At 45.8% G+C, this 72,089-nt stretch overlaps 1 pseudogene; it reads left to right on the forward strand.

The window, feature by feature from the left end:
* Window positions 1-32,384: 32,384 nt before the first annotated feature.
* Window positions 32,385-58,120, forward strand: LOC146174444 (lipase member M-like; annotated as a pseudogene).
* The last annotated feature ends 13,969 nt before the right edge of the window (window positions 58,121-72,089 follow it).

A 72,089-nucleotide genomic window follows, 5' to 3' on the forward strand; every position in this document is an offset into this window, starting at 1 on the left:
CCAGACACAAATTTTGGAATATAAGCTGCTTTTTTTGCTTCTTATTCCTGATATGCGAGGCAACTAAACCTCAAAGTTTCAGCTGCATCGTAGCCAGAAATGTTTTTAAAACTAGTATTTATGTTTTGTTTTTCTGAACAGCTTGCCACTCTGGTAGCCGGTGCTGCCAGGGACGACATAAGCTGACGCCATGTCGTCTGCTGCATGTTCTGTGGATCAGTGTAAAATGCGGTTATGCGAAGCCGCGGTATTGTCGGCCAATAAGTACACCTTGCACATGCATCAAAATGTTTATCGGGTCCCAGCCAGGCGAAACAATTTCCTGTGTGTTTCCACCTAAGTCATACAAAGCATGGTCGGTCGACCCTGGATATTTATTTTAGATATTTATATATGTTACCTGGTGACGGGTAAGAATAGATTTGCAATTGATGTTTCTGCCAACAAAAGTTTTCGAGGCACAGGGAATTCATAATTAAGAATAGGTGGAATACCGCGCTTATCTCCTTTGCTTTTTGAGCACCTTTAGTTAATAATTTACGGAGAATATAATACCCTTAAGTAGCTTAAAATTGTCTGAGAAAATACACGTATATTGTTATTTGTATTCAGTAAATTTTCCCTCTTCTGGGTAGTGTAGACATCATCATAAATGTGCTCAAAATCAACCCAGGAAAGGAAATTTTACCTCATTTGCTATTCTTTATCTCAAAATGGTCTCTGGCACGGTACAAATAATTCCGCACTATGTTCTCAGCTTACTTGTCAATCAAACTACTACACCTTATATTTATAGAACTTTTCAAAACAGAGATACGGTCGCTCTAATTGCAACAAAGCAGCGAACAATAAACATTTCGAAGTAAAGTTAGAGAATCATATTTATATTTTTTAAACTTTTCCTAAGTATTCCCTTCTACTTCAGAATTCACCGTTATTGACAATATTGCATAATATTGAGGCACTAGTAGTCAGGACAAGTCTAATAAGACCATTACGCAAGAATCGGCACTTGTGTACATCTGACTTCCTCTCCGCAAAGTGTACACTATGCAAGCAGGATTGGATGTGTGGTTGTTACAAAAAGGCGAGCAGTACAGAAAAGATGTCAACGGAACTGAGGACGTTATGTTTGAGTCTATTTGGTCACCGCAGCAGCCATGTGTGTGGGGATATGCAAAATCCAGACGTTCATTTCAACAAGCAGCGAAGTGAGAGCTAGTTTTTGCGTCCTCGGATTGATCGAGTTCAAAACAGCAGAACCTCTCGGGTAGCTGTTAAACGCATGCGCACTGGAGCTTCGCTATTCTATCCGCCGTTTGTTAGCACCGCAAACAGACGCCGATAACATGGGTGTGAATGAAGTGAGGTCAAAGCACTATCGGGGAGCTTTCAGCGCCCACTCCACCCGCGCGGGCGACAGCCGCTGGCTGCTCCAGATGCGATCGACAGAAACTGTAATGCTCCAGATGCGATCGGTGGAAAGCATGAACGTGGCGCTCCATTGGCAAAGCGAGGTATCGTAAGCCCCCCGTCAAAAGAACTACTAAACTATTTGCCCTAAACTATGCGCGAGCCTATCTCAGATGACGTAGCCAGATGCTTTAACTGGGTCGTTTGGCTCACGTTGGATCCTCTGTTCTAGCTTCATTATTTGGTATATGGCTTGCTCGTTGAACTTTATGTGCCTTTTGTGTAATCCACGTTTTGGTGAAGAAATGTGAAAAACGTCTGTGTGCTGCTCGATGCCACAGCGCATCAAGAGTTCCTTGCGTACAAAACTGATTCCGAATAATTCATTACAGTGTCTCTCACACCTATTTTGCACCGTCAAGACAAATATTTTAGATGCAGTAGTGTTACGCAGTGGAGAATGAAAGGTGGCGCGCTTGTGCCTGCAAGGTGAAGAGAAAGAAGTGCGTCAAATGCAGGGCCCTCATTTCCTGGCTGCTTCGCAGTCCCTCGATGTATATATCTGCAATCCTCTTTTATGAATATATTTCTGCCTGTTACAATATTATGCCAAACTTTAAAATAAGCGATTCACAAATATAGAATCTTCAGACCTACGTGGTGCGCTGTGCTTTGTGCAAAGGCCTTATTGAAGTTGTCGTAAATACTGGTGAATTATTATTATGCAGTATGTCTATAATAATTTCGAAAGCTGAAGTAGAGGAGAACGCGTGGACTACGCTTAAGAAATAGCAAAAATGGGTTTTATTTTAACTGTTTTCAGAAATTTTCACTGTTCGCTTTTTCCTGAAATTACTGCCGTCGTATCCCAGTATTGACATGTTATATAAATATCAGCTTTAGCAGTTTCATACAAAAGTATACTGATAACATAGTGTGGAATTATTTCTCTCCATAAACTGCTCTGTCACAAACTATTTCTCAGATAAAGGTTGCAAATTGGGTAAAATTTTGTTTTCTGGGTTGTATTGGAGTTTTTCACAACATCTTTACACTGCCCAAAAAAGCAAAAACTACCTGAGTGGAAAGGACCACAGGCATGTAATTACTCAGACAATTTTCAGCTACCTAACGTTATTTGAGTTTGTGTAGTTTATAATCAAAGTTGGCCAAAACAGCAAAGAAGATAAGCGCTGCCCTCGACCTCTTCGTCATTAATAATTCCTTGTGCCTCGCAAAAATGTTTGGGGGCGAAACCAAATGCAGAAGTTTTCGTTACCTCATCAGGCAACAATATATAAAATTTCGAAATACATATAAATGGTCGACAGACCATGCTGTCTTTTATACGTGGAAACATCCTTCTTCAGTTAACAGAGGCTTGACCAGGAATTAACACTCTGACCTTGTGAATGTCTGTTACGCTCAATTAGAGGCGTGTGCTTCTGCCACACTCCATTTCTTCGCTTCCATGGCTAGCGCTTGTTCAACGGCTTTCTGGAAGCTTTGCTTATTATCCTTCGTGAATAAGACACGCTATATGTCTTCTCTGTGCAAATTGTAAACGAAACTGTTCCGCAGATACTGATCTAGGGCGGATTCAAATTTTTCCGACATGTGACTCCTTCCTCCGAAATGAGCGCCTGAGATGAGACTCCTTCGTGCAGCCCTAGTTCTATCCAATTAGAGCACTAGCGGTTACAATTAAACTTGCTAAAACCCTTCTCGTGTTCCTTTTCTGAACAAAACTTTGAAGTCGCTGAAGCTTCGCTTTAAAACTGAAATACGTTTCCACCTTGTCCTTCTATTCCTCTTTTTTCTGCTTTATTCTACTTACCGTTGTGCTCACTCACACGCATGATTCTAGATTACACACTAACGCACGCACACGCACACACACACACACACACACACGCACGCACACACACGCACGCACGCACGCACGCACACACGCACGCACACACACACACACACACACACACACACACACACACACACACACACACACACACACACACACACACACACACACACACACACACACACACACACACACACACACACACACACACACACACACACACACACACACACACACACACACACACACACACACACACACACACACACACACACACACACACACACACACACACACACACACACACACACACACACACACACACACACACACACACACACACACACACACACACCTCCGCAACCTCAGTGCTCTTCTTTAAAATGCTGTGACCGACAATCCTTTGTGGTCTCTGTGCAGCATGCATGTGAAGGACAAAGATAGCTTGGGTTCGATTCACAACTAAAATTGCACCACTTTTTTATTTCAATATTTTATTTCACGAATCACCAGTATGACAGGAACCTTCTCTTTAAGCTGTGTACCTTTTGAAACCTCCCCACATTTGCTGAATTCATTTTCAAACACTCAGATTATAATTTCATTGGCGCCACCAGAATTTCTAACACATTCGCTTCGGAATGTAATCCTTGGCTCTAGCGTCTTCCCCGCCCCTTGATAACTAAGGCAGACCACTCTGCATAGCTTATGCATGTTTATTACTTGCTATTCGCCTTTTCCCGCGTAGCTACCCGCGATGTAGATGATACGCATACAGAGCCGATTGCAATGCACCGCCAACCACACCACGAGTGTGATTCCCCTCACAAAGGCCGTTGATAGAGCGGATGGCGTCCAAATCTGTATCTGACGCCCACTTGCTACATCTTCTTTTGGCTGAAAACTTGTTCATGTGGTAGAAACTGTACGGAGGAAAAACATCCTTGGGCTTACCAACTGGCTCTACACCTTAGCCACCACTTAGTGCAAAGGAAGAAAAAAAGAGAGAAATAAAGAAACAAGCAAAAAAGAAAGAAGAAAAGAAAGAAAGAAAGAGAGAGAGAGCGAAAGAAAGAAAAGACGTGCGTGACGGCATTTGTTCGTAGGCTAGAAAGTGTAGTGCCTGATCTGGCGCCAGACTTCTGACTTCCCTCTCAAACCTATGACGCAACCGTGTGTAGCGTTTAATGCTGTGTTAACAAATTCTCGCTGCACCTAGCCTAAGTCACTTCGTCGAAATGCAAGCCTGCTTGCGACATGTACTCCAGTCGATGACGTACGATTCTTTATTAGTGTATCTTTCCTCGGGTTTATTTTGCAACGGCGAAGCAACTGTTGCGCACCATTTCGAGTGGCACCAAACACTTTCTCTGCACATAGCAAGCATAAAGCTGCTACCTAGAGAGAGCAGTTCCAAATGACCTCATGTGAGCTCACAATGAGACATTCATGATTTCGCCTTCAAAGCACGTATGCAATCGTAGGCGTCCTTTCTAACTTTGCATTGGTCCAGTATTGCCACATGTAGCAGGCGCAGTAAGTTCAGCAAAATGCGCGCATTAAAAACAGCTTTTGCAGTGTGAGTTCCAACTGTAACACGAAAAACATCCATGGCAGCATAAACCTTTGAGCCCATTAGTACGGTGTTGACAATGTCCGGCGGGCCGGACTATGCCATTTCAGTACCAATTTTGGGCCCAAGATTTATGCCTGCTGGGACATACCATGCAATGCTACACTCCTGCACTGAGTCATCCACAATACCCGTTCAAGGTCAAACATCTGATCAGTTTACATCTATCGAACAGCAACAAATGGAGCTGATTTATCTCAACGCATATTGTCATGGTCGCTTAATCATGTGCCTAACATTTCGGGCTAATTGAAGCATGATATCAGGTAAATATTGTCACGGTGTCGACGACTGGGGCTAGATTAACAGAGCCGGTACAGGTAGAACCACTTGGTCCAAGGTTTAGATACGTCCTGCGAGTCCGGAGCCGATTCACTTCAACGTCGTCTTTCACTCTGAGCGCCCCCTGGCATTCCTCCCTCCTTAAGCGTAACGCACACAGTTACACGTGCACACAAGCGTACAAAAGCAACCTCCCCCCCTCAAAAAAAAGTTTGTAGATGTAGTTTGTCAGTCACCGTGCAAAGTACGGCTTCAGTCGCAAGACATGAACTGTCTCTGGACGAGGTAGCCGACGGCCTGTGTGCTCTGATCCATCCGGGAGCACCTCGTAATTGACGTTACTGATGCGTCGAACGATTTTATACGGTCCGAAGTAGCGGCAAATTAGCTTGTCTGAAAGGCCGCGGCGTCGAACAGGAGTCCACACCCACACCTGGTCCCCGGTGTTGTAGGAAGCTTGTCTGTGGCGGAGGTTGTACCGGCGTGAATCCCTGTCCTGTTGCTGGGTGATGTGGACGCGTGCTAGTTGGCGTGCTTGCTCAGCATCTTGGGCAAACTGCTCGGCGTCAGAAGAAAGTTCGGTATCTGTTTGGTAAGGGAGCATTGCGTCCAGCATCGTCCGAACCTCCCTGCCGTAAACGAGGCGAAACGGCGTGAAACGTGTAGTCTCTTGGACTGCCGTATTGTATGCGAACGTCACACATGGTACGATCGCATCCCAAGTCTTGTGCTGGGCGTCGACGTACATCGCCAGCATATCCGCGATGGTCTTATTAAGCCTTTCCGTCAGCCCATTGGTCTGCGGATGGTAAGCAGTAGCTTTTCGATGCGCCGTACCACTGAGATGAAAGACTTCGGCAATCATTTTTGAAGTAAAGGCAGTCCCTCTATCAGTAATAATACAGGTAGGAGCGCCGTGCCGTAGTATGATCTGGTGTACAAAGAAATGGGCAACTTCAGACGCTGTACCACTAGGTAACGCTTTGGTCTCGGCATAGCGAGTCAGATAGTCAGTGGCGATGATTATCCAACGGTTGCCACCAGAGGACCGAGGGAAAGGACCGAGAAGGTCCATGCCGACTTGATCAAATGGTGCTCGTGGTGGTATTATGGGTATGAGGAGGCCCGCAGGCTTTGATTGCGGAACCTTCCGACGCTGACATTGCCGACAGCTCTTGACATAGCGCTTAACAACAGTGGCAAGGTTGGGCCAGTAGAATGTCTGTCGTATCCTAGCAAGTGTGCGAGAATAGCCCAAGTGGCCAGATGTTGGTTCATCATGGCACGCGGAAAGGATTTCCTCTCTCAGAGCTGTGGGTACCACGAGGAGGTAGGTTCTTGACTCGGATCTAGAGTTCTGCTTATAAAGCACACCACCTCTCAGGCAGAAAGTTGAGAGGCTCCGAGAAAAGCACTTAGGTATGGTGGCTGGCTGACCTTCTAAATAATCAATCAGTGCTCGTAAATCTGGATCTGCACGCTGCTGATGTGACATATCTGAAGCATCAACAGCTCCGAGGAAACTGTCAGCGTCATCCGTGTCTGGTGGAGCGAGCTCGACAGGCGCGCGGGAGAGCGTGTCAGCATCTTCATGCTTATGTCCGGACTTATAAACAATAGTGAGATCGAACTCCTGTAGGCGAAGGCTCCATCGCGCCAGGCGGCCGCATGATTCACGCAGGTTGGCCAGCCAACACAAAGAATGGTGGTCAGTGACAACTTTAAATGGGCGACCATAAAGATAGGGGCGAAATTTCGCAGCAGCCCAAATAATGGCGAGGCATTCCTTTTCAGTAGTTGAATAGTTCGTCTCGGCGCGGGATAAAGTACGGCTGGCATAGGCGATGACTCGTTCAACACCCTGTTGACGTTGCACGAGAACCGCCCCAAGGCCAATGTTACTGGCGTCGGTGTGTATTTCTGTCTCCCCCTGCTCACCGAAATGGGCTAGAACAGGCGGCGATTGGAGACGGAGACGCAGCTCGGCAAAAGCAGCTTCTTGTTCGTGCGTCCAAACAAAAGGGGTGTCTCCCCGGGTGAGCTGAGTCAGCGGTTCAGCGAGATCAGCGAAGTTATCGATAAAACGCCGGTAGTAACTGCACAAGCCGAGAAATCGACGAACAGCTTTCTTGTCACGTGGAATCGGAAATTCCGCGACAGCAGCAATCTTGTCAGGGCCGGGCTTCACGCCGGCGGCGCTGACGACATGGCCGAGAAATTTAAGCTCTCGGTAGCCAAAGTGGCATTTCTGTGGCTTAAGTGTCAAGTTAGCGGATCGAAGGGCTTCGAGTACTGACCGCAGGCGCTGAAGATGTTGTGCAAATGATTCTGCGAAGACCACCACGTCATCTAGGTAGACTAGACAACACTGCCATTTAAGGCCGGCGAGGATAGTGTCCATCATCCGCTGAAATGTGGCCGGCGCGGAACACAGGCCGAAAGGTAGAACTTTAAATTCGTAAAGGCCGTCGGGTGTGACGAAGGCCGTCTTCTCACGATCTCGCTCATCGACCTCAATCTGCCAGTAGCCACTTTTTAGATCGATGGACGAAAAATACTTTGCACGCCGAAGGCGGTCGAGAGAGTCGTCAATCCGCGCCAATGGGTAGACATCCTTCTTGGTTACGGCGTTCAGTTTGCGGTAATCGACGCAAAAACGTAACGTGCCGTCTTTCTTTTTAACTAGAACGACCGGGGAGGACCACGGGCTATTCGAAGGCTGGATAACCTCATCTTCGAGCATTTCCTTAACTTGTGATCTAATAACTTCGCGCTCGGTCGAAGAGACGCGGTAGGGGTGCTGGCGGATTGGGCGCACATTATCGAACGTCACGATCTGGTCCTGGGCGATGGGAGTTTGATTCACTTTTGACGACGATGCAAAACACTCTTTGAATTCGAGTAACAATGAAAACAGCTGGTCGCGCTGGCTGACCGATAGCTCTGAGCTGACATCGAGATGGTCGAGGGATGTGGGCTGTGGCACGGTTTCTGCGGACAAGCACTCGGAGACACCAGATATGCGTTCGGCGAAAGCTACGGAAGTGTCACGAAAAAGGTGCCGATACACGTGCGAAAAATTTGTAACAAGTACCTTGGACTGACCACGGTGAAGATGTATCAAACTGCGGGCGACGCAGACTCCTTGTGTCAACAGTAACGATACGTTAGTTTCGGCTATTGCGTCACCATCGTTAAGGGCATTGCATTTGACATTAACGAAGGTGCTGGTTCGGGGTGGCAGAGTGACACTGTCCTCATAAACTCGAAGCACATTGAGTGGTCGCTTTGCACCGCTGAGGGCCACTGCTTTCTCAGTAGAAAACGAGACCTTAGAATTCCGGAGGTCAATAATTGCGCCATATTCACGAAGGAAATCTACGCCCAGAATCAGGTCACGCGAACAGCTTTTCAGAACAAGGCAGCTTACCACAAATGTTGATTCTTGAATTTGAACTCTGGCCGTGCACATGCCCAGAGGAGTAATCAGATGACCACCCGCGGTGCGAACGTTTGTGCCAGCCCACGGAGTCAAAACCTTCTTGAGAACTGCGGCAAACTGGCTGCTCAAAATAGAATAATCAGCGCCAGTATCCAACAGAGCCCGAACATGGCGACCATCCAGTACTACGGGTATGTCCAACGAAATCTGCTCGCGAATGTTAGGCTTCTGAGTCTTTGAGTGCTTTGCGTTGGTGCGCGCGGTCTGCTTCACCTGCAATTCGTCGTCGTTGCAGGTGCGTTGTTGCAGCGTCCGTTCCACCGGCAGTTCGTCGTCGTTGCGGGTGCCTTGTTGCGTCATGTGTCCCACCGCAATTCGTCGTCGTTGCGGGTGCGTGGTTGCGTCGTTTGTTCCACCGGCAATTCGTCGTCGTTGCGGGTGCGTGGTTGCGTCGTTTGTTCCACCGGCAATTCGTCGTCGTTGCGGGTGCGTCGTTTCGTCGTCGGTTCTACCGGCAATTCGTCGTGGTTGCAGGTGCGTCGTGGTGGCGTCGAGGTGGCGGTATGATCGGTAACCGCGGACTTTTCCAATGTCGATGCGTAGTCTTTCCGCGTCCGCATCAATGGGGGGTCTCCCGCGCCGCGATGTCCAGCGAGCCTACCCCCGAAGGTCGCTGGTTTCAGTTTTCCCTCTGGGGACTGGGCAAGCGGCCCTGCGCTGCCCATGAGGAACTCGTAGCAGATGGCGACGGGCGAGACCTGGGCGACGGTGATCTAGATGGTCGCAGACGAGACGGAACAATCCGGCGCTGATCATTGACGAAATCTTCAACGGCTCGAGGCCGTTCGCCGTAGCGAGGCCGCGGAGAATCAGCGGAAAACCCTTCGAGACCTAGTCGACGGTAGGGACAGCGCCGATAGACATGACCCGGTTCGCCGCAGTGAAAGCATAGCGGCCGTCGGTCGGGGGTACGCCACTCCTCTGCTTTCCGTGTGGGCGGTCGAGAATCTGTGACGTACTGGATCACGGGGGCTGCTGTTTTCGGCCCAGCTACGTTCGGAGGAATCAGGGACGGCGACTAGGGCGGTGAGTATTGCAGCACCTGGGAGTATGTAGGGCGGTGACACTCTGGTGGTGTAAGAGGAGCAGTAGGGCCAGGTTCACCGATTGGAAATGGAGGCCGGAGCGCTTGCTGCACCTCGTCGCGGACAACGCTGGCGATGGAGGAAGGAGCTGGTTGAGGCGTGCCATACATCAGTCGGAGTTCGTCGCGCACAACGAAACGTATGAGCTCCCGTAGCGCCGATGTGTCCATGCTATGCGATGGGAACTCAGCAGAGACGGAGGCGGCGTGGATGGTGGGATCCCGTGCCGAAGCTCGCTGCTGAAGCACTTTCTCTATAGTGGGTGTTTCAGCAAAAAATTCTGCAACAGTTTTCGGCGGGCTGCGCACCAGGCCAGCGAAAAGCTGCTCTTTGACGCCACGCATGAGGTAGCGCAGCTTTTTGTCCTCGGACATCGTAGGATCCGCACGCTTAAACAGGCGCGTCATGTCTTCGATATACGCCGCTACAGTTTCGTTAGGCATTTGGATCCGAGTGTGTAGAGCGCGTTCGGCCCGTTCGCGGTGATCTGAGCTTCCGTAAGTTGCCGCAAGATGACGTTTGAACTCACTCCAAGACGACAGCTGCTCTTCATGGTTCTCGAACCAGGTCCGAGCGCCATCCTCGAGGCTGAAATATACATTTCGAAGCCGTGCGGCGTCATCCCAGAGGTTGAATGTAGCTACCCTTTCGTAGTGCTGCAACCAGTCGTCGACGTCTTCATAGGTGTCCCCGTGAAAGGTCTTTGGGACGCGGGGGTTTTGCAACGTCACGTAGGTGGGGGTCGCGCCAGGCATTGCGACGACGTCGTGGCTACTGGTAGTCATGCCCGAGGGGGAAAACTCAGGTGGTAGGCCTCGTTGCCTGCGGCTAGTGCGGTGAACGGGCGTTTCCTCGAATATATGACCAGCACTCCTGCTTAGCGTAGGGGTACGGGACATCAGACCTGACCTCCACCAGATTTGTCACGGTGTTGACGACTGGGGCTAGAATAATAGAGCCGGTACAGGTAGAATCACTTGGTCCAAGGTTTAGATACGTCCTGCGAGTCCGGAGCTATAGTGCCTAGAATATATTGGCTAGTGTGCCGACCGAGGCCTCCCGGGTGGCACTATGAGCGATGAATGCCGGCGGCCGCCGCCAGGAGCGCTGCAAACTGGGTGGGTACCAGCCGCGCTGTCTGCTGCCTACCGCGCTCTCGCGACTGGAAGCGGCGCACGTATTTAACGCTTCTTGCTTGCGAAGTTTGAGCATCTTAGTCCCGGACATCCCGTGCTCACAAAGGGAAACCCAGAATTTCTATTCTAACAACAATTAAAGCATAGGCATTTATTGATATAAAATATATTTGTAATCTCTGGAACAAAGTGAAATGCTTCATTTTTATTGACATATGGTTCTTTCTGCGCACTGTACACTTGCTGACAAGTAAACACGTACGCGCAGTTTTATTTATATATTGTATATGCGAACAACACAGGAAACAAAGTCACGCAACACTCCTTTTATGTATATGTAATAACAAACACAGGCACATGTGGCAGAATTGCATGAACAGCAGAGCACAAACGAGGAACCTTTACTTACAGCGGCTAAGGTACATCGCGGCCTGTGATTGCACACAAGGTTTTGCCGAAGTCACCATCTTTTGAATGAAGAAGCTGACGAAGTTGTTCTTTTTTTTTCTCAGATTCACAATATGCGCGAGACGCAGCCGGTTCATCGCGAGGAAGCTCGTTGGTTGCCGCGCTTACGGTGAAACATGCGCCTAATATATAACCGCATCCATATGACATGTGTAGCGCAAAAGGACAATAGAGGGACACAGAAAAGGTACACAACACAGGTGCTGTCTGTAGCGCCTGATTGTGTACTCTCTTTGTGCTGCACACTGTCATGGAGCACCGTTACCGACTCGCCCAAGTTTCCATTCTTGTGAATATAACTGCATGCTCTAAAAATGTTTCTCGCCAACAAAAGCAGTTGCCGTTTACCTTCCGTCATTTCTATCGATGCTTCGTTCCCGTTGTACAGAATGCGTACTTACGTAGCATCAGATAGCGCAGCTCCTTGTTCAAGCGGTAGCCCCGTGTGCCAAAAAAGCAAGTCTTCTTTGTGCACCACCGCTTTCTCTTTGGCATTTTTCTCTGCAGTTTAGTGAGAGGCACTGGGGAAACAACAATCGAGAACCGCGCTTCACCACTGGCGACACAGTAAAAAAAAAAAAAAAGAAGGGATACAGGCGAGCACAAAACGCGCGCACAAACCGCGAAAAAAAAAAACCGATGCAATCGTCGCCGAACAGGTAGAAGTGCGGAACGACTCGCATGAGCAAACAACTACACCGTAAATAAACTGCTGCACCTTCGTGAAAGCAAAAGACGCGCAGAAGCAGGTTTAACACGCACGCACAACACCATCAGATTGCCGTATTCTGAAGCGAGAAAACTGCGTCGTCTGCTCAGGTGGTACCCTCCCGACAAGCAGCGCCCTCTGCCGCTAACGATTGGCTTTCATTGCAAACAGCGCCATCCTCGCCCATAGGGAAGCGCGGGCGCTCGTCACACTAGCCAATATATTCTAGGCACTGTACCGGAGCCGATTCACTTCAACGTCGTCTTTCACTCTGAGCGCCCCCTGGCAATATTACAATGACTATGCATTTTCCACTCAACAATTCTTTCCAATCGAGCGCTCAGTGTGAACGTTCTGCGCTTTATCCTCCTTACAATTATTGGTGCATGAAAATTTGGCGCCACTTTGATTCTGTGGCAGCCACGGGCATTCACGCTGACGCTAGGGCGTCAGCCTTGGGCGATGCTAGTACATGGCTGAAAAAAGCGCGAACAGGAAACAAGTGCGGAGAACGAACGACAAGGACAGGCGCTAACTTGCAACTGATTTTTGCTAACGTTTGCTCTACGCTAGAGCTAGCGCATGGCTCTTTCTCCGTACTTGTTTCGGTTCTTTCTCCGTACTTGTTTCCTGTTCGCGCTTTTCCAGCCAAGTCTGGCAACCAACTTGTCAAACTTCCTTCTCTTCTATTTGGTTGCACAAATTCATGGCGGTGCCGATCATGTGTCTGCGTATGCCAGCCGCACCATAACGAAGTCAGAGACGGATTACATCGCAACTGAACTGCAATGCCTAGCTTTTGTATCAGTCAAGCTCCGCCCATACCCACATAGAAGTTCGTTTGCGATCACCACCGATAATGCCTTATGCATGGATCAAAGGCCCATGCGCTCCATCTGGTCGTCTAGCGCGTCGAGCCTTAAGCCTGCAGGATTATGATTATTCTGTCACTTATAAAAGTTGTCGTCGCCACCGCGATGCTGACTGCTTTTCGCGCCATCCGCTGCCAATAACTATTGGAGGGGCAGATTTCGAGGGATGTATGGTGTCGCTTTCCACGCCATTTGCAAACACAGAAACCTTCGATTGAGAGCGGTAAAATGATCTCAAGCTGCAACCTTTTGTTGCTGCGGCCAACACAGGAGCACGTTCTACACCGCTCATCATACAAGATGGACCCCTGTGCAAGGATTACTCAATGGATGGTGCACCCACACTTTCGGTTGTCCCAAAAAATCTCCGCAATTATCTGCGGCACTCCATGCACGACGACATTGCGTCTGATCGCCCTAGGTTCTCCCTTAAATTGCACAGACGTCGCAAGCGCTTTTACTGGCCGATAATGTATACTACCACAAAGCAATACATATCCAGCTCTAATCAATTGCATCGCCCTAAGTCTCGCACCACTCCTTCTGCATGTCTACAACCGGTAAAGCCACCACTGGCGCCTTTTGAAAAAGTTATTCTCGACTTGCTCTGCCCATTTCCCAAGTCTTCAGAAGGACGCAGCTGAGTAATAGTCTGTGTAGAATATTTCGCAAGATATGTGGAGACTGCAGTGCTCGTATCCGCCACGGCAAGTGGTGTCTAACCATTTATACTCCACTCGATTGTTTTCTGTCATGATGCTCCCCGTGTTACCATCAGTGACCGTGGACGGCAGTTCACTGCTGGCACCGTAGAGGAATTACTTCGGCTGCGCGGCTCCAATTACCGCCACTCCGCGCATTACCCCCCACAGACTATCGGTCTTGTACAGCGCACAAACCGCATCCTCCGCAGCATGCTGTCCATGTGGGTCTCTCACCTGTCTTTGTACTCTATCTTACTCAATGTCCATGTAGGTCGCATAGGACCAGCGGAACTGGGACACCGCCACGCTATTCGTGACATACGCGTACACCACCGCGAAGCATGAGGTCACCGGGTGTTCCCCGTTCTTTTTGCTATACGTCAGGATGCCCCGCTCGAGGCAATATGTCCCCCTTCTCGCCTTACGAAGACCCTTTTATCTATCAGGAGGTATGTCGTGCAGAAGAAGCTTGTCGCCCACCTGGCCCGCTTGCGCTTTCGGTCCACACAGCTTCCCTCCAAAGAACGCTACTGCAAGCTCCACCTTGAGGCCTCATATGCTCATGGAGATTTCGAGTGGTTTTTTATACCTTTATGGAAGCGACGCTTGAACCAGTAGTTTTTTTTTTCAGGTACACTGGCCCCTTCATCGTGATTAGTTGGTTAAGTGAAGTGGACTATGTGAGCGTCGAAGTAACCGCCCACAATCGCTGCCCCCACACACCCAAGTCAAAAATGTTGCTCCTTGTAAGTGCTGCGTGTGTCGTTCAACCTGACTTGCTCGAGGACGAGCTTCGACTGCAATGGGAGGATTGTCATGCGTTACGCACCGGCTTGTTTTAAAGAAGTAGAAGTGACCGTGTGTTCGGAAGAAAAGGCTGACGAAGCGCGAGGGACGTTTGCCTGGATGCCTGTTTTACCTAGAGTTCATCCCCCATCATACGCCAATATATTCATCTCATCAATGACAATACGTTGAATATTTCAGTCTGAAAAATAGTAAAGGCAACAAATTTACGAGTGAACCAAACATTTACAATAAAACAAAATGGAACGCCCTCTTTGTGTCTCCTTAAATGATCTTAGTAGAAGCCATTTACTGACAGATCGGATAGCAGAAGCGTGTTCCAGGCATTTGGCGTAAGTGCGAGCTTAACATCACATCATAGGATACTGGCGCCCACTATAAACACAGTAGCTCCCGATGATGGACAGCCTGCGTGGGAAAATTATTTATTTACCACATACTGCGGACCAAACATGGTCCAAGCAGGAGAGGCACGGTACAAAACAAAGTACAAAACTGAACCTGGACAGCATTGGTGTTGACAGAACATGCACAAAAAAAAAACAAAAAAAAAAACGAACAATGAATACGTGTACAAATATAAATGGGGTGAAATCACGCGTCAAAAGACTACTCTAGTTGAAAGAAACACTGCACAAAGTCAGCAACGCACCGCATTACAGACAGTGTGAATTAATGATGCAGTCAGTCGTCAGAAACAAGCAGTGGGGAGTCATGCGGCACTCGGAATTACTCCACTTGTGACAACTGCACACCTTTTATTAGCTGTAGCGAATGTGGCAAGAGGCGACAAGGCAGGAATCGAGCTGAACCGGGAACATTTAATTCTGGTTGGATATCAGGTACGCGCAAAATTAAAACAGGCAAGCGAGAAGACCAATACGGGCGATTAAGTCTGTGTACCAAGTTACGCGCGTCGACTTCACAGCGTTCACTATATCTATGAGCGTTAAAAACACTTTATTATAATTGAAAATACAAATAATAGGATATATAGTAGGAAGGGTTTTAAAATATTCCAAGTTACTCTCTCGCCGTCAACGATTCCCAAATAGTTAACCTACATTTGCCGCCGAATTCAAATGTGGGAAGCCAATGGGACAAAATTTAATGGTTACATAGACCTCTGCGAGCTATGATAAATACTTTTCTGTGCAAGGGTGTGCCAAGTTTTAACAACTTGCTCAGCGACAAAGTAAACCTCTATTTCACCAGTTTTTAGAGTCGCCTAAATGTCTAATCCACGTCAGGATGTCGATGTCAACTGGATGCATAAAAACTAACACTGCAACGCTTCAGAGCCCTTTCACAAGTGGAAAGCGCTTGATCAGGGCGAGTAAGGGTCTTTATTATAATGAAAAGAGGGAGTATGTGAGAGACGGGAAATGGGCAATGTGCCGCCTTTACGTTCCATATTGTGAACCAAATGCCATCTGCATTAGCATATTGTGCTCGTCCGTACCTTCAACAGAAGTGACCCTGTAACCAGGCTTTGTGGAGCTGCCTTTAAAGAGAGCTGAAGAGAGATAGAGCTCCAGCATAGCAACATTACTGCAGCTGTTCGAACGTCCTCTCTTCTTACATTCTAGGGAAACCAGCTGTTCACGCCGGCTTGCAGTTAGGTTAAGGGAAACGAACACTGCCTCGCTTCAAGCCAGTGCCTTCAATGTGCCTCAGGTAAAACCTGTCATCAACTCGTATTTTTCAACAATCTATGTTCACTTTTATGCAAAGATATAGAAGTAGTGCTGACACATCTCCCCCCCCCCCCTATCCTTCATAAAAAAGGCATCTGCGAGCTCGCAAGCTACTTCGTCTTTACTTCTTCTTAGAATTTTAATCTCTCCAAATCGTGGTTCAGAGATTTTTTATTTTCATCAAAGTAGGAGTGGCAATGGCCGGGTATGTTTTCGAACGAATCTAATGAATTCCCTAAAGACTTTTAATGTTCACCAGCACGCTGGTTGTCGCAGCGCCCGGTCTGACCGACCTACACCTGAACACATGGTAAGGGGGATCTCGTAGACCACTCCCGTGGCACACCATTAAGTAGGGCTTCGAGTGATTCTTTCCACACCCCGATGTTGCTTTAGCACTGCTGGTAACCTTGGGGCACATCTTGGCCGATTTGCAGGGGGCGGAGAAGACCATGGTGACTCCGCACTTGTTTACCAAGATACTTTGTTGGGCGAGCTGGTACTTATTCATTATTCATATAAACAGCGCGAACACGAAGACAAGGGACAAGAAACAAGAAAGCCACAGTACATGGGCTGACTCACAACTAAGCCTAAGCCGTTTACTCCAAGGCCCAGAAAAAACAAACATGAAGAAAACGAAACAGTCACGTGAAACAACCCCTGGGTTCACCTGCTGCATAAAAAATTACTTTAAAAAATCACTTAAAAAAAGACACCTCTTTGCTTGAAAGAGCAAGAGACGTCTTGCTGACAAAATTATTGTCGGTTGAAATAAAATATGATTCCACTATCTCTCTCGTTATCTTCTCTTTGTGGCGATATAAAATCTTAACACTGCCAAACTTAGGAGTGCACTTCTTCTTCTCCTTCTTCATTATTTCACATGACTTGTGATGGGATACCAGAAACGTTTTGTCCTTTCCAATTTCCAAGTTGTTACAGTGTTCCTGTAGTCTCTTATTATTACACCGTCTGGTTTGTCCTATAAAACTGGCTCCACAAGAGAGTGGAAGCCTATGCACAACACCTGTCTTGCATCCAACATATGGGTTTCTATGTTTCACCCCACATTCTTGCTTCTTCGCTTCTATTTCCCTTTGAACAGCCGGGCAGATCCTCTTCATCTTGAGCGGGGCGGTCAGTGCGACGTCCACATTATACCTCTTGCCTACATTTTTGAGGCCATGCGAAATCCTGTGCACATATGGTACCACTGCTACCTTCCTCTTCCTTTCACCCATGCTGGGCAGGGATCTCAGTCTGTGCGTTCTTTGAAGGTTCTTCAGTACCCGGCAACTGGCCTCAATAATAACTGACTCCCGATAACCGGCCTTTGCAATTCTCTTCACGGCATGGGCAAGAGTTTTGAAAGACAAGTGACAAAGACAAAAAAAAGCAAGGTAAAAATTGCACCGTCATTTTGAAATTGTCGTGTGGTACGTCACAACAAAACAGGCGGCGGAGCGTCGTCTGCAATGCAGGCTACAATATCAAAGAATACGTCTCTTTTTCTTTTCTGGGCGATTGACAATGTAGTCGTCCCATATGCAGAAGTGCTTGATGAAGATGTTATTGCCCAAAAACGATATAGAGTCAGGTATGTGTTCTTAAGTATAAGGCACGGTGAATTGCACCGGCGCCTATCGCCGTAGTGTGAGCTTTCTGGCCTCGCAAAGCCAATGGAACTGATCAGCGAACGGTCACCCGATCTGATTGGTCAAATCGGAGGTCGAAGCAAGAACTTTAAACCCGATTAGTTAACAGCCTGAACAGTTGCGCCTGTCTGTAGCTTAACCGTGTTACAGAAAGCAAAAGAAGCAGCTACATTTTATATGTTCTCCCTGCTTCTTAGCTATGACTTTGGCTAGAAATGTCAGTCGGCGCCGCACTGCCGGCCCGTTGCGCCACTGCTTGGCCCTCCGCGAGTAGCGGGATTGGGGTCTATAGTTTGAAAGATTACTCATTCGCAAGCTTTAGCAGTTGCTTGCGGCCATCGAGCGTAGTTCTGACAGCAGTGAAAACAAATAGACGACTGCTTACATCACAAATAGGGTGAGAATTGTGCGGGAAGCGTCGATGTCAAACTGACTGGAGAGCGAGCGCAGCCGGGAGCTTCCGACTCTGCTCGTGGGTACACGGCGTAAGCAGGGCCCGTAGTATCCACGGTGCTTCTTACAGCACTGTTGTAGTTTTGCAAGCTGTGCTCTCGCGTCAACATATGCTTGTTTGAGTTTTCCTCTTAGTTTCGGACCCGGCCGGTGTGGCGTAGTGGTTACGGCGCTCGACTACTGTTCCTATGGTCGCGGGATCGAATCCCGGCCTCGGCGGCCGCTTTTCGATGGAGGCGAAAAGCAAGGTGACCGTGTGCTGCGCGATGTCAGTGCACGTCAAAGAACCCCAGGTGGTCGAAATTTTCGGAGTCCTCCACTACGGCGTCTCTCCTAGCGTGAGTCACTTTGGGAGGTTAAACCACCAAACCAAACCAAACCAAACCAAATCATAGTTTTGGACCGAAAGAGCGACTGGGAATAGCTGAGCAATCAGCAACACACGCTAACCCCTCCCCATTTTCGAGGCGCACTTACACGGCGGAAGAAAACGAACATGTGCCTTTATATATGCGCGAGCGCTGGTTGCTAAAACAAGCTAAGTCTTATAACGCACAAATAATATGCTTTTGATTGTATGCTTAAATTATGCAATATGAGCCCATCGATTTTGCCTCCTTGACAATCTCTAGATAGAAGCCCAAAAGAAGTCCGAGGGTAACTAAAACCGCATGTTATAGTGAAGGCAGAAAGAAAAGGGAAAGGAAAAAGAAAACATGCAAATCTTTTTTCTGAAGAAAAGAAAGGTTCTCATCGTCTACGGCGTGCATGCAAGAGTGCAGCCAACACAGCGAATAGCATACGACATATCGACAATATATCCTTGTGACTTCAGCGGCCAATCGTTTCGAAACCAGAAAGCAGCTGCTTTAGAAATATTCAAACAAATTTATTAAAGAAATATCTACTGCAAAGAATCAGCTCAAACATCGAGAAATTGTAATATAACGTGTGCGGAGTGACATGCATTAATAAGTTTATGCTCAAGTATTAGCTGGCACGACCCATTTAAGCAAACTGGCTTACATGGTGAAGGACGCTTTAAGAAAAATAATGATTTGTTAGCAGATGTAATGTTTGTTACGTGCGCATTTAAGGACATATACGCGTGCGTAGAGGCACAACCTTTCTGGACAATATCCTATTCTCTGGTTTGTTAGTTAACTAAAGATATTCTAAACCGTGTAGGGCGTCTTGTCCATTCCTGTGTGAATAGCTGGCGCCTATATACAGCGCCCGAAGTAAACTTTCAAATATGATTTCTGGGCGTTGTTTATGCATAAACTTCACCCCTGTCTATGCTGTGGGAATATTTATATTCCCACAGCATAGACAGGGGTGTATAGACAGCATAGACAGGGGTATATATATATATATATATATATATATATATATTGCGCACTACAGGCAATTTTTTGTTTAGCAATTACTTCATCGGCTAATTATGTTAATTTTTATAATTTGATAAATATTCAGCTTAGACCAAAAATTTGAATTTGAAAGTTGTAGAACACCTTCAGAAATCCCCCTTCCATTAATTGCGATAAAGAAAGTCTCACGTGTAGGTTTTTTCCGGGCTCAAAAGAAAGCCCGCGAAATACAAATAATACCACGTGACTAGCGCATTTGAGCGCCGCGATTGTGGTGCTCTCAGTCGTGGTTTGAGCGAAAGAAATCAGCGGCTGCCGTGACCCGATTGTCCCGTTGCAGCGGCAGGCAGAAATGTTGGCGATGGTTGGAGCGAGCTCGAGCTCGCCCGTCGCCACCGCGATCTTGGCCAGGCCTACGCACCGCAGCAGCCTACATCACGACAGGCGGATGACGATAAAGAACCGGCAAATGAAAGTGCAGCGCTAATTTTAGTCGAGTCACATGATGTCATCTCGCCTATTTACCCAAGCCTGTATGCGCAGATTCAGTGGCTGATACTTTATCGCTCATCCGTTTGGCGTGACGTTCGCTGATGGGAGAGAAGCAGGCCTTGTTAGAATCTTTGTGGTGTCAGCTCGCCGCTCTCGCCGCTACTTGCACCGTCACGTGGGCCGGCTGTCTGACGCGGGCGAAGAAGCTATTGCAGGCATATCGGCCTGCCGCTTTAACGGGGCCGAGACACGGCCGCCGCTAATTTCGTTCGCTCAAAACACAACTGAGAGCACCACAATCACGGCGCAGAAATGAACTAGTCACGTGGTATTATTTGTATTTCGCGGGCTTTCTTTTGAGCCCAGAAAAAAAGATACATGTGAGACTTTCTGTATCGAAATTAATGGAATGGGGGTTTCTGAAGGTGCTCTACAAGTTTCTAATTCACATGTTTGATTTAAAGACGATATTTAATAAATTAAAATATTTATCATAATTAGCTAATTAATAATTGCAAAACAAAAAATTGCCTGTAGTGCGCAAGAAGGCTGGCAGTTGAATGCAATTGGTTTCACTGACCTACCTCAAATGTATTATTTTGTATCCCTTGGTTCATGTTAGCTGGGACACCTGGTATATACAAGTGAAAACTTGCTTCATACTGTCTCCAAGTTTATTTGGAGTCGACGTTTCGGCAGGAGCCCTGCCTTTCTCAAGACTGTCAACAGCCCTGCGTTTCTTCAGAAAGGCAGGGCTCTTGAGAGTGACAGGGCTCCTGCCGAAAAGTCGACTCTAAATAAACTTGGAAACAGTATGAGCAATTTTTCACTTGTATGTAACCTCTCGCAACCAAGTACGTCTATTTACTTATGCTATATATATATATATATATATATATATATATATATATATATATATATATATATATATATATATGTTCTCAGACAAAACCGGTCCATTCTGCCTTCATACTAATTGGTCTATGCCTTGGTAGCCAAATGACCTTGTTTGGACAGTTAACAAACTGCAAAAGCGATTTCACGGTGCAAATCCTTCCTCCCTAAAATAAAAGGCGAAAGAAAAGAGATGAACTTTTTTTATTCTTTATATCTTCCTCGCTAATCAAGCTGCACTTCGTGAAACACGGGGTTCGCAATACACGATACCAAATACGTAGAGTGTTGTTTTTCACATGTACGCCTTTTTTTTCCACCAAGGATTCGGCCCAGTGTTCCACGACGCAGGTGTCGCTTGTTATGAGCCTACGGGTCCCTTTCGCACTTGCGTAATCTATTCGGTATTTACGCTGAAATGTGCGTAATATGCAACGCATACTATCAAGAAAAAAAGCAAAAGCTGCTCTGTTATTGCAACAGGTGATGAACCTTTATAAGCGCCTGCTTACTGCAGTGACACTCCATAGCACAGCAGCATGCTACGACATCAGGACAGCCGTTTCTCGATATGGGCTGCGCTTTTTTGGTTTGCATTACATAACGTCACGTTCGAGGCCCTAGGCACTGATGTGGACAGACAAGCCAAGATGACTACAGTAAGTTCTTCGTCCTGCAAGGTGTTCGTGTAACTACGGAAGAAGTTATGCTTTTTTAAAAAAACAGTGAGTCACACACGCCATACTGGGGCCGTGAGTCTGATATAAAGGAATCGCACAACAGGCGGATAGTGAATCCCTAAACGAAGCACGTGCACAGTAAGACAGCAGACGACAGAATTAATTTCGACAATTGATTGCAATGTGAGCTTTTCCAGCATATGTATCTTCATTTATCATTTCTTCAAGAAACAAACTGTATTGATCACTTGCAAAATTCTCAACGACGAAAGATTAAGATATGTTAACATATTGTTACGCCGCGTAGCGGCGCACTGAGAAGCCGTAGAAGCAGAAGCAGAGGAAGCGAGGCGCGCGCAGATTTATCCGGGTTTTTTGAGCCGTGTGCGTCCGTCCTTCATACGACGATCACCTGTATTAAAACCATTTCATCCGTTACATTATTAAACACGAACTGGCTCACCTTTTTACAGTAAGCTGATTTAAGTAATTGTTATTGAATAACCCTGGCCAGCACTAAGTCGAGTATTGCAGAAAACTAATACAGAATAGCAAGAAACATTGCTACTGTATCCGAGCTGATGGCTCTGATTCTCTTTCCACTCCGCTCAAAAGCTGTTGAAGCATCTAACTTTCTACTTCATCCACCTATGCTTGCAGTGCTACGCTTGCCTTTATGATTGGAATCCTGTTTGGTACCCTTGACAACATTAGAACACCAATCCTACCTGCCAATTTCATGATGCCATCGCTGCGGCGGTGCATGCTGGTACACGTAGTCATCAGACGCCGAGTGCTTCCGCGCCGCATTTCGAACAATTCTTACTCTATGTGTATTCCAGTCAAAATAAGAAAGTCACTTGTCACGTTTTTGAATGCTCTAACCACAGCATAAGAGAGTAGTTTTAACTATTAGACAATGGCCTGAACAGCTCGTTAGGTAGAAAAGTCATCGGCGTCGACTTAGAACCCGTAGTCGGAACCGCATGTCGAAAATACGTCGAAGTTATCGCGTGAAAAAAACTAATCAAAGTGTTTATGCTTCTCGAAATCAATCATTGCTGTTTGATAGGCAATGACGACTTAATGAAATCATTTTAGCTAATGGGTAATCGATGAATTGAATAATGACAGCAAAATTGGCATTCAAGTGTATCAAAATGCTCGGATAAAAAACCAATGCTTGATAATTCCAATTAGGAAAACTGAATGTGTGTAATGTGTGTAATTTATCAATTATTTATTGCAGTGGTACATCAAGGAGTTAATATTTTAATCGACGTAACGTGCTTTACTCAACTCTTTGCATTAGCTCTGTATTAGTATTAGCTCTTTGGCCCATGATCAGGTAAACTTTCACGAGTCATTCTGGGGGTTAGCGATAGCTTTCATAAACCTGACTCTTTCCGCAATAATCCACAAACACAAATAAAAGACGAAATGCAGTGTAATAGTATATACTTCACAGTACCGAGGTCTCCTATCTAATAATGGCTGTGTGCGAAATACTCATAAGACAAGAACGACTCTGCGCCGGAATACGCACCTGTCACCAATCACCGCTGGATGCCGATGATGTCTGTCATTAAGCTTACCTGACGTTACACGCATCGCGAACTACGCGTTCTGAAACGGCACCTCAAAACAATTTTTTTTCATCAACGTGTATTCATACATAGATTAAATGATATGATACTCTTGGCGTAATAAGTTTGCAACAAAACAAATAAAGGTTGGAGGGCACTCCCGCTCCAACGTTAAAGGTATGACGCTATAGAGTCGCAATTTATTATTTATTTTATTATTTTAAATATTTTATTTTTCAATTTATTTTTACACAAGCAGCAGTGGCGTAGCGGTAGAAAATCCGCGTCGCGTGCACGAGGACAGTGATTTGATTCCCGCTGTGGCGCAATTATCCACCGGATTAAAAATAAACTTCGCGTAGCGATTGAGGAGGAGGAAACGCAGGGAGGTTAACCGGTTAACGGGGAGGTTAACGCAAGGAGGCCACCCTGCTCTGGGGAAAAGGGGTTGCCGTCGCAATTAACTGAGGTCCCCGCTCCAAGCGGTAAAGAACTCCTTCATCCACACTTACGGCCAATGGTCTGTACACTTTACCTCAGATCGCACTGGAGGTTTCGCTGGATTTTCATCATCACCGATGTCTCGCCTGCTGTTCTCGGTGTAGATTTCCTCAGTTTCTTCAACCTCGAGGTCGATATGCAGGTCCATCGCCTCATTGATCTCAGCACGAAATTCTCCGTCAATGGCGTACTTTCCAAATCTCTGGCGACCGGTCCCAAAGATCTCATCTCTACTTCGCCATATGGGAAAATCCTTGCCAATTTTCCCAACATCACGACGACGCATAGCAGAGAGTCACTAGTGAAGCACTCAATCACCTAATACAAAGTGACTTCCGGACCACCTGTGTTTGCTCGCCCTTGCCTGCTGTCTAGAGAATGCCTCACTGTCGCTTGCCGTGAGTTTCAACACATGCTTGAACTCGGCATTGTGCCCTTTCTCCAACAACTGTGCATGGCCACTCCACATGGGGCCGAAGAAAGATTCGGGCGACTGGAGACCATGTGGACATTACCGCGTCCTCAATGCTCAAACCTTACAAGACCGCTATTCACTTCCTCAAATACAAGACTTCTCATCAAATTTAGACCTCGTATTTTTCTTAAATATGACCAAGGTGGTCCCCACGCCTACGCAAATACATGATTCTGGAAACTCCCCACTAGATCTAATCCTTTTGAGCTAATCAGTAACACAATATAATCGATACTGTGAAGTTCTCAGGAGCCTCTCAGACCACATGACGGTAATCGTCCGCCTGTCCAGCGAATGCTAAAATCGACACTGCGTTAAAACTGCTTTATTTCTTAATTTCTCTAGGGCGGGTGGTGTTGGAATACACGACTGTCTAGAGCAAGGTTTCCATAGTTTCAGTAGTTTTGTAAATCGTAAGTCTACATCTGTAAATGAAGATTGGGAATGGTTTAAACATGTAATTCACCCCTGCTTAATATCCTTTATTCCTATGCGCATAAAGGAGGTCTGCAAGATAAACCCATAAATATAGAGGAGTATTATTCAAATAAAGCTTCAGTTTAGGCGTCCGAAACCAAACTCGTAAATCCAACCTCAAATGTACCAAACAAAATGATTAGAAAGCTTTCCCAGGCATTTAAACGTAAGATTTCAAGAGCGAAGCAGCACTTTATGAATGAATCTTTGGCAACGTTTATTAAAACCTCCCCGGGAACAAATCTGCGCTATTTACAAAGACAGAAATTTCCCATTCCATTCCTAAAACCTGCTACTTGCACAGCTAGTGATAGTACTGAAATGGCATGTCTCTTTAACAGCTATTTCGAGTTTGTTTTTACATGAGATAATGGAACGATACCACTACTGGACGAATAAGCTAATACACCATCCTTGCAGGATAACAAAATTAGTCAGGAGGGTGTCCTAACCTGCTTCTTAATCTCGATACAACAAAAAACCGTCTGACCAGACGACATCCCTAATACTTTATAAAATGTGTGCAGAATGGTGCTCTTACTATCTTGTATATATATATATATATATATATATATATATATATATATATATATATATATATGAAGGAAAGAAGCCAACAGTCGGCGAGGCCAAGGAAACGGTTCTGGCAGTCTTGAAGCCATAGGTAGCGTAAGAGGGTTCTAGCACAGCTTTCGCCCTCGCTCTTGATCACGTTCTACGTGACGCTGGCGGTAACAAAGGACGTCCCACGTCCGCCGCTATGGCTGAGGGTGGCGCTGGTGAACACTCTCAAGGTTACAGACAACATAAATACCCAAGAAAGTAGCAGGGGGGACAGCGGCCGATGTAGCTCAGTTGGAAGAGCACCGGACGCGTTATTCGGAGGTCGTGGGTTCGGATCCCACCATCGGCACGTTGTTTTTGCTTCTACTTTGTGTCTAATTATCTTTCCCCTTAAATAGATTACATTACTAATTTCTGTGATTATCCAAGTAAACATTAAAAAAAAGACATAAATTATCATCCCCAACGCTTTCCTTGGCCTCGCCGACTGTTGGCTTCTTTCCTTCATGTATTATAACGAGCACCCTCATTTCCCCTTGATTGATCTGCTTGTAGCTTACGGGGGTCTCGGTTCTGGCAGTCTTGAAGCCATAGGTAGCGTAAGAGGGTTCTAGCACAGCTTTCGCCCTCGCTCTTGATCACGTTCTACGTGACGCTGGCGGTAACAAAGGACGTCCCACGTCCGCCGCTATGGCTGAGGGTGGCGCTGGTGAACACTCTCAAGGTTACAGACAACAGACAACATAAATACCCAAGAAAGTAGCAGGGGGGACAGCGGCCGATGTAGCTCAGTTGGAAGAGCACCGGACGCGTTATTCGGAGGTCGTGGGTTCGGATCCCACCATCGGCACGTTGTTTTTTCTTCTACTTTGTGTCTAATTATCTTTCCCCTTAAATATATTACATTACTAATTTCTGTGATTATCCAAGTAAACATTAAAAAAAAGACAAAAATTACCATCCCCAACGCTTTCCTTGGCCTCGCCGACTGTTGGCTTCTTTCCTTCATGTATTATAACGAGCACCCTCATTTCCCCTTGATTGATCTGCTTATATATATATATATATATATATATATATATATATATATATATATATATATATATATATATATATATATATATATATATATATATATATATATATATATATATAATAGGTGTCGTCAATCTGGTGACGTCCATCGTGACTGAAAGTAGGCAAAAGTTATCCCAATACGCAAAGAAGGATCAAAACATGACGTATCAAACTATCGGCCAATATCGTTGACGAGTACGTGCTGCAAAACCTTTGAACAGATCTTAACTGCGGATTTAATGGATTTTGCTGATGCAAATGGGTTGCTGGGTGGCCACCAGCATGGTGTCCACGCGGATATTCGGCTGTTATACACTAAGTGAAGCTGCACATGAGATTGCAAAATGTATTGACGAAAGAGGAAAAATAGATGTCATCTTTATTGATTTTAAGATACCGTTTGACAGGATATTCCACCGAAGGTGCTGTTAAAACTTAGCAAACTGTTAAAAAATAACATGGTAATCAAATGGATTGAGGCATACCTAACCCACATAAAGCAATTGGTTCCCGTTGATAATGTAGCCAGCTCTTGTAACAATGTATGAACAGGCATTCGCCAAGGGTCTGTGATAGGTCCTTTGCTTTTGTCTTTGTGTCAGCGATATGAGCGTCGGTTTTTCACCAGGTATAAGGATTAAACACAATGCAGATGATACTATTATTTACATTATTATACAATCTCGTGGTGAGGCTGATAATAGACTGAATGACCCCCTGGGCATAATCAACACCTGGTGCAAAAAAGTGGCAAATGCACACGAATGCAGAAAGACGGTTTGTATGCATGTGACAAGCAAAAAAGAGCTGCTTACTTTTTCTTATAAAATCAACAATGTCACCTTGAAAGTTGTCACTGGGTTTAGATACTTGGGCGTGTGTCTTAGACTTGACCTAAACTGGTCATCTCACGTAGATCAGTTTGTAACAAGGCGATTGGAAAACTTTAGACACTGCGTAAGAAGCTGTTGAAAATTTTCAGGGTCGCAGCGGAGCACCACAACAAGATGACTAGCGTGGGAGGCTTCTCATTCTTAACTGCCCGTGCCGTGCCTGCGCTCCGAGCACAGGCTGTACATCTTTAATTTCCTCTAACACTGATCTCAGCGCCTCCGCTTTATAGCGTCGGCGGGCGCTATAGGGCCCCCCGCCTAGATGGAACGGCGCCGACGGGGCTCAGATCGGGGTGCCACGGCGGCAAGCAGGTCTGCAGATAAACAGGAAAAGCTTTCTGACGCCACGCCTGAAATGAAGCTGATGACGTATAAAATGAGCATCCTACCATTACTTACCTTCGTAAGCCCTGTTTCAGAGCCATACACTTAACAAAATATCTTGAAATGTGAACGTGTGCAGAACGAGGCCCGTAGGTTCCTTTAGAATACTTATTCTAGAATGCAGTCAGTTTCAGTACTTAGAAAAACAAGCTGTGCTAAATAAAAAAAAAACATTTAGCACAAAATAATTATTTTCTTGTACCATTATTGCATGGCTATGACAAAGTGAACCTCAGAAAACACATTGTAGTCGTTAATTCCCCCGAGTCAAGGACAAAACACATCTAACATATAAAACCACTGACTTAGAAGATGGACTCTTCGTTATTCTTTCCTCGTGAGGACAATAGATGACTGGAATAAAGTACCCAAAGAACTTGTTTTAAACTCCGAGGTTAAGGGCTTTGAAACAGCCCTACGAGAGCATTTAATGATTTCATGAAGGTACAATTTGTATACCTGCCTTGTTACTATATGTTTATATTTGAGTTGCTTCTCTGTTTTCTATCCTTTAATGCTTGTCAGTGGGACCTGCTTTCTGCCATGCACTTAGCGTTTTTGTTTTCTTTTATTTCTTGCGTCTGATGATTTGAGCACTCTTTAATTGTCTCTCAGTATAGATTATAAATCATGTACAATTCGTTTTGAGCCAATTTTCTTTCATGTTCAAAGAGTGTCTTGACATTTCTTTTTGTTATATATTACGTGCAAAAATTGTTGATAATATCTTTATTCACAAAATGCAACTCCTGCCTTGGCCTGTGCTGACAGTAAGAATAAATAAAAAGCAAAAATAAAATTTGGGTGGTTGCGCAAACTTCTCTAAGATTGACTTAATGAAGGTTTACATCAAATCCCCGTGGAGCCCGGTGACATTTTGAAGACAGCCATTACCACACCATTCGCTTTCTTTAAGTATGTGAGAATGCCTTTTAGATTGCGAATCGTTGCACAGACTTTTCAGCGAACTATATAGGAGGTTACAAGAGGTCTCGACTTCATTTTCGGCTACTTTGAGGTCTCGTTGTCGCAAGCTCCTCCGAGAATGAGCCCACAGCTCACCTGCGCGTCATTTTCCAACGCTTTGATGAATACGGCCTGGTTATAAATCCGGACAAGTGCCTTTTAGGCGTCGCTACAATTGAGTTTCTAGGCCATCTTGTAACTCCACAAGGTATCCAGCGTCTAAACAGCAATGTAAAGGCCGTTCAAGAGTTTCCACCATCTACATCACTTAAGAAGCTCCGAGAATTTTTGGGCCTTCTGAACTTTCACCGCCGCTTTCTCCCCAAGTGTGCCAATTTCGTGAAGCCTCTAACCGACCTATTGGCTACCAAGAACGATCCAGCTGCGCCACTTGAGTGGACTGACGACACTACAGCTGCATTCGCTGCTGCGAAGAAGGCGCTCGCAGATGCCACTTTGCTAATACATCCCGTTCCTGACGCTCCCCTGTGTCTGGTCACTTGCATCTAGCATTGCAGTCGGCGCAGTACTTAAGCGGCACTTGTCTACCTGGAAGCCTCTCGGCTTTTCTCAGGAACGTTAAAGCCACCAGAGGCTAAACACAGCACCTTGGGTCAACAACTCTTCAGTGTGTACTTCGTTATCAACAATTTCCGCCACTTTCTGGAGGGTCGGGACTTTCACGTCTTCACGGACCATAAGCCCTTGACGTTTGCCTTCCACCGAAATCACAGAACCTACACTGAATGCGAGATTCGCCGACTCTACTTTATCACAGAGTTTGCAGTAGATCACCGTCACGTCCACTGAGCCGCTATTGCTGGTGCTTATGCACTTCCCTGAGTCGGTGCAATGACGTCCGACTCACCAGTAGGCATGGAGCAGTTAGCAGCCACACAGCGCAACGACCCACAGCTGCATCGCATTTGTTCTCCATCCATGTCCCTCTCCTTCGCTGAATGTCCTCTACCATTTTCCTCCATGCTGATTATGTGCAAGACATCCACTGGTGTTCCACTCGCCTACGTACCTTTCGCTTTCCGTCGCGCAATATTTGATTGCACCACATGAGCCACCCTGGTATCTTTCCACACAGAAACTGGTTACATCACGCGTTCTCTGGCCGGGCATGAATGCCGATGTTCGTCGCTGGTCACAAACCTGCCTTCAATGTAGCGCGTGAAATTTCAACGGCATACCGTCACGCCTGCCTCTCCTCTTCAGCCTCTCGATACGAGGTTTTCCCACATCCATATAGGCATTGTTGGACTTCTTGCGTCATTACGTGGGGCCTTGTACCTGCTAGATGTACGGATCGTTTCGCCCGCTGGCTAGAGGTTATACCCATTTCTGACTCTGCGGCAAAGACAGTTGATAAGGCCTTCATGGCCGGCTGCGTGTATTGTTTCGGCTGCCCGTCTGTCGCCACCACCGACTGCAGCCGCCAGTTTCAGTCGCTCTTGTTCACCGCCCTTGCGAACATCCTGGGCGTCCGTCATATTCATACGACCACATACCATTCATCAGCAAAATGCACAGTGGAACGTCTTCATTGACACCTTAAGGCTGCCCTTACCACTTATCAAGTGAGGGAATGCTGCTTCGACCATCTTCCCCTCGTCCGTCTGGGCATCCGCTCAGCACTGAAGTCTGACCTTGGCTGCTTTTCTGCTGAGTTGGTCTATGGCGTTCCCTTGCAACCCCCTGGAAAATTCTTCTCTTCTTCGCTCCTTCATGATGCTTTATCCTACCTCTGGAACACACTTCGACAGATCACTCCGGTCATCCCTGCTAATTGTAACCCTCAATCTGTGTTTGTGAGCCAGAATCTGTACCCTGCAGCTACGTATTCGCTCGTCGTGATCACGTCCGTCATCTCCTAACACCGGCCTACTACGGGCCGTTCCGCGCGTTCCAGCGCGCGGCGAAGGCATTCCCCCTAGCCATCAAGGGTCCTGAAGATGTCTCTGCTGACAGGCTAAAACCTGCCTCTATGCCAGTCCTCCAACCGTGACCCAAACACTCACTCTCGTTTTGACTCTGCCGACTCTGCCACCGGACTCGTCCGCTGCATGGGCAGACCCCATGGCTTTCGCTCTACGGGGGGAGCACTTTAGCGCTCCTTGCGCCGCTCTATTATTGCAAGCCACAGCACGGCGCTGGACTAAGAAGAAGTTGGCACTAAGCGCCTCAGCGCGAGCAGTGCTATAAAAAACGGTTCGATCCCGAACGCTGTCGGAGCTGGTTATTCCTCGTCTTAGCTCCGACAAGGCTTTCTTCACATTAAAGTACAGTACATACAGCACGATATAACATGGTCTGATATGGTAATAAGGCGATAGTCTTTATTAGCTGATGCTCCCGGATAGTGTCCGTCTGTCTGTCTGTCCTTTAAGCTTTCGTGAATTGGCAGGCAGTAGCTGGCAGCTGACATGGCCGAGCACTAACTTGACATAGGGCATCCTCATCATTACATTTGGCAGGAGCTGTAAGCTCTGGCGTCTCCTTTCATATGGGAGGGTGGTACCACAATCAGCCTGCCAAGACCCTTGCATTCGCGTTATGCCTAGGCCATGCAGGCACGTGCATATGGCTGAGTTAAAGCGTGACTTTATATGTTGGCTGGTGGCTAACGCTATCGCGTCATCGCTGAGGTGGGAATGAAAACCGAGAGACAAAGGTGCTCCAGTGGAGGTCTTCAAACCACCGTGCAGTGGAGACTTTCGCTTTATCGCAGTTTAGTGATCCAAACTGCCTTCTAGAATATTTACTGTATTGTAGTGTCACGTGGTGGTGCTAATTCCATAGGTCACATACGAACAGACATTTGAAGCACTGAAATAATTTTATTGGGCTGACATGCGTGCGCAATCCAAGTGTGTCAAGGGAGGCGATAATACCAAATGTGCCCTCTGGTCGTCGAAAAACGACTGCCAGTTTTGTTTGGTTTGGCGTCTAATGTCCCAAAGCAACTCAGACTATTAAAGACGCCATAGCAGAGGGCTCCGAATATTTTGACCACCTCGAGTTCTTTCATGCGCGTTGACATCCTACAGCACACGGGCGCCCGGCGGTTTGCCTCCATCGAAAAGTGACCGCCATGGCCGGGATGCCATCCCGCAACCTTGAGCACAGTAGCGGAGTGCACCAACCGCTTCACCACCACGGCTGGTGAATGCCAGTTCCATTCGTCTGCGATCAATTTAAAGGAAGCGAAGATATACCTATATAAAACCACAAACGGTGGCTAGCATAACTTTCAACATTTTAGAAACACGCGCGTGGCTTGAATCCTTCGAGATACATCTCGGTGCATCTTCCGCGACAAAGGAAATAATAATGCTGCGTCTCGCGAGAATGAACAAAAACAAACAAAGAGCCCTTGCCTGGTATGATATGGTCAGGTAGGGTATGGCTATGCTGTGTTGTGTTTAGTAGCGAATAAGCAACTGAGGCTCTCATGCACCAGTATAGTAGGGTGTGATGGTATGCTATAGTATTGTATGGTATGGTGTGGTGCGGTACGTCCTGCTACGGTATGGTACGGTATGCTTAGGTGTGGTCTGGTACAGTGAGATATGGTATGGTATGAGGGTTTATATGGTAAACCATGGTGCGGAAGTAAGTTTTAGTTCTGACGCCAAAAACAGAGTTATTAACAGGAAAGTGTGCTCGGTACAATATAAATCAATTTAAATATTTGCTCCAACCTATTGTTGTTAGAGGTATCGTAATTAAGCCTAATATGAGGCATAAGGTGGAGTCAAGAGAGTCGGGCGATACTGTATTTAGTTATGATGATCAGGTAATTGAAAGCTTTCATGCGGATAGAAAATCAGCAATATATAAAGTGACACTGTATATGTTATCTATAGGCGACTGCAATTCTAAGCTGGATAAGACAGAAGTGGGAATCCAGGCATTGAGTTAAAATAATATAAGCTCCGGAAACTGCTGGAAGCAGTCATTAGAAAGTCGCTGAAACAAAACATTAACGGCTATGAATACCTTCTCTCCCAAACGCAAAAGCAGTAATCGGATGCGGAAGAGCCGTAATAGTAAGACTGAAAATAAAATAGAATGTATACTCTGAGTCCTCCGTGGCATCACGACAGATATGGAAGTCCTCTGCGTGTGCTGCGGAGGAGCGATATCATAGTGACGCCTCAGGTTAGCCCATATTTCAAGCGAGAGTTCATAAAAGAAGTAAAGCGACGAAAGCCCGTCAATGTGTTAGTGGTAGCAGGGACAGCCAAGGCAGTCAAGACCTCACCGCAGAAAAGATATTCCGCCCCAAGTGAGGACGGTCGACTTTGTGTCGAAGGAGCAAGTAGTAACTATACAAATAATACTACACATTGCGCAGTAACAATATGTGCCGGGTAGATCAATAGGAATACCGGTAATCGGTCTCAGACGACAAAACATCTGATTAAGAAACTCTTCAAGCACAGCTGCGCTTCAATCGCTTCGATGTATAATAGCATCGACAAAGCTACCATACGGAGGAACCCCAACTGCAAACAATCGCCTATACGAACTGTTCAGTATTCCTTTAATCAAAAATACAGCAAGGCAATAACTAGTAATCGAGTCTGAGTTGATTCCTTATAAATCTGGCATTTCCCACTAAGCTGAATAAAGGCCAACTGAGGAAGGCTTGAAGAATCCTTTATAATATGGGCTAGTCCTCATCCGCCAGCTCTAACCATTATCATTTGCAAAAAAGGTTTTTGAGCCTAAATAATTCTCATTTTATCATATTGAGTTGCATACTAGCCAAATGATGAAAGCGTTTTACAATAGTACAAAAAAGACAAATTTTTCGCACTGCTTCTCTTGTAAACGCAGTCCGCGTTGTAAGTGGCCACCTAGCATGTTCGCGTTATCATCGCTGTATTTCTTTTAATTCAGTTACCTGTGAGCGTGTTTGCACTTGTAATGATTTGCTCACGATTGGCGTTCTTTTTGCAACATATTATACTCACAAAGGTGGCCTAGTTATCTCAGCATCCGCCTCTCATTGACCACGTACTTGGTGGAAAGTGTTGCCGAGTACTCACCATTGAAACAAATCTTGAAACAGTTACAAGCTTTCTCCCAGGCCTTGTACTGGGCTTATACGAGGTGTAAGCAATGCTTGGGAACATTTCTCTGAGCCATACTTTAATCAAGGTAAATGCTTTGTACGATGATGCTTTTGGCCAAATATAGTTTAATCCCTAATAAGTATAAGCCATGGTCAGATTCCTTACCATTTCGTATACTTTTCAGATTTATTAGACGTACATTCATTGACGCATACGCATTTGTGCCCTTTTGCGAACATGATGTGACATTTGTGTCATAAAGTTAATATTCTCACTCATATAAAAGTTTATATACTGTAAGCACTGTGAGTGACCTTCATCTTCATCTCAGCGTAATCATCATCGGTCTTCGGGTCGTGCGAAGAAGACGAAGTGTTGCTAAGCTGTGGCTAGTCGGTAGCTGCTGCTTCAGCCTACCTGAAGTAAAAAGGTGAATTTGCTGGTGCGTTCTTCTGCCTCACAAGTGGTGGAAGTGACTCCTGATCCCAGCGTCCTCAACGCGGCACCCCCTGGAGCTCCGTTCCGGTCGTGTTCTTGGCGGCACATCAACCGCCATGGCGCAGTCACATCCCCCTGCTCTCACCGTTCCGGCGCCTGTAGCTACCGATGGGCATCCCACGGCTGCCCATGCCACCTCTGCACCACTGACGTCCCAAGGTGCACTTGCTCAGCACCATTTGACCCACCCAACTTGGTCAGTTACCTCACGTCAGCGCGACCCTCCGGTTTTCGCCGGTCTCCGCGGTGACGACGTCGAAGACTGGCTACAGCAGTACGATCGGGTGAGCGCTTTTAACGGTTGGGACGCTTCTATGAAGCTACTCAACGTCTCATTCTACCTGAGTGACGTGGCTAAGACGTGGTTCCTCAACCATGAGGACGCCATTCCTGACTGGCCTCAATTCACGACACAGATCCGCCAGATATTTGGAACTGTTGGTGCTGGTCCGGCCTCTTTTCAAAAGAAGCTAGAGACCCGTGTGCAGCTTCCAGGAGAGACATACACATCCTACATTGAGGACGTACTCGCCCTTTGCCGGCGAGTTAACAATGGCATGGTCGAGGCTGAACGTGTCGGACATATTTTAAAAGGAATTGGCTCTTTTGCCTACGCAGCTCTAGCTGCCCAAAATCCCGTCACGGTGGCAGACATTCGTGCCACTTGCCAGCGACTTGACTATCTACAGTCGCGCCGCCTCAACAACACCTGGGATCCGAGCCAAATTCCCGAAACTGATCTGCGCACCATCATACGATCTATAATACGGGAAGAGCTCCACAATGATATTTCGTCGGTTCCTGCCTTCTCACGCCCACCTGCTCAATCTACTGGGTTGCGTGGCATTATCAAGGAGGAGCTTACTTCACTCAATCGTCCCATGGCTACAGAACCACCAGCTCCGACGTATGCTCCGAACGTTCCGACGTATGCTGAAGTCACTGCGGCTCCTCCTCCTTGTCCTCCTGTCCATCACGCGCCTGTCCCACCCAGCCTCGCCGCCCTGTCCCCGCGACCACCGGTGTATGGTAATTGGCGGCCTCTCCCACCTCGTCCAGTATGTTTCTACTGCGGAATCCGCGGCCATGTAACACGCGTTTGTCGCCGACGACTGCGAGATGAGCGTGCGAGCTATGGGTACGTTCGACGTGACGACGCCTACCAGCTTCCTCCTCGCCAGTACTACACCGATAATGACCTCCGTCCCTCTTCCTCCCCGTCGACTTCTCCTGACCGGTCTAGGACAGCACGGCCATCGCGTCGTCGCTCCCCGTCACCCTTTCGCCGGACTTCGTCGCCCCTTCGCCCTCCATCTTCAGCTTCTGCCCGCCAAACGGAAAACTAACCTGTGCAGTTTCCGGAGGTAAAACTGCACCGCCTGTCGTCGCTCCAATTCCTCCTCTGCTCCCATCAAACATGTTGACTGTATTCCTTGAGGGACATGAACTGGAAGCTTTAATTGATACCGGCGCCGCTATTTCTATTATGAAACTTGACTTGTGTTTAAAACTGCGAAAAGTGCGCACACCTTATACCGGTCCTCCTTTACGTGCTGCAAATGGACAGAATATTAACCCTTGTGGAGCGTGTACAGCCCGAGTCACCATTGATGGCATCTTGCACTTCATTGAGTTTGCTGTCCTATCCTCCTGTGTCCATCAACTCATCTTCGGCTGGGATTTCCTCCAAAACGCCTCAGCAGTCATTACGTGTTCCCCTCCCACTATTGAAGTCACTGAATGCAACATTCTTGCCGATAGAGAACCACTTTCTTCCCGTGTAGTTATGCTTGCCGATCACGTCCTCTATCCGGGCAACGAAGATATTCTATCTGTGACTTCTGACGCCGTCACCGATGGCGACGTCCTGATTACACCCAGCCCTCGTCTCCTGTCAAGAGGTATTATCATCATCGTGTCCCTTCTTCGCTTCTCCAGCGGTTCTTCTCTTCTCGCCGCATTCAACACCACATCAGAGCCCATTCTTCTGCGACGCGACTCTACTGTTGCATCAATTGCTTCCGCCCAGCCTGTCACACTTCTTCCCATTTCCACCTCCGATCGCTCTGATTCATCCCCTGCCTCGCTCAGTGCAGCACTTCGCCACACGATCAGCACCGACCTGACAACAGACCAGACAGACGCATTGCTCGCTGTATTGAACAAGCACGCAGACTCGTTCGACGTCAATTCCGGCACACTGGGTCAAACCGCTGCAGCAACGCATCGCATACTCACCGACGGATCAAGCATAGTTAGACGCCGGCCTTATCGTGTTTCTCCAACCGAGCGCAAAGTTATTCAGGAAAATGTTGCTGACATGCTTGCACGCAACATCATACGCCCATCGTCTAGTTCCTGGTCATCGCCTGTTGTGCTAGTGCAAAAAAAAGACGGTTCGGTTCGTTTTTGTGTAGATTACCGTGCTCTAAACAGAATAACTCGTAAGGATGTGTATCCCCTCCCTCGAATTGACGACGCCCTCGATTGTTTGCAAGGTGCCCAATTTTTCTCCAGCCTTGACTTAAGATCAGGCTACTGGCAGATCCCCATGAATGAAGATGATAAAGAGAAGACCGCCTTTGCAACACCGGACGGTTTATACGAATTCAATGTAATGCCTTTTGGACTCTGCAACGCTCCTGCTACATTCGAGCGTATGATTGACACAGTTCTCCGCGGCCTCAAATGGAAAACATGTCTCTGTTACTTAGATGACATCGTCATTTTTTCTTCGTCATTTCCTGATCACCTTACTCGTCTCGATGAAGTTTTGACAGCACTTTCCAGCGCTGGCCTACAGCTAAACACGAAGAAATGCCGTTTTGCATCAAAATCCATTAAAGTTCTTGGCCATCTCGTAAGCAGCGAAGGAATTAAGCCTGACCCTGAAAAAATCGCTGCTGCGCTGCACTTTCCCCGTCCAACTCGGGTCAAAGATCTCCGCAGTTTCCTCGGCTTGGCATCATACTTCCGCAGATTCATCCGCAATTTCGCCTCTATTGCCTCACCTTTACATGCGCTTCTTCACAACGACACGCCTTTCATCTGGTCTCCTGCTTGCGAAGAAGCATTTGAAACTCTGAAGCGTGCTCTGACTTCGGGTCCCGTCCTCTGCCATTTTGATGATAAAGCACCGACAATTTTGCACACCGACGCCAGTAGCCATGGCATTGGCGCTGTCCTTCTGCAACGCCAAAACACCTCTACAGAAAATGTTGTTGCCTATGCGAGCCGAACTCTGACTTCTGCGGAACAAAACTACACTATTACCGAACAAGAATGTCTCGCCGTCGTCTGGGCTGTTCAGAAGTTTCGTCCTTACCTGTACGGCCGTCACTTCACAGTCGTCACTGACCACCACGCCCTATGCTGGTTATCCACTTTGAAAAATCTGTCCGGTCGTCTCGGGCGGTGGATCCTCCGCCTTCAAGAGTACGACTTTACTGTCACTTACAAATCGGGCAAGAAGCACAAGGACGCCGATGCTCTCTCTCGTTGCCCTATTGCTTTGCCGTCGCAACCCATGTCCTCGCATTCCTCTCCTGTCCCAACGGAGTCAAGCCATTTAAACCCTACAGTTATGCAGTCTTTGAGCGCCGCCTCTATTGCTCCCATGCCAGATATACACTGCAATCTTGCTCACCACCAGAGTGCTGACCCTTACTGTCAAAAGCTGATTGATAGTCTCAGCGGTGTTATTAGACCTCCAAATGCCCGTCTCCGTCGTCGGCTCAAAAATTTCAAGTTACAGGATGGCACATTATTTTGGCACAACTACAGCCCACTGGGCCACACATGGGTTCCCGTAATTCCTTCTTCCCTGCGTCCTCAAGTTCTACAAGCCTTTCACGACGACCCCACCGCAGGTCACCTTGGGTACCACAAAACCTACGACCGCATCAAACGTCGTTTCTTCTGGCCTGGCCTTTCAACCTCAGTATTAAAATACGTAGCGTCTTGCATCCCTTGTCAACGACGCAAGCGGTCTACGTCGCCTCCTGCCGGTCTCTTGCAACCTCTCCCATGTCCTTCCACACCTTTCGAAGTCGTCGGAATCGACTTGTATGGACCCCTGCCCTTGACTCCAGCTGGCAACCGCTGGGTCGTTACTGCCGTTGACCACCTCACCCGATACGCTGAAACCGCAGCACTTCCTTCCGGCTCCGCTTCCGAAATCGCCAACTTCTTCCTCCACACCATACTTCTTCGCCACGGCGCCCCTCGCCTCCTCCTTAGCGATCGTGGCAAGTCGTTCCTCTCCACCGTCCTCGCCGCAGTGCTTCATGCTTCAGGCACGGTGCATAAAACTACATCTCCTTACCACCCTCAGACCAATGGCCTCACGGAACGCTTTCATCGCACCCTTTCTGATATGCTATCCACCTACATTCACCCTCAGCACAACAACTGGGACTCTTTACTCCCCTTTGTAACCTTCGCCTACAACACTGCCGTTCAACGAACCACCACCTACTCTCCGTTTTTTCTTGTTTATGCCCGCCATCCTACCTTCTCCCTCGAAGCATCTTTCTTCACAGCTTCTACTCCTTCTGCCGCGCCTTCCCACGAACAGTTCGTGTCTCGTATCGCCCACTGCCGTGATCGTGCCCGCCTTCAAACTGAAGCCACTCAAGCTTCCAGGAAAAGCACGTATGATGCGACTCATCGCTCAGTGTCTTTCCGCCCTGGAGACGAAGTGCTACTCTGGACACCTACTCGCATCCCCGGCCTGTGTGAAAAGTTTCTGAGCCGTTTTATTGGCCCGTACACGGTTCTGGAACAAACTTCCCCTGTAAACTATCTCATCACACCTGCATCGCCTGTTCGCGATCGTCGGTGTCGCGGCACCGAGATTGTGCACGTGTCGCGCTTGAAACCCTTTAACCGCCGACCTTAAGATTTAATTTGCGACCAGGATGGTCGCTTTCGTTCGGGAGGGGGAATGTTGTAAGCACTGTGAGTGACCTTCATCTTCATCTCAGCGTAATCATCATCGGTCTTCGGGTCGTGCGAAGAAGACGAAGTGTTGCTAAGCTGTGGCTAGTCGGTAGCTGCTGCTTCAGCCTACCTGAAGTAAAAAGGTGAATTTGCTGGTGCGTTCTTCTGCCTCACAATACATTAGTCCTTAACGTGGACCTTCATTTTTGTTCTAGTAAATTGTACGGGCTTTATGAATACTCTTGTTGGGCCGCTGTAAATATTTAAATGAAAAAAACGTGCATGTAGAAGTTTTAACGTTTGCTCAGAATTTGAATATTTTTTTACTAGTTACATTGATGCACCTCATTCATTGCCTAAGTAAGTCCTGGTATGGCAGTGCCGCGAAAGTCAACTTCGCCCCTAAAAAATCCAATCTTTAAGAATTACTCCTTTTAATTCCCTTGTACTTCCTCCACACTGCTGGTTCACACTCTGAAAACCTTTCTGGTTAACATCCCTACCTTCCCTGCTGCTATGTCTATCTATCTATTGCCTACATATCTGTCTACCGTCTGTATATCGATCTACATATTAACTTTTGGCCGTGCTGTAAACAATGCCGACGAAGCATGCCGTTCCCAACTTAAAACCCACTTTAACATTGGCAGTGCGAGTTGGTGCGAGACTTCGGCTACTCCTGCGAGACAATCAAGGTCACCACAGAAGACCGATACGTCCTCGAAGTGGACAGGGTGGGCAAAGGGGACCAGTGCAACAGAACCACGTCAATAGATGCCACCACATGTGGGAGTCCCATTCTGCTGATCCCGGGAATACTCGCAGAGTCCGGCATGTGGTTCATCAACTTTCCGACGCAGGCCCCAGGTAATAAAATTGTGACAAGCGCCCATGATACAAATCATTTTTGAAACTCAAGCAAACATGAAACGGTTTTACCTAATGCCATTCTCGATATCATCTATATGTGAGAATGCGTCGCAAGATACCCCTTCGGGTATTATAGCATCTCCTTCTAATAGCATACTCTCTCAAGCTTCGCACTGCCAATATCTGCTTCTAGGGGCCGCTATCGATCTTGTCCAGGTCAAACACACTGATTATGCTTTAAACAAGGTAACCACAAACATATTTCATAGCTTCCCACAAACTGTCGCCATGCACCTTGCCAAACGGCTGCGCTTCTATTGTTAAACTGTACGGTTAATTTTGCATCCGTTAAACTAAAAATTCATAACGAAATAAAAACGCAACAGAAAATAAAGCAGTGTATTTGCAACGGATATGAATCAGCTACCGTCTAAATAATTCTAGGGCCTAATACTCAACCTAAAGGAGACATTTTTTACTGCCAAGTATTTAGAGCGATTAGACAAGGGTAATTTCAAAATTATTCTTGACAACCCTATTGCAAAAACCAGTGCCACTGGGTGCCAGCGCCCCAGCGCCATACCTGGTTATGGTCCCAGTATGACGCTGGAAACTGGACGCACTGGGACGCTCCGCACTGGCGGCACTGTTCGCCCGAGAAAAAAAAGGCGTGGGATAAAAATTAAAAAGTAAAAAAGTAACGAAACAAGTTAGGTACATAAAAAAACAAAAAAAGTAAAAAAAGAAAAAATAGTGCACCAAGCGCTCCTCGAACTAACTCTCTAGGCACATTTCAATACCAAGCTCAGCACGCTAACCACTCGGCTACGCCGAGAACTGGACTGTTCGAAACATTTCTGTATTTTATGTCATGACCCGCATTTATAAGGTTGGGACTTCATGTTTCGCAGTCTACAGGCCATTTTTCATATGCCCCCATTTTTCATATACCCCCCGATGGCCGATTGAAAGTACGCTGTTGCCCTGTTGGCCCCTGAGGGATGCTACTCCGGCTGACGCCGCAGGCCGCACCTACTATACTGGGGCTTACCCAGCGCACATACAGCGCTTCTCCCAATGCATCGCGGATGCCAGCGACACACCCAGCGTCAAAAGGCTAATCCCAGCGTTTTTCTCCCATCGCACCAGTGCAGCCAGTGTTTTCCCGTTACTGCTCCAGTGAATATCGCAGACCTCCAGCGTGCCCAGCAGATCCAGTGCAAAACCAGCACGAAAATCTTACTGGTATTGCACTGGAGACGCTGGTTTTTGCAATAGGGAATACTTTTTTTCTACTCATATTCAGCTGAAAAGTAGCGTCATATGATCATAATGAACCTGGGTGCCCACGTGTAATAAACGTCTGAGTGTTGCTTTTTCTGAGAGGCATATTGGACTGCAAACCTCAGAGGCAATGAAGCGTTCTGGCCCCTAAGCGCGCTTTCAGGGTTGGGCAGCTTGTGCCACAAAGTATTGCGAATGGGTACGTTTCAGCGGACCTGTTATTTCCTTCCTCAGTGGTGAAATCCTTGAATATACATGCTTATGTTCACAATGTGTAAAATAAAGACCTAATATCATAAATTCAATTAGCTTTGCTTGTATCAACGTGAGACGAGCTTACTAACCGCAAAGATAAACAGCAACTTTTTATGCCCTTCACTCAAATCTTCAGTGTATATTATTTAGACGTTTCTGTTCTATTGCATATATTGCTCCGATCTAGTTGGTAACTAAATATTATCAATTTGATGTGCATTATGATTAGAACAATTGTTTTGCTGAATACTAGATATGCATTTTTTCTGGTAGCAGTTTGTCTTTTTTGAGGATTCGTCACTCGAACATTCATTGTTTTTCTGGTATTCTAATGCGTTTCACGCATTTATTGTTCTATTTTGGCGTTCATCTCTGTTCTTTATTTGATATCTGCACTTGTATTTCACACTCTCTAGTGACCCACTACCCGTACATGTCATCCTTAGCTGAAGATTCTGAGGAAAACAAGAGAAAGAAGACGGCTATATTATACGAAACAGCATTGAACAAGTGTAGAAGGGGAGACTCAGTTTGCAAGTCGCACCAACGTTTCGACAAGAGGACTTGTCCCTGTCTCGGCACTTCAGATATACGTAACATCACAGTACTACTCTAGTATATTACTCGACTGCAACTAAACACGCACGAACACACAGATAACAGAAAGACAATCCGACCACATTTTTTAAAGAGACGATGTGCCCTGTCCTAGTGAAACTGAGAGCGGTCAAAAGTCGCCCCGCCAACCCTGCAGAATCTTAGCGCGAAAGTTGCACTTCACACGAGGTCTAATCAGCTCACCATTCCCTGCCTCTGCGATATAGTAGGCGCTACCAACTCGGGCGTTGCCTGTGCGATGGATGAATTAGATCACAATCAAGCTTTCCGGATCCTTTCGTTCCCTAATTCAGCACAAATTGCTACGACGTGGTTAAAGCGGTACTCTGTCTGTGTTCTTCCTTGCAACTGGGCCATCACAAAGAGCAGTCCTTGTCACAAACATATATCTCGCATATGAGGACGGAAAGACCGCGACTACCATCTCATGATAAACTGTGCCAAGCTAGTGCTTTTGCCTGCCAAATATATACATCCACATTAAACCTCTGCGAAATGTTTCGCAGGTTAAACTGAAATAGTAGGGCATCAAAAAAAAAGAGAAGTTACCTTTTTGGTACTGATTGTAGAAAAAACTTCCTAATTCTTCTTAGTCTCCTTACGATCGGTAATACAAAAGCACATATTGACGTCTAGAGTTGGCTTTTTTTGGCTTTTTATAGAATTCTGGCATGCATTGTTGGATATGATTTCGATTAGGGCTATGACTAATGTCGCAAGTCGTTATGCATTCTAGTTAAGACATTAAAGCCAAATACTCATGACTGGATTTAGTATCGGCTCGTTATATAGATAATTGATTAATTCTTGGCTATGATTTGAATTTATGAGTTGTATTGGGGATATGATGACCAACATTACAAATAAATATGCATTTTCATTAAGGCATAACCAATTATACATGACTGTATTTGATATTGGCTTGATATGTGATTTCAGGAATAAGTTGTTGGCTGTGGCTTGAATTACAAAAATGGCTTGTGTATAATCATTACGCAATGTCATTAGACATTACTGCCAAGTAAATTCAGTATTTTATCATTTGTGGCTTGCTATGCGAATTGTATTGGATTAGCTTTGGGTCGGTCAATTGGTAACGTATTCCGCGGACAGCCGCTTTCTTCGCATGGCAATGATAAGCAAAGAAAGGCTGTTGCCCTAAATCTTTCAAACAAGCATTTATATATCCGGGTGAGAAAATGTCAGCATCTTTATCGTTGCTAGGTGAAAAGCGAATATACCGATGCTAGCCATGCAGCTTCCACGTTTCAGGTCACACGTACTTGTCATCATACAAACTTGGATCTACTATCGCATTATGTGAAAATAAAATCTGCCTGCCTGGTCTAGAATTACCGTGCATAATTCAAGGTCCAAGAATCAATTCTGGCAACTCGGTCATGTCATGCTGATGTCACACAACCCGGCGACTAATCAGTACCTGGCCATGTCACCTGCCAACTAGCACCTGTTAGAGGCATGCTCGTGAGAGGGTTCAGATAAGCAAGCATTGGCGAATGGCGGGACTTAAGCAGTAGAACGGTCACTGCAATACTTAAAAGGTACCGTCTACGCAACGTTGTTTCATACCGACCATAAAAACGACTCGCACATTGTAAACTTCCACCTAGCGCTGCTTCTACTTGAGCGAGCCAAGAAACCTCTCAGAAAAAAACCATATACGACGCTCTTCAGGTCAAGCTGGAAGAGAGATACGAGCCACCAGCTAGTCATATGATATCCAGACACTTTCTGCGGCTGCATCTCTCTCACAGCACGTGCCTTAGCAAGCTAAATTATCTACCTCCGTAACAAGCATGAAATTAACAGTTTCAAAAGATCTCCAGGTATTTTCCAACTATATCCTTTTTTTCGCAACTGTATCCCATAACCACCATCAGCTTCCACATCTAAACACTTACGGCGTGGTGCCTCCGGAAAAAAAGGTCCTGCAAGCCATCTGCAGTCGCAAGTAAAAAGTACTACCACAAGTGATTGGGTGACAGGACATTTTATATGTCCACCACGTTGCATTGAGGTTTGCAGACATTCCTATCGCGACGTGCCACATTTTGAAACACAGGGGCGCACTGGAAACGTAACATTGATCAAGCGTGCCAACTCCCGAGCGTCGAAATGGCAGCCCTACATGACTGTGCATTTGGAATTTCTTTCTCGTTCGATAAAAACACCACATTAAAAACGTTCATCCTAAAAAACGGCTCCAACTGTCTAGGACAGGTCCCCTCGTTTTTAAATCATGGACTTAAAACGCTTCTCAATTCAATTTACGCAGCTTACGCAGACCCCATTGACACTTTGTAAATAGCATCCTAAAAACTCTGCTTCAATCATACACTCTGTCCCTCATCTAGTGCACAGCCAAACAAGCACAGTACCGAAAAACCAAAAAGCAGTGCTAAAACAAAATGAAGATTGCCACGCTTAGTATGGAGCTTAAATACTTACGAGGTAGCATGTCAATTTGCCATGGTTACATAAACTGTGGCTTCAAAGCTCCGTAAAGGTTACTGCAGGCTGGTGCGACATGCACAGGGAGAAATAGCGTAGCATGAAAAGAGGTGATCTAAAGAAGACATGCACACAAGGCGCCTGTGTGTCGATGCTTTTTTCGTCCACGTCTTTTTATACGGCGTCATTCCTTCCATTCTATGGCTCCGGCTCCCTGAACCACCATATAAACTGTGCCACAGAACATTAACAAGCTCCGGAATCAGATTGGATAAGCAGCTCAATGAGTCTGGCAAATTGACAACTTGTCGCCAATCTTGCATGCAAGTAAATTCGTTATTTAAAATTGTCAACCTCTTGATATCTGCGAGGCTAGCTTTCCTTGACAAATGTCCGAGAAGAACGGGCAAGATATATGGCTCATTTGTTTTAGCCCTCACCAAATTTCGATGGGCAAACTTTTCCAGAAAGAGTAACAACGCAGTGACCAATGACAACTTCGATCTGCGTCTTCCGCCAGTGCTTTTCGCAGACTTTTAATGCTTTAAAGCAACGTTTGCGTCAAAATGCATGCGGCCGTCGCACACACAGTGTGAACCGTAAACAAGCAGACCAGGTTTAAAACAAGCATTGAATATTAAGAATGACAACGAAGATTAACGATTGCCGCTTGAATTTTAAAACTGCGAGGAATGGGGATGTTTTATTTTATTAGGTGTGGAGCCGTATTCCGCCTGCACCCCTTTGCAAGTGTGAAAGCGGAGAACAGGAGTGCATTACGGAGTGCATTACGAGCTTTTGCGCCGCCAGCTACGCAGCTGGATGTTTATTTTTCACTGATCGGTTACATGAATGGAAATTTGCGACGAATCAATATCACCTAACATGTACGTCACCGAAGCACACGGATTGCCAAATCGCGCAGGAACAGGTGAGGAAACGTGGCAGATGCGACCAACATACGCTTAGTCGGCAAACCGTCAATGTTGCTGCCGTGCGAATGGGCACCCCTACACATTCGTTCATTGCTATCAGATTTTCTTTTTGGTTCATATTCCTGGAAAGCTAAAAGCCATGGATGATTTACCTAACGTCTTGCCTGAGCAAGCTGAAGTGAACATAGAATATAAAATGCGTTATGTTTCCTTCATGCCTGCACAGGCTTTCTTTTGGCTGATGCCGGTTACGATGTGTGGACCATGAACACAAGAGAAATCGCTTTCCGCTCTCAGCACCTTGATCTAAAGCAGGATGATTCCAGATACTGACAGTGGAGGTAAGATGCATCACATGAAATGATGATGCTTTCTAGTGAGGCATGTGTACTCGTTTCTAGGTAGAATATATAGAACATGAGTGGAATCTTTGTAAATGTGTAGAGTCTTCCGCCGTGTAGACTGTCATGCATTGCCAGCGTTCCGAATATCTTGATTGTAAGAATATTTCTTGTCCTACCCTTTCCAATGGGAAGCACATCGAGTAATGATACACCAGAGTCACTACACAGCTAAGAAGCGAACACTCTGGGCTCCACAATTTTGACAAAGGTTGTATATTTCCGTGCTTGCTAAACGTATTGATTAGACCTCCCGTTCCTTCATTATTAGAAAAACTTTTACTGGCCCTCAATGATTTGCTAATGAAGAATATCGTTCATTTTACCAGCAGGAAGAGTACATCTCACCCTAGGAAAATGAATACCTTTTGAGACAGAGTAAAAAATATGACGACGCACACGTTCCTAAACAAATACGCGTGATACCCGCATGGCCAGTGTTAGGTCAATCGTGGAATTAGTAGGGAACACCAGTGCGAAGCAGCTTGGACACAGTAAGCAGGAGGTGAGAACAAGCCTTGTTAAAGCTTTGCCGTATACACGGTCATCATGACAACATTGTCAGACGGAGAGGATGTCAGGCGATCAATGACAGAGTGCAACTCTGCACTGCGGCGGGTTTCTTTGCCAGTGACAGCAAAACTACAATATGCAAATCACTGGCAAAAGATTCAATACCAGGATTGGCCGCCAGGTGATATAGATAAAACGGTTTCGACAACCTAAACCTCCTTCCGAGCGCCCAAATTGAGGTGCCCGCAACAACCAATACGGACCGAAGTGTATTTAAGGAAAGATAACCAGAACCGGTTACAAAGGTCGCTTGAGAAAAACAGAATCCTTACAAATAGTGCAGAATTTTTCAGCGTCAAAACTTTAGGGATAATCTTTCACGCTCTCTTGTGTAGAAAGCATGCGGTTGACGTAGGCCATAACTAGGTCGTCTCCGAATCGCTCCTGAAAAAGGCCAGCGCCGATGTCATTGACGCTATCGCGGGGTGGACTTGACGGCTGCTGAATCAAAATTTTTAAAAATAGCTTGGTGATGAGCTCGAAGTTATGATTTCCAAGAGCTCTTTCCTAGGGGTTGTCCTCAAATTAATTTTACATCTTTTTGTGAAGAAGTCGACGAAGGGGACGGGCGAAAGCACCGAAGCTTTCGACGAATCAAATGAAGGGTCATCACAGCGCCAAAAAGCCAGAGAATTGATATAAGTGACATGGTTGTGAAAACTATACTGCAGTGTGAATAATATGCAGGGTGGTATGAAAACATCAAATTCGGTTGATCACCGAATGAAGTCATGCGGTTACGTTCGAAATGGCCCATGAAAGAATTGAGCTGCATGCCGACATGACGTCAGAGCGTATAAAATAATGGAAAGGTCAGTGCGGTGGTACGAAAGTGCAATCGAATAAGCAATAATGCCGGGGAGTTGCCACAGATTAACTCAGCGCAAAAAAATACGTTCAACACGGATTCTAAGGCGGCTGGTGGATTCTTTAGGGCAACAGTTAAACGTATCAGATGTCGCAAGGGCATTTTTTTTTCTCGGCCATAGAAGTGCTGAGCTATTGACAATCACCGAAATGAATATTCAGGAATGAGAATAATAATACAGCACAATTACGAGCGTCATTGATTTAATTCTGGTGAACATCTTAAACACAAGGGCGCTAGGCGTTAAATTTTGCTTTACAAGGATGACGATCGGGGGCTGCGATAGTTCTGTATTATTCTTGCCGAGCAATTTGTTCATATCCGCGTTTGCTATCTGTCGCTCAGCATGGTAGATAGACATGACAGTGTCGGTGCCAGCAGGAGAGGTGTCGTGATCTGAAATATACGGCATTTGGTCGATCACTTACCTGAAATGGTTGGCAAAGAAACAGGAAAATTGCGAGGACGCTAAAACTTTCCATTGATAGAGAGACACGACCCTGCCTTTAACATCGGGTTTTCGTTCACGAATTTTCAGCATTGAGAAACAGGCACAGTTTGGCAATGTGTTAAACTATTTATTGGGAAAGAATGCGCCGCTCTTTTCCGCGGACACCTACATTTAGAATAAATAGCATGAGATTAAAGACATATTTAAACCGCTCAGATTCATATCGCAAGCTGGCCTTCATATTTGCCAGCATATGGATGGTAAATGGCAGCTGAATTGATATCGACATCGTAATAAAACGCTGCAAAAAAAAAAAAACAGTTGCGTTACAGTTTGCATCCGAAATAACGTGCATATTTTTGTCCGACACGTTTCTGAATTTTGAATTTTGGCGGGAGCAAAGCCTTTCCATCAAAGCGAGGTGCGCACTACACAGTGAAGTCTAAGGCGAGCACTTCTTCCGCACCCCTGATGTGTCTTAGTGGACATAAGGAAGGACATAAGGAAAGGACGCGTAAGGTCGGGTATTCTTCGCATTCACCTACCCTGCTCATCCGCGTTAATTGTTGCCTTCTGCAGACGTTAATAGACATTGACAATACCGATCAAGTCAACAATTGACACTAGTTCGGGTGACATGCTCCCCCTACGTGGATGTGGAGTTATTTGTACCAGCAGGGCCCGCTTTTAGTTTTTTTTTCGAAGCGAGAACAACAATAACTTCAATATCTGGTGGACTCTCCGCAAATGACCCCAAGGTATAATAAAATCAGACAATTAGTCGACGTTAAGAGCGTGAGTTTCACAGAGCGATAAACTATTACCTACTTTCGTATTCTCGGCGACAGGGTCACAAAAACGTGGTATGAATTGGTTTCCTGAGCTATCATTAGCTGGCCCGGTGTAATCCGAAGACCCCTATAAACAGTACACTTCACCATAATGCAATCGTCAGACCTCGTGTAACTTGTAATGGGATTGAAGGGTGGGAACTTCAGCAGCCACGACTTGCTGCGCTAGCTCCAAGAGCTGCTAAGCACCACATTGGCTTAGAAGAAATTAATAACCTGAAAAGCAACAGTGGTATGTCTCTCGTTCTGTTTATACCACCGTTCGCGGGATGCTTCGTGTAATTTATCGTGATGACACAGACGAAAGACAAATTCTTCATATATCTATGTAAAAATGGAAATTTTCAGAGAATTATCAAAACACAATCCTTTCAAAGCCATCAAGTAATGGCAGGCACAAGAATCTCAGTACAAATAACTGCGTCGCGGCAAGATAAATGAAGTATTTTTCATTTTTGGCTTGCTAATTCCAGGTCATTTTACTTTTATGAAAAGGGCACAAGCTCTCCTTTTTTCACAGAGTTAAGTTTTCCGGGTCTTTAATACTACAATATCTTACATTTCTATTACCCTCTATTTAACATTTTTGGTATAGAAACTGCGAATATTTGCGCTGGGATAAAATAACGTCACATAAAATTGTGTAGGTGAGGGCGGAATATAACTTCACATTAACGGTTAAAGAGACAGATGAAGGTAATCCGCTCTTGAGTCATCTAAACTGAAGACAGGTGGTTTAAAAATCTTAAACGCGTAAACTTGAGTTTCAAGATCATCAAACATATCGTTGGTACGATAGATATGGCTTCGACACGAATGACCGGCCTCCCTTTATGGGCGTCTCATTTTTCACCGTTCACGAAAATCCGTATTTGATAAACCATACCTTCGCTGATGTTCGCCCTTCCATAGAAGCTAAGTGTCTACATGCCGTCATTGCCTGTCGTTTCTCTTCGGTTAATCTCTTGTTGCAGTTTCGATGAGATTGGCCGTTGTGATGTAGCCGCGGTAATAAACCTGATCATCAACACCACTGGTGTATCCGAGATTCCTCTTCTAGCCTTCTCTCAGGGATTCAGTGCAAGCCTTGTCCTCCTCTCCACCAGGCCCGAGTACAATGACAAGGTACGTACCTCATAACGAGAGAGTGGCATGCCGTATTGCACCAGAGGTGTGGAGATGACCCATTTGTATTTAGGCGGAAGCTGCCTTCTTGCTGGTAATCCCTTTGCGGCAGAAACATGGAGGCTAACAATGTTTTACTTTAATTGACAACAAATTACAGAGATAAGAAATGCAGAATTGCAGGCGTAACATTAAAATATAGGAAGCGTTCAAAGTGGGTCAGAAAACGAGCGCGAGTTAGTGTTATTCTTGTCGAAATCGAGAAGAATAAATGAGCTGTAACAGTTCTGTAATGTGAAGGTAATAAATTGGGGGTGTCTAACGGGGAAATACTGGATTTGTATAGAAGGCAAGCGTAGTAGTGGTGGAAGAAAATGAGGTAGGTGGATAAAATTACAAACATTAAGAGGGTCAAGTGTATACAGCTGGCTCAGTACTGAATGTGAAGGAGGAATATGGGAGAGCACTTTGCCCTGCAATATTCAGTTTTATGATGATGATACCCTACTTACGCTTTATTCCAGTTCACGAAACGAGAAAAATATTATTCTGTGCCCAGTATGAGCAAATTATCTATGAAAGTGTTCTGAAATTTCTTACTGCGTAACCGAAAAGAGGGCCACCAGATAAAACACTGTCGCGTGGCCAGCACGGCCACCGAGTGAAGCCCTGTGTGTCTGAGCAAGGAGAGTGCGAACTAACCTTGTGAAAAAATAGTTCTCCCCTCCCCTAATGAGCCAAGATGGACGTCTACAGAGATTGGCTTAATAAACGTCATTATGATTCCCCCAAGCTAGCAGCGGAAATAAAGTGCTGGCAAGCGTCGCCCGAGTGAGCGGAATGATCACGTGTTGTATTCGGTATGCAGACTCCTTGCAGGGTAGCTGTCATGCGGAGAAGGCATCGCTGCCTCAAATCACGTGTTGACGTCTACTGGACTGAGAAGAAGGGCTGCAATGGAAGGGCCACATGCAGGAGTTCATCTCTCAGTGGAAAGATTCTAATGTACTACCTGTAAAAATTGCTGGTATATAATACTATCCTCATCTCTCAGATTAACAGTCTCGTATTTCGCTTTGTGACAGAATTCTAAATCATTTTTATCGCACCGAACATCTTGGCGCCTTTAGAAGCAACGTCACCTACATCGAAAAAATCGAATAACAACCATTTAATAGCGTACCTCCTCAGTGCTGTTTATCCAAAGTTTATCGGAAACCTCCAAAGTGTAGCATGATTGGTAGATTTGTAATAAAATGAGTAGACACTCACTTGGTATCCCGCCACTTTTGTCTGGGCCCATTTCCTCTTCGTAACCTTTGACGTGTCACCCCTTTCTTTACCTTATGCACTCTCTTCACTATCCCCTTTTTAAAATTGCACGCCAATTTGTGAATAGAGCAGTCTATCATGTTGCGATGGCCTTTCTCCTTGTACGTTTTTGTGAAATATATTGCCTTTTTTTCCCTAAACATGACCACACACTACATATAACCACACTCTCGCTGAGTGTGGTTATGTGTAGTGTGGTTACATTATGCTGATGACACGAGCTTTTTTTAAGGTAGCTCATGTGCCGATTTCGGTAGTCAAGCGAAGAGCGCGCTGTCCAAAATTAGTACATCAGCTCAAATGAACTGCCTAATACTAAACAACAATAAAACGAAGGCTGTTTAATTTCATCCCCACCAGACACATGTACGATTTCCCCCATATAGTGTTAGATAACAAAACTATTAATTAAGGATGCCCTGTATGATGCGCTGCCACTGCTACTTTTTCTCTACCTCTGCTAACATACGCATCTATATACTTTATTTTATTCTTCATTAGGTCACGCGTTTCTTGTATGGTCAACAGCAACAGGAGGAAACATTACCAAACTTTCCACCTCAGAAAAAAGAGCTTTAGGACTAGTGTGTAAAGTCCCATATCGTTTTCGCACTGCATGCTTATCTAAGAATCACGACATAATTCATGTTTCATCAGTGTATGATTACAAGCCATGTCATATCTATAAACTCGGTTTATACAGAAATAACGATGTCATAAGAAGCCTAGCATGGCTTATAGAAAACAACCCGGTTTATAAAGTACGCCATGCTTTTTTGTACTATGTAGTAAAATATGGAATTAATTATGGGCATCAGATGTCAAAATTCTAATTACCCTAACTTCTAAATTGAATAAATCAAGAAAGTGACTCTGACATCTATCCTATATCGCCAATAGAACTGGGCTTAACGTTTGTACAATGATGTAATATAGCGACTTCATCTTCCTTTATTTAAAATCCTGCTTTTTCAAACAATGTTCCATAAATCGTGTATGGTCTCGTTATATTATACTGATTTTCTTTAGGCGCCCGCTCCTCTGCTGCCCAGCGTGGTAGAGGCTCAGGGCTCCCTAAGCTGTTCTGACAGTTTTTTTCGTGCCCTGCGTGTAACCTTTTGCTTGCGGAATATCTATTGTTAATTTCAGTCGGTGTCGTGCGTCATCGTTCGGTAGATCTTGGATTCGGACAAGTATAGCGAAATATGCACGGCGATAACATATGCGAAACACTTACAATAATGTTTACTCGGTCATAAAGCCCGCCAAACGAAAAGAGAACTGTAAGTGATTTGTCATAAAACATAAACTCATCAATAAGGAGTACAAGCACGGCAACATAAGGTTCGGTTTGGCCTGCTTGAAGAGTTCAACATTAAAAAGAAACGGCGCCTGAAAGGGAGAATGTAGTGGACTGCTGCGAAATATTCAGTCGCCTAGTTTACTTTAAGCCGCATTGGCATGCAGAGTACGTAGGCGCCTTGCTTTTCACCTCCACTGAAACGCGGCCCAACGGTGAGAGTTACCGTGGCGCGGCCAACGTGAACTGGAAAACGTATTCATGTGCATGTCGTGGCTTTTTCAGATACAAAGTACACGTAACCAATCGAAGCATAACTTCACCGTTTTAAAAACTCAAAGTCCAAATGGGAGCTCTACATTCATATTGCCGTCCCTAATTCATTCCTTAAGTCGCATTTTGGTTCAGTATCACTTTCGGTTATCGTTTTCTTCATTTTGAATCACTTTGAATCACTCAGTATTCTACTTTTTTTATCGCAACTCATTGAAACCAACACAAGGAGGCCCATATAATACTGACTTTAATCATAATAAATTTGTCATAATTCAAAAAGGCTTTCTGCAATAGCCTTTATCGATCGTAAGCTCAGTACAGTGCTACATTGCCGTTTAGCATATATCGAAGTTTGTCGTTGCGGCCAGTGCATAACTCGATATCGCACTCAGTTCCAAAACGCCGCCACCATTAAGCCTACACATCCGGCTTCTGAATGTCTGAAAACATACGCAGATTGACCATGCCTTCTAGTCTTCTGCGTTATGGGCTTCTGTTGAAAAAGTTACTGTTCCTCCGGAAACAAGAGCATTTAATAGTAGAGCAAATAAGACCGCCAATGAACACGGTTCCTATTCCTCTACCATCTTTATGACACATGCATTGCGCAAGTTCCTTTTGCATGTTTCCAAACCCTTCATTTTTCTTATCGTCACTTACGTATTCGCTAAAATGCGCCGCGACCCCACCTGACCCATCTCTCTCAGGTCGTGTGGCTCCTTAATTAAGGTGCTCGACGTCTGCATCAAAGTATGCAGATTGTATTCCGGAAGCGGCCGCTCTTCGGTGAACGCGAGAAGCAAGGCGCCCGTGTGCTGTGCTATGTCAATGCACGTTAAAGAGCCCCTATTTGCCGAAATTTGCGGAGTCTTCCACTACGTCGCCTGAGTCACTTTAGGATGTTAAATCCCATAAACACGTCAACGGAAAACCAACTGATCACAGTTAATAATTACTGTTCATTTCAACCTCAAGAAAATTCTAAACATAGTACTTGTCACGCGTTTCTTTGTCCTCGTTTGTGTGCAATGTCCAAACACCGTAACAACCAAATTCTGATGGAGCATAGCGTCAAGAACGTGTTTGCAATTTCCCTGACAAATCTAAACAACGTAAAACAAGAGGAAGAAGATGGTTGCAAGGTATGAAAGAGCACGGAACAAGGGCAGAGGGGGGAAGCCTTAGTGAACAGGGCAAACCATCGAACCAACGTTTCGACAAGTGAACTTATCTTCGTCTGAACAAATGTGAATGAAATGTGCTTTACTGTATACTTTCAGTATTGTAACATGCTCATTTTAGGTATTTTTTACCGTTATTGCCCCCCCTGCTATAATGCCCCTAGGTGCTGCATGTACTTGTATAAATAAATAAATGAACAGAACGATGATCAAAGACAGGGGTTTAAATACTCTATTGCTTCTGTAGAAGCAACGCTGGTTAGGGGGGGGGGGGGCTGAATAAAAAAATGTTTTTCAGTATATATTTCTCAGCCTGGAGCCAGTGGCCCTGTGGTCTGCAAAAGAAATAAAAGTGCAGAGGCAGGAGGATATCATTCAAGCAGCTTAGTAAAGCTGCGTGAATGATAGCCAGCACCTATAGCAGGTTGGGTGCAGAAGCACCTTTCTTAAAACCTGTGGGACGTTTTCCTTTTATATTTTGACACAACATTACTCATCTGCATAGAGGCATTTCAAAGCTCTTTTTTTTTACATTTTACTTCAACAGAAATGGGTGCCATGTTATAGATTCCATAACTATCCTTATAATATTGCATTTATTTTAGATAAATTAATGCTTTGCCAGTTCTTTTAAAACTAATGACAGAGCTAACCATATATTTGAACAGGTGAATAAATGCATTCATCCAAAAACGTTCTCTTTCTTCAGGTCGATATTTTGATGGGCTATGGTCCAGTATCAAACATCGCTCACGCGGGCTTCTCATTTCCACCGCTTATCGCCATCTCCGATATATTATTTGTGAGTAAATCATTTCATGTGACTGCGTTTGCCTGAACGTAGCTTGGGTATTGAAATATTCAATTCCTGCTTCATTTACAGCCCTATGATAATGCGTCTGCACTCTGTGTTTTTAATTACGTTAGTACGCACTTTGTATGCTCCAAATACATCTTAGAGCTTAAGTTATTTAAACATTAGGGCTGAAGAATAACATTAATATTAGATCTCCATGATCACTGTAGCGTTTGCGTACTACGGGTCAGATGACCCAGCATTACTATGGAGCGTGTTTATTCATCCCAGCAAACCAGTCAGTGTGACATACTTAATATTCCGGCCTGCTGAAATGTAAGCTGCCGATTGAAGCACACCTTCACTTGGCAAAATACGAGTTAAAAAAAAGACACATTTACCTCCTACTCCTAAAATGCCACTTGTTTATTTAAAAATTGTTGCGGAAGGCAGGAGGGATCCCTTAAGGCCTTATAGAATATACAAGGCATAGCAGCATTGTTTTCTAGAGGAATAGAGCATGCGATTTCTGCTTTTATACGCAATTTACTGAGGACCGCATACTGGCACACGCGCATTCCCTAATAAATATTTACAAGTATATCACGGTGTAATTTTGCGATGGGAAAAATTGCAAAAATATTGTTTTACGGAATAGCAGTGTTGTTCTCAATACTTTTCTGAGCGTTATGCCGGTTCAACAGGCAGTGAAAATTGCTTCTAAGTATTTTTATCTGTACCATATCTAGGATATAAGTTCGCTAGTTTGTAGCGGCTACCAAAAATCTCGAGCAGCTCGTGAATTATGGCCGTGATCACGCAGGATATAATAGGCGCGTTTAGTCGGAAGTTAAGCTTTCAGCGTAAATGCGCTGCTTCGAGCACTCGCACTAAACCTCCCATCTCAGATAACAACGGTATTGTATGTCCGTAGTCTCTGCGTGAAGTTAAAATAAAATAATAACCCTCATGGTTGCCAGTGGGTTGTGAGCGCACGGCAGGAGTGGTTCAGTTTCATTCGCTGCTTGATTAGATCACTACACCATCACAGCTTTTTTGCCTTTATTGCCTTTATTTCACAAAAGTTACATGCTGGCTCATTTTTCAAACGTGAAGCTGTTTCCGTGCAGTACACTTAATTATAAGATGCCCGAATTGATCACTTCTGCAATAGATACACATTACTGATTTTTAAAAACTCAGTTATCTGCAACACGCAATCCCGGAAATACTCTAGGATAGACCTGACGCGAATGTCATGGTGGCGAACATCCATTCGGCATTTCCACACACTGTTGCAACCCTAATATTATTATCATGTCATAGGGAACACCGTGATCATCTTCTACAGCTACGAACCAAATTCTATGGAGGCATGATAGTATAAATCTCAAACTACTCCATCACCGCAGCCGAATATCCCGCGTGTTTAAGGGCAAGTAACTCGCACGCTGTTTTTGATGTCTTAGTCTTCACCAATGTCTATTTGTGCGCAACGGATTTAGAACACAGCCCTATAGCACTACCCTCCTAATGCACCTCGGTAAAAAATGTTAGGCGGTACAAGTTACTTTTATACATGAACATTTTAAAATTAAACACCGTCGTATACCGGAGCTGTATTCAAATAAACAGTTATCTCACTGCCCTCTTGAAGCGCTTTAGGCGATTACAAAATTTTATAATTCGCAACCGACAATGTGCTCAGCCATCAGTTTCGCCTACTCTTTACTTTTTGCCCCCAGCTTTTCCTTGAAACCAGGGCCTCGAACGGAAAGCGATATGAAACACGAGGCGCTTTCGCGCATACTTAGCATTTGTTTAACTTATGTATCTGGGCCGCAGTTCCTTTTTCCTAAGGTCCTTAATGCCAGCGAAGCCCGGACGCCACAATATGCAATACATTCATTGAGATCAGCAGTTGCTTCTGGCCCCTTTCATATGCGTTCTTGATTTGTATCTAATGAATTTTCAAGGGTGTGTCTATATGCAATACGTTCAAGCATAAAAGCAACAAATGAAATACACGCGGTGCTCACAAGTAAACAACCACGAGGATGACGACGTTTCCTAGACTGAGTGAATGCTCCTTATTTCTTCCAGTACGCACAACAGAAAAACCTAAAATTTTCAAGGACACTAGTGCTAATACTGGCCACTTACACATATGCAGCTTCGAAAACAAAGGAGGGTGAACAACCGAGCTCACGTCTACTAATGGTCACTTCGAAACTCTGACTCGAGTTCCTTCATATTAAATTCATTCCTTACTACCAGTTTGTAGATCTGTTCATATAAACCAAATTAATCCGGCAGCTCTCCTAGCAGGTCTCGCAATGCTACTTCGAAGGACTAATTCGGGAATATTGTCCTAAAACGAGTTCTTTCGGATGTTAAACAAGCCACGGTGACAAGCTGGCTTACAGATTTGCATGGATTATTTGTTGCACAGAAATGCAGAGTCAAGCTGATGCATTTTGGCGCCCGCCACGGCAGAGCAGCGGGCGTCGCGGTCCACGCCTTCGACTTGTTTTTGAGCTGAGCGTGTTGTAGCAAATTTACTCATTTTTCCATTTACTTTTTTATTCAGGCACCTACAGCGCCCTAACAAGGGCATTAGTGTAGAGAGGAAAACATTGCTAAGTCGTGCAGGTAATAAAATTCGACACAAGAAGAGAATGTGTCAATATTAAATAAGGCATTGAAAACCTATTCACACCAAAAAAGTATATAAATGCTACAAAAACCGAGAAAAAGAGAAATACATGAAAATGTGGATACGGAAACTTCGTATACCATTTATTTAAAACAAAAAAAATCATCAACGGCATCGTCAAACAAAGAGGCCAACTCTCCGGAAAGCCATTAGAATCGCGGATTGAGAGGAATCAAGTATGAAGTTTTCGTGAAAAATAGGTTCTTGGCTGGCTACGTTTAACATATCAAAACCGATGTTTTTCGGTTTTATTGAATTTCATAATTTTCTTTTACCGGCTGATGTTTGTTTGTGTTTTTCGATTAAGACCGGAAAGCACACGGCCTGCTTATCATACAGTGGCTTCATTCCCAACGGTATATTATGTCTACCTATTACAACACACAACGACCTAAATTTTCTTGGTCAATCAGAGAGCCTTATGACTGCGTTCACTTGCAGTAACTAATCTGCGATCTAACATTCTGATTTCTTCCAACGCAGTTCGTTTTCGACCCTAAAGGTTACAGCGGGTACTTCTACTAACCCAGTATTCCCAGGGAAGCCTTGACGCTTGTATGCGGATTCTTCGGAGGATAGCCCTGTTCTCTGATGCTTGTCATTCCGATGTTCGTGTCTACTGAGCAACTGAACAAGGTATCTAGTTAATGTCTTTAGCAAGCAGACTGCGCAACGCATACATGGACGCTGAGAGCATAGAACCGGTGCAATTTAGCTGCTAATTTTATTTGAATTAGTCAACGTTTTGTACATTTTTGCGCCTGATAAAGCGTTCACAAAGCAAGCACAGACAGCTTCTTTTTTAATTCAAATTCGTAAGCAATATCCCTGTGATGCAGGCATGCCTTTGTTGTGTTAAGAAAAGTGCCTCAGCAACAATTCAAGCTATTTGGTATAATTTCACGTGAACCTTTTTATTGCATATTTTTACTAGGCTAAAGCGTGTCTTGAACAGATTGCCGTTAACGAAATGTCGACGTAATGTGTGTGCAGAATGTGTTCGCTGTAGCTGTGCAGCATATGCCGAATATAATAGCACAAATTGTTAAATTTTTGTACAGCTTGTGTCGTATACAATTGCATTGCGATAATTGCAGGCCTTAATTGGCTACTATTAAATATCTCATTTTGATTGAAGGGAATTTTATTCTAAGTCATTCGGTTATATTCACTTGATAGCTTATATGGAGGTTTAATTGCAATGCGCAGATTCAGGTCTTCACATTATTCTAAGTCATTCGGTTATATTCACTTGATAGCTTATATGGAGGTGTAATTGTAATGCGCAGATTCAGGTCTTCATTATTACTGTGAATTAGTTAACTGCGATTTATAATTGAGCTTCACGCTACAGCATCTTCTTATATTGTGCGATAGCTTAAGTCGCGTATAATTGTACTGGTCTCATTGCAGATACGAAATTAATACCATTATTCGGTTCATTTTGATTAAAACTGAACTTGAAGGACTCACCTTCTAGAGATTGTGTCTGCGAGCCATAGTCTCACACGGGAAGTGAGATATATACAGTCTCTATAAAAACCATACATGGGACGTTGTGCGAAGTAGTTGCTGGCTGCGTATCTTGCTCTCTATTTAGATTTATGCTAGCGAACCTCTCAGTCCAAATCAATGAAGACCGACTAGGCCAGTATAAAGGTTTGCGCAGCAAAGCATGCGATCGAGCATCACGATGGCGCAACGCTAAGATTACAACGAAACGGCGATCAGGCCTTTCAACGCGGCAAGATAAAACATAAAGAAGTTTCAATAGGGCGATGCGAAAATGCAAAAGAGCTCCGAGCGGTACAAGAAACATTGCTTCCAGCTTAGCAGCAACATGCGTGAAAAGGATCACCGATCTCAGGAGGTACCGCTTCAGTGAGCGTCCTAGTTAGGCTCCGCTCCACCAATCGTGTACGTACACGGTACCTATATATCCGGCTGGCTTGTGCCGCTCGCCGACAGTGCAACCGCCCACAGCAGAGCTCGCGACGGATTCCTCGTGCTTCGCTTCCGCCGTCCTTATGTGCCCCTTCCCGCCCCCCGCCCCTTCCCCCAGCCCCGATCACATGCCACTCCCGCGATTGACAGCTCTCTCGCTCGCTCATGAGTGAGTAAGCTTTATAGTTCGACAGTAAAGGCTCTTTTCTACCCCAGGTCCTCCCCTCTAGAGGAGAGGCGCCTTGGGGCAGGTGAGAATCCGCTTCAGACGCTGGCCAAAATCCCCTCGATCTCGGCAGCCTCTTCAGCCATTCGAACCGCTAGTAGCTGGTATTCCTGGGGTGGGCTTTCCAGCAAAGCTTCCTAGGGTTCTCTACTATCAATTTTGTTTACCCTGCCTGGGGAAGGCAAACACTCCCATATTATGTGCTTCAGGGCGCTCCTCTGCCCGCAAATCCTGCATCTCCCATTTTCAAAATCTGGGAATATATATTTATTTCAAAACGGATTTCGATAAATATCTGCTTGCAGACGCCTTCATGCCGTCATCTGTTTCCCATCCAGAGTCTCGTTTGGAGGGGGTAGTTAATGAGCAATTGGTCTGCTCCCACATGCACCTAAACTAATTGAAACGATCTGCGCGTAATAACAAACGTCAAGAAGGGAAGCTGTGGCCCAACAATCTTTATGCTATAGCATCAAATAATATATCGTTGGATAGCTTATATCAAGTGTCACTGCAGTACACTAACTTCATGCCTTAGTAGATAAGAGTTAATTGGGTCATTCTGATTAACAATATGACTTAAGGCTACAACATTACGTCATATATCATTGAAAACGTTTCGACGAGTACAACCCCAAAATGAACGGCTAGAAAACAAACCATGCTGCACCGAGCGTTAACAGGGCTATCATCGGAATCAGTTCACGAAATAGTCCAACAGGAGTTAAACAATAGCTGTTAATGCTACGCACTTACATCACGTAAGAAGACTTAAGTACACTGCCGCTAGTATTTGTCGCCACACACGCCTGCGACGATGCCGCCCTTTTCAACAGAACGAGAGCGTTTGTTATCGCAACTCACATGGCACCAGCTACGTGTGGCGTAAGGTAGCTGTCCCATGCTCAGAGAGCTTAGGTAGTGCACACTACTCGCCTTTACTGATAATTGCTCGCCACCTTTCCGCTATAAACCTTGGAAACAGGGTTGGCGCAGCAGTACGCGACAGGTATGTTGTTTTTCGCGGTTTTTGAAATCGCATCGCCGAGTTATACTATCCGTAATGCCGACACGTGAAGGTAAGAAAACCTAGGAGGAAAATCTGCAGATTTCTGCGTTCCGCACTTAATTTCCCTTCTCGCTTGATATTCGGCACAGTGTATTTCTGATTGCACAGTTGAGCAGAGGATGCGCCCTGGAGTATGTCATACATGTAATGCAGTACACGAAAAAAGAAAATTTTGAACTATGACCCGAGTCATTGGTTGGAACCATTTCTCTAGGGATGACTTGTTCTAACTCGACGTCCACTTTCCTTGTAATCACAATCTCAATGTCGCCGTTCGTGATGTGATCATGCGGTTTCATTTTAAAGGCTTGCTACGATTGACAGCTGAAGTTTCCCTTAATGTTACAATAATATCGCAGCTGCTTTTACGACGCAATTGATAGTTTCCGTCGACAGCTAAGCTGTGCGGCTAACATTTAAGGGCGCTCGACTGCCTCTCTCGCTCAGAACGGCCTTATGTCAAAACGATAGTGCCCCGCATTGGGCCGTTGCAGTATGGGATGAGCTTGTTGCAAGGGAAGGCGCACATTTCACACGTCTTATTTCCACACTTTCTCTTTGTTTTGTTATCCATACATTATTATTCCTTCCTCCTCCCGCCGCCTATTTTTTCTCCCTGCATGATAGCACGTCGGGAACCTGCTCATTTAGTCGATAAATAACCCACTCCATGTTGTCATGCTGTCTGCTCTCCTGAGATTCCCCGCGATCTCGCAATATGAAACTGTCGGTCATCGAAAGCTGACTGCGAATCAGTCTGCACCGCAGATTGATTCGCAGTCAGCTTTCGATGCAGATTGATTGATGCAAATTCATGAATCAATCTGCACCGCAGATGCGGTGCAGATTGATTCATGAATTTTTTTTCGGCTTACCCTGCCTATTTAACCCATATGCGGAGTGCATCATCTGGGCGAGTCTTCAGCTGGAGTGAATATTGCTGGAAAACGTATCAGCAACCTTAGATATGCGGATGATACCACTTTAATGGCAGAAAGTGAAATGGAACTCAAGAGACTTCTGATGCGGGTACAGGAAGTAAGCGAGTAGTTTGGGCTTAAACTGAACATTAAAAAGACAAAGATCATGGCATCTTGCCCTATCAAGTAGAGGAGTATCAAGGAACAAGAAGTGGAAACTGTGACAGATTTTCTCTTCTTGTGCTCCAAGATTACCCCGGAAGGAGACTGTAGCCATGAAATTAGGAGACGCCTGCTTCTAGGAAAGAGAGCCATGGCTAGCCTTGACTTTCTAGTAAAGACCAGAGACATTACACTGCCAACCAAGATCCGTATAACCCGTGCTATGGTTTTTCCAGTTGTGATGTATGGATGCGAGAGTTGGACTGTGAAGAAGGCTGACCACCGATGAATTGACACGTTTGAAGTGTGGTGCTGGCGGAGAATCTTGAGAGTTCCTTGGATGGCCAGAAGATCAAATCAGTCGATATTGTCGATCATATGCCCTGACTGCTCATTGGAGGGTCAAATTCTAAAGTTAAAGCTCAGATTATTTGGTCATTTGATGAGAAGAGAGGAGTCGCTGGAGAAAGAATTGATGTTGCGAAAGGTTGAGGGTCACCGGAGAAAATGTAGGCAGCGAATACGATGGTTAGATGGCATCCTCGCGGCGCTGCAGATGAAGTTTTGTGATGTTAGGAAGATAGTGAGAGACCGGAAGGCGTGGCGTGATATGGTTCATAGGGTCACGACGAGTCGGACCCGACTGAACGACTGAACTGAACTGAACTCATTCCTACTTGCGATAGCAACGGCAGAAACTTCTTTTGCCTGCTACATTATTCTCCTATCAAGCCTTATCAGTATAAGGTGCTACATTAGTGGGGACTATTAAGCTCATGCTTCAAGAGTAGGACGTGAGAGCATAAGCTACCAGCCCACATATAAATGAGAAGGGTTCAATACTGCTGAACCGGATGTGGAGGGAAAGCATTAGCTGGTGGTGACCGAGCGTTCTTCTTCTTCTTTTCCGTCTTCTTTTCCTTCGTCTTAGTCTTCTCCGCCGTCTTCTGCTTCTTCTTTGTCTTCTTCATCTTCTTCGTCTTCTTTATCTTCTTCGTCTTAGTTTTCTTCGTCTTCTTCGCGGCTATTTACGTGGCCCTTCCAGTGACTACGCGATGGGCTGAAACCTGGCGTAGTATTGCTATCGCAATAGAAATAACTACCTGTGCAAAACGACTTTTGGGCAAGTTCTCCTCAATATACAGGCACTCATCTTCTTTGCTCCATCACGCATACACAATGGTAAAAAAAACTTTATGGAGTCTTTTTGCTGCAAACCTACGTCGTGTGTTTTAAGACGACGCGGGCTAAACCTCGACAGAAAACGTAGATTTGGTATTGTAGGCGTGAAACCTATATACGTTACAGCAGATATAAATCAAACGCCACTGCCTTACACTTTCTCAGGCCATCATTTCCCGTTTCCGCAAAGCTGCAAATATAGCAGGCGTAGAGAAGTACAGCATATCACCACGCTTCGTTTCACCTTACTTCGAATCGGCTTGACTGTAGCACTGATAAATGCCGCACACAATGATTCGGGCGTTAAAGCGATAAAGGGCAATCTCATCAAAACTCCGGCCACGTGCAATAATTCAAAAATCCTGTCATGCATAATCACAGGCCTGCCAAGACTTTGACCTTACTGAAAAAGCATTTTTATTGACAGTGACCTCTCTGCAAATATAAAAAAATGACAGTTTCGGAGCTTCAATATTCGCAGTGATCTGGCATAAGTGGTTGGCACCTATAATTCACTCGCCTTCGACAAAGCACCAAGGATTCTACGTCATAATCTAGAAATCGAAGCACAGCACCGATAGAAATTGCCGCCTTGAACATCCACTGGACGACCATCTGTTTATATTGCGCAGTCTTAGCAGACAGGTAATGTTTTCCGCAGTTACGAATAGTTCCACACTTCGTATGCGGCATACCACTCCAAATGGTTTCTCGCCATTTTGTGCTCCTACGGGTCGCTGTGTGACAGAATTCAATGGTAACATAAGGCGGTATTTTTCCTACTCTGAAATTATGATTTCGCGTTACATTGAATCCAAAAAGACATCTTTAGGCAGATGATGATTGGCGAATATCTTATCACTCTGATACAGTAACTCGTAAATGCGATCTTGATTACATATCCACTTGCTGTCAAATCAGATCTATGAAATTAAATCTTGGTAATTGAAAGCAATGATTGTAACCCGTACACTTAACTATTCCTCATGCTCCTATTTGGTTGATTTCTCTTCTTTATATATATATCTGATTACAAGTATCTTGGCGTATACATTACTAAATACTTATTACTTAAGTTCATGTTGAACATATTACTTATAATGGTAAGTAGATGCTTGGTTTCTTTTGCAGCAATTTTTCTCTTGCTGCTGTGAACCTGAAAGTGCTTTTTAATCTGCCCCTTAAACTTGAATATGCCTCTTATGCTTTGGACCCCCTACATAGAATCCCTCATACAAGCCTTCGAATTTATTCAAAATCATTCACGTTTCAGTCTGATTACTCTAGCTAAGCCACAGTAACAACTGTAAAAAAACATTATATCCTCATGAACTTTCTTTACGCCATCGCAATCTTTTTTGCTAGCTGCATCCACTTTCTTTTTTCTTTTTTGTTAAAACATATTTTCTCAGTGATAAGCTAAAGCAATCTCTTTTTATTTCCACTACCCATTTTTGATCACGCAGAACAACACACCAAAATTGGCTCGGAGAGCTGCCAAAGTAATCTTTATATTCAATCCTTTGTGCCAATGAGTAGCACAAGCTGAAACCACCTTCCCGCCTCCGTCGAGTCTATCACCGCCACAAACTCCACAAGTCTGCTGTGCTTATTCTGAACACCTCAACTAACCTAGCCAGTACATCTTAACTCTTTCTTGTGTTTGTGTAGTATCCATTTCTCTCTCTAATGATGGACTGTCCTCAAAATAAGCAAATTAAATGCAATTGAGGCTACATCACCGCTGAGGTTGCGATGTGAGCAGAGATGGTCTGCCGCAAGTAACTATGAACATATAATGCAGAGTGCCGCGATAAAGCAACTCCTAACTATGCATTCTGTCTCGACAAACAGAGCGCAGAGTCGCTACTGTAAGGTCGCTTCAGTGCGCGTAGGGATTTTCGGACATACATCTCGCGACCTCGGTGATACAGCGGGTATGGAGAGGGAGCTCGCCCAGTCGGAAAAAACTACAGAAACTTTTCTGATGTTACGACAGAATTTCTGTGCGGTTTTTGACGGGAAACCTGTTGTGACAACAGAACATTCTGTAGTAACATCAGAATTTTCTTTAGTTACAACAGAAAAGTGCTACAGAACTACAGACAACAGAAATATACTACAGAAAATCTACAGAACTGCAGAGAAATCTGATGGTTACGACAGAACTACAGGATATTTTGTCGTATTTTTGACAAATTTCTGTAGTATTTTTCGACTGGGCGCAAAAACAGCTTTATTGCACCTAATTTTCTCTCTTACACATATAATGCAAATACGTTGTGGGCTCACGTATTTGAATTCCCTTATAATTACTCTTTCGTGTGTATCCACGTAACTACACTCTTAACAACTAATCCGTTATGGGAGCGCCTGCAGACCGGTATCGTTAACAATACCGCGTTAAAGGGTAACTGAATTGGTTTTGAACCTTTCCAAGAAAGAGGCTGTTTTTTAATTTAAGCACTTGTTTCAAATCGTTAAAGGTCTCGTTCACCGGAACATCCGGCGTCGGTGTCTTCAATGTGAGCGAAAAATTAATAGCACGGCGCTTGCAGGCAGCGCCCTGATTGTGCGTAGGGTTACCTGAGGTTGCCTGATGCTACCTTTTTCAGGAGCTGCCAAATCGGTACTCTCTTTTCATATGAGAGAGCGATATCAGAATGAGTCTACTAGGACCCTTGCATTCGCGTGAACACAAACCCACGCAGGCATGTTCATACGGCTTGGTTAGAAGCATGCTGAAGTGTTTTTGTAGCGAAAGCAACAATATGCTAGTCGTCGAGCCATTTCGCGTGGCACAGCGTGGGCCAAGGGGCGCATGCGCGGTGAGCTTCATGACGTCAGAGACAGCAGTTGGTGTGTCGGAGAACTGATGCCATAACCACAGCCTTCGCAAGCTGTTGGCACGGAAGCGGTACTTTTTGAGGTTCAGTTGAATACCGGCGTTGGTGAGGCAAGTGAAAACCTGGCAAGGCTAGTCAAGTGAGTGGGGAGGCCAGTTGAAAAAACGTCGATATCATCCAAGTCGCACAAACAATCTTCCATTTTAGGCCACGTAATATGGTGCCCATAAATCTTTCGAATGTGGCTTGGGAGTTACAAATTCCGAAAGTCATAACGTTAAATTTGTACAGCTCATCTTTTACAATAAAGATGGTCGTCATACAATCCGCTGCAGTGATGGACAACTATGAATCCCTTGAGCTCAAATCGGGGAGTAAATTAATAGTGCACCTTGCAAGCAGTCTCGGGCATAGTCGATTCAGGGGAGGCGGTACACATCTGTACGAATAATGTCGCTAAGATGGCAATAATCAACACAAAACCGTGATCAGCCATCCTTAAGTAGAAACGCAATAGACAACCATGGACTACATCATTTTCTAATCACACCACGTTGCAGCTTGCCATGAACTTTTTCGGGAACAACATGCGCTCAGCCGGGGACAAACGATACTGTCACTGGTGGAGAGATGGGTGAGCGACAGTGATGATGAGGTGGGAAACGTTCGTCGTCCATCCTAAGAAAGGTTGTGGGGTGTCGAACGAGGAGTGGAACGAGGGTGTCAAAGTAAAGGTCAAGAAGGTGCTCATGGTGGCACGGCTCTAAAGGACTGTCTACAGATTGGTCAAAAAAGTCCCGCTGCAGCGGATCGGCAGGCATATGAGTTAGAATCAAAGCATCAACTTAGAAGCCGGGAATGAGAATTCACCCAAGATGAAAAGAAGGTGCACGGGTTACAATGCAGCCAACGCAATCCCCTTGAATTACTATAGCCAAAGACGCGAAAGGCTATCAGACGTGCGCTGGCACCGTTCATGTCAAGGAAGGCAAGCGGCAACGTCGAGTGGCGGCCCCGCAGCCAACAATAGAAGGCACAAAGCGTGCTGTGGCGGTGGTGGCAGAAGATGCAGTGATGCGATCCGGAACAGCGCTAACATGAGGCAGGGTTGTGTTATGAGCGACGAGGAGTTTGGGTGCAGAGAGAGGACACGGATCTTGAATAATGGCATTGGACGGTGTATGGGCATAACTAGGTTCAGTGAACTATATGTGAAGCCCAGCGTAGTCAATGATAGTAAGATGATTAGACAGGACATCCCTGTCAAGAATGACGTTTTGAGAACGCGTGGGGAAGACGACGAATTCGATGAGGTACAAGGCACCAGCAATGACGACGCGAGCAGTGAAGACAGCTGTAGGCTGTACATTGTGAGTGGATTTGGTACGAAGCGATATCAGAGAGAGCGACACTGTTTGGCTTACTTATGATACGGCAGCATCGGTGACGACGAGCGCAAAAAGTATGAATGCCTTAAACGATGGCAGGAATAACATTGGCGGGAGCGCATGGCCGAAATGGAGTGATGAGGTGGTGCCGCAGTGGCGTAGAGGTAAAGCATCCGCCTCGCACGCAAGAGGAACGTGGTTCCAATCCCTGTGCCACGCAATTCTTCACCGGATAAACTAAATGTGTGCCTGTAGAGTTACATAATAGCTTTGGGGTGCGACCTGCTGCCAGTGAACACCTCTGGCAACAAAATTCCTCACCAAAACAGGGGTTGGCCCCCTGATGCAGTAATTGGCCGCAACGTCTAACGATTAGTCCTATAAAACCCCGGCCCTAAGCCACCAGTGGCTGCGGAGCAACAGACCGCGGCGACGGTCAGACCTTTGACGTAATGGGGGCTTCTGAGAATCTCTGGCTCCGCTGTGCAGCCAGCCATTAGAAACTGACCCTGGCAACGTTTAACGCTAGAACTCTACATAGTAAAGCTAGGTTAGCAGTGCTGTTAGAGGAACTAGAGGGTATAACAGGATTGTCACAGGGCTTAGTGAGGTTAAGAGGCCGAATGAGGGATGTACTGTGCTGGAGGATGGACAAGGCAGTGTTTTTGAGGTTTACCGGAGAGCCGAGAGCTAGGAGCAGGTTTTTTGGTCAATAAGTATAGAGCTAGAATATACGTGAATTTTATAGCAATAATGAAAGGATGACAGGCGGCGTAATTAGGCTTAAGAAGCGGTATAAACTGAAGGTTGTAGAGGCCTACGCACATACATGATGGCCAGGTAGTTGAAAGCAGAAGCTTTCAACTACCGAAGGTGAAGAATTGGAAATGCGGAAAGGTAAGACACAGTATACTGTACTAATAGGAGATAGCAATGCCAAGGTAAGGAAAAAGCAGGCAGGAGGCCAGGAAGTGGGTTACTATGGCATTTTTTCTAGGAATAGCAGAGGAGAGTTAATAGTTGAGTTTGCAAAGTGCAATAACGCGAACACCCTCTTCAGCAAATAGAAAGACTGGAAGGGGACATGGACAAGTCTTAACGGGACACAAAAAATTAATTTTACTTCCGTGTCGGCCTCTTCGTCGAAGTGGCCAAGTATTGGCTTACATTGGAGACGGGACTTGAGTTCCGTGAAAGCGTTTTCCTGGTCGGGGCCCCAAAAGAATGGCTCGGCGTCTTTTGTCAGGCGGGTCAGAAGCTCAGCGATCTTGGAGAAATTGTTAACAAAGCGACGATAGTACGCGCAGAGGCCGAGAAATCGACGCAAGCTTCGTTTATCCGCTGGTTTGGGGAATGAAGAGACAGCCGCCGTCTTCTCTGGGTCTGGGCTAACACCTCGAGCGCCGACAATGTGGCCGAGAAATTTCAGCTCGTTAAAAGCAAAGTGGCATTTTTCGGGTTTTAGAGAGAGACCGGCAGATCGGATGGCCTCGAAGACAGCGCGCAAACGTGTCAGGTGCTCGTCGAACGTGTCCGAAAAAATCACAACGTCGTCGAGATATACGAGGCATGACTGCCACTTCAGACCAGAAAGTAGTGTCCATCATTCGCTGAAATATGGCAGGGGCCGAACACAGGCCAAACGGGAGCACCTTAAATTCATACAAACCGTCCAGCGTAATAAAAGCGGTCTTCTCACGGTCTCGCTCGTCAACCTCTATTTGCCAATATCCACTGCGGAGGTCAAGGGACGAAAAGTAAGTGGCATGGCGAAGGCGATCGAGGAAATCGCCTATGCGTGGCAGGGGGTACACATCCTTTTTCGTGACGTTGTTGAGGCGTCTGTAATCAACGCAAGACCTCAAGGTTCCATCCTTCTTTGCGACGAGGACAACAGGCGAAGACCAGGGCTCGTCGACGGTTGAATAACGTCTTCCTGGAGCATTTCTGTTACTTGGCGGCGGATGGCATCACGTTCTTTTGAAGACACCCGGTAAGGACACTGACATAGTGGACTTTGGTCATCGGCAACTATAATTCGGTGCTTCGTTAGTGGCTTCTGTCGGACCTTGGAGGTTGATGCAAAACAATCTAGGAACGAATTGACAAGATTCTCTATGCAGCGTTTCTCACTGGGCAAGAGGTGCGGGTTCACATCAGTCTGAATGGCTGTAGGCGTCGCATTGTCGGGGTCTGACGTGTTGGATAAAGCGTACTGGCCTGTACATTCTCCAAGTTCTTCAAAATAAGCGACCGTCGTGTTCGCCGTCAAATGTTGGGGTTCACATGTGAAGTTTGTCACTAGCATGTTGGCTTGGCCAAAGACAAGTTCGACAAGGCCCCGAGCTACACAAACTTGTCGAGATAGAAGCAGTGACATGTTAGCCTCAGCAATGCCACACGTGCCGGTGCTGTGATCACATTCGACTGTGACGAACTTGCTCGCACGCGGAGGGATCGTTATGTGGTCGTCACAGACGCGCAACATCGTTTTCCGCAAGTCCGTGTTGCTATCAACGGCTCGCTTGGTTGAAAACGATACCATGAGCTGCTCCCGAAGGTCTATGACAGCACCATACTCTTGAAGAAAATCCATGCCGAGAATCAGATCTTTGCAGCACTCTTGTAATACGGCAAATGCGCCAGTGAAAGTAAAACCGCAGATCTCTATGCGCCAAGTGCACATGCCAATCGGCGTCATTACATGACCACTGGCGGTACGCATCATTGGCCCAGACCAAGGCGTCAGAACCTTACGGAGTGCCGTGGCTAGCTGGCTGCTCATGATGGAGAAATCGGCGCTGGTATCCACAAGTGCGGTCACATTGCAACTGTCGGCGGTTACAAAAATTTTCCCGGAAACAACGCGTTCGCAGCACGTCGGTAAGTTCATCGGATCGGGTCGTCGCCGCTCGGGCCGTCGCGTCAAATCGTCGGGTGGAGGCTGTTTATTTTGAAACGTAGCGGCGGCCACACCCCCGGAGGTCGCCGTGTTTAGTTTTCCCGGTGAGGGGACGTGCCTCTAAATTGCCCAGAGGAAGAGCACCGAGTGGGCGAAGCAAAACGCTTCGGAGATGTCGATCGCGACCGCCGTTGTGGTGACGTTGGCTGTATCTCGTTAGCAGCCAGGTACTCCTCAATCTCCTGTGGTCTTTCGCCATTGCGGGGTCGAGGCGCGTTTGGTGGAAATCCTCTCAAGCTTATTCTCCGGTATGGGCAATTGCGGAGAATGTGACCAGGTTCGCCGCAGTGATAACAAAGCGGCCGTCTGTTGGGCGTGCGCCATAAGTGCGCCTTGCTGATAGCGGGACGCTGGTATTGCTGTGGCTCGACGGGGCGCAGATCTTGTTGCTGCTCGACGGGGCGCATGTAGCGAGCCGCAGGTCCGACAACGGGACGGAATGGATTTGGCTCGGGAGCAGGTCGACGTAGGACATCACTATAAGTCATGATGCATGACTCCGGTTGTGGTGCTGGTGGTGGTGGTGGCTGCACCGCTCGCCGAATTTCATCACGGATGACGTCCACAGTAGAATAATTTTTTGCAGAGGGAGCATTCAAGTGGACGTTTTGCAGCTCTTCGCGGACAATGCTCCTCATCAGCTCCCGCAACGCCTCGTCCCTCGCTGCTGGCACAGACGCGCAGCAGGGTGTGGCCGCTACGCTTGCTTGGCGGCCATATTGGGCACTCCGTTCCTGCAGGGAACGTTCCATGCTGGTAGCTTCTCTCGCGAAATCTGCGACAGTTTGTGGGCATCGCGAATGAGGCCAGCGAACAACTGCTCCTTCACCCCGCGCATGAGGTGCCGTACCTTCGTTGCCTCAGGCATGGTAGGGTCGGCCAGATTGAAAAGCCGCGTCATGTCCTCGACAAACATGGCCACACTCTCATTTGACTGTTGAGACCTTGAACGAATTGCAATCTCTGCATTTTTTTTTGCGCGCACTCGAGCTGAATGTTGTAAGTAACTCACGGCGAAAGGCTGCCCAGTTGACAAAGGACGCCTCGTGGTTCTCAAACCACGTCTTGGCCGAGTCTTGCAGCGCGAAGTACACATTCATTAGCTTCCGCTCGTCGTCCCATTGGTTAAATGCAGCCACACGGTCAATACTGGCCAACCAGTCTTCCACATCCTCTAACCGGTCACCATGAAATGATGGCGGTGATCGCGGTGCGAGAATGACGAACGGTGGGGCGTTGCTGGAAGGCTGACTTGTCTGGCTGCTCGTCGTGGATGTCATGGTTCGTAGCGGGGTGGACAGCGGTTCAAACTCAGGTTGTAGGCCTCGCAGGCGACGGCTGGCTTTATGGACAGGAGTCACGTCCACGCGTTGATGAGCAGCGTCACTGACGTCTTCGGGGGCAACGTACATGGGATCTTATCCTGCACAATCCACCAAATGTCACCAACACACGTAGCAAGCAGCACAACAACCGAGCTGGCCCTTTTAATTCAAGCGAAAACTCGAGAGAGACGAGGATGACACTTAGCCACGTGCCAAGACATTCGGCCACTTGGTGGCGCCAGAAGGTGGTCAGCGGTGTGGCAATATATCTGTTCTAACCCCGCCATTATGCAGGATGTAGAGGTAATCTGGAAGTGCGATGCAGTGACCACATGGCACTAAATTATCGAATTATTCTGAATTTGAAGAAGGAGCGAAACAGATCAGTAAGAAAGAAGTTCATCAACGGCTTAGCGGTGCGATGGAGGGCAGCAGAGTTCAGTATCTCACTGCACAATAGATATTTAGCTCGAACTGAGGATGACGACATCAACTTAGAAGCATCGAAAAATAATTTCAGAAATATTACCGAGAGCGCTTAAGATGTAGACGGTATGACAGAGAGGACGTCGGTAACCTGTCTAAGTAGGCGA

This window comes from Amblyomma maculatum, chromosome 11 (assembly GCF_055883805.1).
Source record: "Amblyomma maculatum isolate TAMU_Amacu chromosome 11, ASM5588380v1, whole genome shotgun sequence".
Classification (NCBI taxonomy): Eukaryota; Metazoa; Arthropoda; class Arachnida; order Ixodida; family Ixodidae; genus Amblyomma; species Amblyomma maculatum.